General features: G+C 40.4%; 1 protein-coding gene across 1 annotated transcript; it reads right to left on the reverse strand.

Moving 5' to 3' along the window:
• Window positions 1–21,517: 21,517 nt before the first annotated feature.
• Window positions 21,518–54,426, reverse strand: NUDT3 (nudix hydrolase 3). The gene is made up of 5 exons (XM_063141430.1): window positions 53,889–54,426; window positions 34,995–35,105; window positions 28,127–28,171; window positions 26,456–26,540; window positions 21,518–25,357 (listed from the first exon to the last, which is right to left on the reverse strand). Exons 1-5 carry the CDS (start codon window positions 53,985–53,987, stop codon window positions 25,185–25,187), a joined length of 513 nt encoding a protein of 170 aa, XP_062997500.1. The 5' UTR covers window positions 53,988–54,426; the 3' UTR covers window positions 21,518–25,184.
• Between the last annotated feature and the right edge of the window lie 6,522 nt (window positions 54,427–60,948).

Genomic DNA, 60,948 nt, shown 5'->3' on the forward strand with positions numbered 1-60,948 from the left:
ATGCACATGAACATATATTAGCATGCCCTGCAATAACCTTAAATGTGATCCAGTAGTAATGTGTATCAGTCTTCCCTCTCAATAAGATATCAGTTGCAGCCAGTGCTCTTTGTTGTGTCTGAACAAACAAATGTTGTTTCCATCTTGATTTTATAACCTAGAAGGAAAACAGAGGGCCATAAGTGAGGGCAAGAGAGAGTAAATGGGTAGGATAACCGACAGGAACTGAAACTGCAAGTCTGTTCCTAAAAATAGTATATTTGCATGCCCATCAACTCTAAAGGACATCTTCATCTCATATGGACATAAATATATTTCGGTTTCCAATAAAAGTAATGTTTTATTTTTGTTCTTCCACCCCCAAATATTAGTAGCAAAATGATAATCAGATGCTCCTTTAGCGCAGAGAAGGAAAGGAAAGGTGAAGGCAGTTTTCTGTCTTATAACAATGAACCAAGTCTGACTAGGCAAGTCTCTTAAAGTAAAACACAGGCCTAATGCTTGAATGTTCTGCACAAATGCACTATTTATTTTTTTCAACTGCCTTGCCTCTAATTATACGACCATGAAATATTCTTGTCTTGCTGGAGCGATATGTGCTTCTACTACCATGGTAACTACTTTACTTCTGTGTTAACCATATGGTGTTTTTCCCCCTTTCCATTTTTCATGCTGATAATGACAATCTCATATTTTATTATAGTGAGAAATGGGGCTACAGAAGATGGTTTTAGGACAACACTTTAGATAATAGCTTTTTTTCTAAATTTCATAGTTGCTCTGTCAAGAGACTGGCATCTCATAGGCTGAGAAGTGTAAGATGCTGAGACAGGAATGGGAGGATTGCCACCTTGCCATGACCATCTGAGGTTTAGTTTCATGCTGTTTCATGACAACTAAAGCATGATGAATAAGGAAGTGGACAGATGGGGAATGTCAATAGAAGGATCTCAGCTGATCCATTAGCTCAATAACTTACCACCAATATATGCAGAGCCTTCCTTCAAAGAGTAAAACTTGTTTGGTAGCACTAGGTTTCCCTGGAAATCAAGTATCCTAGCACTGAAAAAAATGGAGAAAGAATCCATTGGGTATCAAAAGAATTGTATTATAGTATTTCAGAACTGATGGCACTGAATACCTTAAAAACCTCTCTCTCTCTCTCTCTCTCTCTCTGAAACTTCATTCACCTTGTCTTGACATAGGCAGTGTTACTTGTTTGGTAAATGCAAACTCTAGGATTACAAATTATATTCATAGGCACTAACTCCATGTAGTTGCAGCAGAATGAAAAGAGGAGATAGAGCAGCAGTTCCCTTTCTGGACAGAAAAGAGCAGAGCCTGATCAGGAAAACAAGGACGTTGCAGGGTTGCATTTGGATAGAGCAGAGAAAAAGTCTGAGAAGACTCCTGTTGCACCTACCCTGCAATGATCTTTGTCATAGCACAGCTTGTTGCAGCTGCTTTACTATAAGCAAATCATTCAGTATTATTCCCCTCCCACAACAACCAAATCAGATCATTAATGGCAACAGCATAAAAGCATCAATCTAAGACCAAGTTAGATTGCCTCCTGCCAAAGGAGGTGAGGCAGGTGGCTACTAGGAGGAGGGCTTTCTCCGCTGTGGCACCCCGGTTGTGGAATGAGCTCCCCAGAGAGGTCCGCCTGGCGCCTACACTGTACTCCTTTCGTCGCCAGCTGAAGACCTTTTTATTCACTCAGTATTTTAACACTTAATTTTAACTTAAATTTAAATTATACTGTTTTAACTCTGTATTTTAACCTTATATCAATTTTGCTGCGTGGTTTTATCCTGGTTGTGCTTTTTATATTGTATTTTGTATTTGTATTTTTAACTTGTTGGTTGTTTTATGATGATTTTAATTTTTGTGAACCGCCCAGAGAGCTTCGGCTATTGGGCGGTATAAAAATGTAATAAATAAATAAATAAATAAATAAGTTATAAGGCTCCAGACTTCTATCCTTGGCTGCAGCATTCCATTTCTTGAGCACCAGCTGCATTCACCTTGAATAACTCCAAGGGCTCATTTCAGGCAGAGTTGCCAATCTGGTTAATGTGATTAAGGCCTCCTCCTGATACCCCAAGAAGAAATGAATTTACTACTTTGCCTAAGCTGAAGGACAGGTACGGGTCAAGTGAGCTCATCAACCAGTGGAGTGTTGCAGAGGTGGACAGCTTGCTGCTGCTGCAGGAGAATATCCAGCAATGGAATCTTAATGTGGACTGACATTTTGAATGCAATTAATTCTTGATGGAAAGCTGTGGGGGAGGGATACATGCACACCCCAAACATTGAACCCAGGTGTAAATCCAAATGGGAAAAAAATATCTTGATTTCCCAGTGTTAAAATAAGTTTATTCCTGCCCATTTGTGGTTATGAGCTGACAAACTTATAGTTTGTCATGGAGGTGGGGATTGTAACTAACTGCTTCAAGATTATTTTTAGATAGAGGAAGCAGTATATAGAGTGATACAAGCCTATGCATATTTAGACAGAAAAAAGTCCTACAACTCTCAGCATTCTCCAGCCAGCCATGCCACATTAGCAACAGAAGCCCTTCTCATTTGCTCACCTTTGAGGGGGCCTTTCCTGCAGTGAGAAGGTCTGTTTGGCAGTGGCCCCACACCTCTGGAATAGGTTGCCATCAAGGGTTCATCAGGACCCAACACTGCAAGCTTTTAGGAAGACCCTGAAAACCTATTTGTCTACTCTGGCCTTCCTCTGATTACCTATGTATGTTTTTTGTTGTTTAGATTATTGTTTTTATGAAATTGTCTTGGTCTATTTTATTCTTGTAAACATCCTTTAGAGGGCTCCTTATGTAGTTCATAATCAAATGAGAGTCATAAGAACAAAATGCTTTTGTACATTTCAGGCACTATTTCAGTTTTCCTACCATGCGTGGTTGGAGGCAAAGAAACTCGTTATGTTTATATAATATCCCAAGCTAATCGACCTGTGCTTGTCCAATTTAAAAATGGGGTCACTAAATGTAGATTTAGCACATGTGGATTTGGGCTGGCTTTAGCTTCCAGCAGCGTCATGCGTACCCCACCCCCACATGCATTCATGGGAATTGAAAACAGATCTAATCTTTTCAGTGACCTCAAGAGCTTTCGAGAATCAGATTCCATTGGCAGTGGCTGAGTGCAAATGTCTTTTTTCTGAGCATTCTGAACTAAAGCATTCAGCACAGATCTAACATTTCTTCATACCTTTAAAGCATTCTCTACACATCTGCTTAGATATTCATAGGAAAAAAACAAATATTTTACAGGAAGCAGAAAGTAGATGGCTGAACAGGACTGCACCAGCAAGCTATAAGACTTTCTTGTGCGGCTTGGTTTTTTGTAGCCAGAGTAAAACAAGTGTGGATTACTTTTAATCTGATTTAATTGTGAGGGAGGGACTTATCTTGCCACTTTGATTGCCTTGTGTTTTAAAACTGATACTGGTACCAAACTGTAAAGATGAAAAGAGGGGAAGTTTGAAGTTGGAACAGATAAGCAAGCAAAGTAGAAAAATGTCAATACCATATGTAGAGCTCCCAATGAATAATGTTCACAATTATTCTGTGAACCTCTTCAAAACCTGCATAGTGGTTTGTTTTCAAAAAATAGATACAGCCCATGGTATTTGGGGAAACTCCACTCCCAAGACGACCAGAAGTAGTTTGGAAACCCAGATAAGAAACTTAGCAAAGAGTTCCCCAAATGTAAGGGCAATTCCTGCTTTAGAGGGAAGCAGCAGAGGAGACTGCTGTTTGAGCTCCATAACTTAGGACTAGACACGATATTTAAAATGGGAGAAATGAAAAGTGTGTGAAGATAACCAACAGCAAGAATGAATTGTGGGAGGCTCAGATGAGTGAAGGACTGGGGATACTTTCACATGGGCACTCCTAGTGTTACCAATCAGAAGGAATTGTATAGCAATTCCATCTTTCCTTTCTGTCCATAATGGATTTTCTGCTGGGGGGGGGAGAAGGGGGGACACAGAAGGGTTATAAGTGAAAGATGGTGTTATCTGGACCCCCATAAAATTATGTGAATGAGACAGTGTGATTGCACAATAAAAACCTCATCTGAAAGCACCCTAAGACTGCTTTCGGTTACCCACTCAAACCTGAAGCCAGGTCTGGGTAAAGAAGGTATTTACATCTGCACCTAAAGTCCTTCATAACCCAGCCTTGCCAAGTCTGGTGCTCCCCAGATGTGTTGCGAGAAGTCGACGCATCTCCCCACTCCTTTTTGCAAAGCGCGCCATTCAGTGGCTTTTTGTCCGGAAGGGCCGCTGACCGCCCCTTTGGAATCATGAATCCAGCGCCCAGTCTAATCGCTCCCTACGACCACCACAGGGCGGTCCTTTAGGTCGTCGGGTTGAGGACGGGTGCCACGCGCACTGCTCCTTCACACCGACGTTTATAGAGCTTCGGCTAAGGGGCGGTATATAAATGTAATAAATAATAATAAAGAAGTGGTGTCGGATCGCCCTTGACCTACCCGTCGGCTCTAAGCCTGGCTCTAGGGTTTGTATGATTTCCCTTCGTTTCCACACGGGGTCAGGCGGGGATTTCGCTGGAATTGCCCCAACCACCACTACCCCGACCGCCAAGCGCCTTTGGTTATCGAAGTCCCCGCCAGGCAGCTGTGGGCCTTCGAGGGACAAGCGGAAGCACGGAGCCGGGCAGGTACCGAGTGTGCCAGTGCGTGTGTAAAAAGGGGGCGGGGGGGAGGGAGGAGAAAGCGCCATTGCGCTTGAGTGGTTTGAACCCTAATCCTCCCACCGCTCGGAGATCCCTTCCTCGAGCACAAGGAACGTCCCGCTGCCCGCCGCTTGCACACTTCCCTCTTGTGACCCGCAGGAAGCCCTCTGGAGGGGCCGCCCGCCGCTCTTGGCTCTCTAAATAGGGGGCGGAGCGTGTGAGAGGCTCCTGATTGGGCGAGCGGCTGGAAGGCGCAGCAAAAGGAGCGCCTCGCTAAGAAGGGAAGGAAGCAGAGAAAAAGGTGGCTCGGGAAGGTTGCTTGTGGTTAATGGGACGCCAAGGCCCTATGGAAGGCGGGTGGGGGACCCCAATGAATGTTTGTAGGCGGGCCACAGGACAGGGAAACACACCTGCTTTCTAGCGAGGGCTGCAGGAGCAAGGTGCAGGGTTTGCTCCAGTGGAGGCTGTTGGCGTCGATGGCAATGGGGCGGCAAATCCCTTCTGGGTTTCAGTCAGAACCAGCCAGAACTCTAAAGGAGCTATTCAAGGTGCTGGGTCCAGGCTGTGGATATGTTTCAGCACCTTTAGAGTTCTGGCTGGTTGTGACTGAAACTAGGAATGGATTCACAGCTCCGTGGAAATCTGCACCGCCAGCTCCACTGGTCTGCTCTGACCACAGTACTAGTATTTATTACATGTCTAAACCACACCATAGCCAAAGTTCTCTGGGCGGTTTACAAAGATTAAAATCATTTTTAAAAATGCAATATGCAAAAATTAAAAACAAAAAACGCCCTACCAGACAGTACACACAGAGACAACAGATATCTAAAAACAACTCTGAGCAATGAGCCAAACCGTAAGACAAAACCAGGATCAATTAAAACATCATATGCTGCCAAATGTCTATTGTCATGTCAAGGCTTGTGGCCCCAGGCACAAGGGGAAATTGCATCAAGTCCTCCCCATGCTGGTGCTCTCCAGATGAGATGGGCTTCAAACGTGAAAGAGAAGTGTACCTTGTGAAGGAGGACAGGGCTAAACATGCCCTAGGTTCCACAACTAGGGAGAAGAATGGGTTTGTGAAATTATAACACATTTCACTTGTATGTGACAGTATTGTTTTAAAATGCTTCAGTCTCCTTTTGGATTAGTGCACCCATTGCAAATTCTAAGGTTCTGGATCAGGAGTCACAGGATATCTAAAAGAAGATCTCTTGTTTTTACAAGTTAATCTACTGACTTTGCAATCCTGAATTAGAATCAGTTGTAGATGTGGTGGCCAACTGAACTACTTACCCTGTTTTTGCTTAACCAATAGAAGCTAAACACAGCATGAACACAGCATCAGCACAGCGAACTACATCAACACAGCAAAATCTTGCTGAGTTTAAAAGAGACTATAAGCAATTCAAAGGAAGAACAGGAAGCACTTATCATTTTATTCAATAGCTGTGTCAATCTTATTTCTTCATACCCGAGTAGCCTAAACTGTAAATAGGAAGTAACTGGTAGAAGAGGAGCTAGCAACTTGTAAATAATGTCAACTTGTAAAGAATAATGTAGTATAATGCCCTAGCAATGTATCCTTCCCAGAACTGCACCATTAACATAACTATGTTTCTCTCAGAAAGTCAATTTAGTTTAGCTTAAGTAACAAACACCAGAGGTTAAGGAAAAGGAAAACAGTTGGGATTTTAAAAGTTAGCTGACTATGACTATTGAAATGGCTGAGATAGCATCCCTAAGAGATCAGACATTATGGGATGTCTTAGACCAGCCCTCATGAACCCAATACCCTCCAGATGTGTTGGACTGCAACTACCTTCAATTACCATGCTGGCTGGTGATGATGGGAGTTGTAGTCCAACACCTCTGGAAGGCCACGAGTTAGGGATGGCTGATCTAAACCAGCGGCCTTAAACTGGTAAGTCATGACCCAAAAGTGGGTCACGAGATCAGTCCAGATGGGTCATGGCAAACCTGTTGCCACCATGTTAGGCAATTGTGAAACTGGGTCCCATGTTGCAGGTTGGGAGTCCGAGGTGGGTCTTGGGTCTGGACCAGTTGAAGGCTATTGATCTAGACAATGAGAAATCCATTTATTTCCTGTTTGGTGTTACACTATTTCTGCACCTCCAGCAATAGCACAAGCGTCCATTCCTAAATAATGCAGGCAGTAGCTTGCTGGAATGCAATAGCTGTACTCATATTAACTGGTTCTGGTTAGAATCTAAACTCTTTGACTGTTTAGATCTGTTTATTATTTTAATAAGATTCTCTTCTCCCCTTAAAAAAAAGTCTTTAGTATTAATATGCATTTCCATACTGCATTTATTCATTGTAATCCAAGCTCTGCCTCCACCTTGCTAGACGATAAAGATGAAGTGGGTGAGTTCTATGTATCCCTTTGACTAACCAGACAAAAATTACTGCCATCCAGATGGCCTGCCCCATAAAATAGGGTTAATCTGACCACTTCGCAATCTACCCTATTATCTTCATACACATAGTTGCTCTGTGCAGAGGACTGGCAAAGAGAAGCTTCATGGACTTAGAGAAGAATAGTGGGATGGAACTCCCTTCTTGGACACCCCCAACCAAGGCTGTTTGCAAAAAGAAAAGAAAAAAGCAAGAGAATCCTGCTCATAGATAAAGTGGGTCAAAAAGTAGTGGCCACTTTCGCATTAGTAGCAACTGAATTGTGAAATGATGACCGTGTGCTCAATTGTCAGTAAGATTGTTGATATTTCCTGGAGTGATGCTATGCTACTTATGGTCTTGAGTAAAATTGCCCTTCTGCAGATTATAAACTTTTTAACTTGTTGCTAACCACTTGCGGTTACAGAGCATGTTTCTTAATTTTACATTTGTAATATTGTTATGGCTGAAGCAAACTTTAACTTAATATCCCAGATCTGCTGCTGCTGGGCCCAGTATAGGAATAATACCTATTCTACAATCTACTGCAAAGTGTTCTCAGTGCTGCTGCCACATCCCAACCATTTCTCTGTAGCCTTTTAAAGAGTTAACAGGGCACAAATGCAAGAAAATGAAACCAGAGTGTGGTGCTGAACTCAATTGCCCAGGAATGTTTGTCTCTAGATTGCTAGGTTCTGTCTCTAATATAGAGCATCTTTGGGAAGTCTGGGGATTTACAAGATGAAGGCCTCGATGCTATTACCTGGAAGTAAGTTCCATTAAACTCAGTAGGATCTACTTCTGAGTAGACATAGAAAAGGGAAATATAGTGTCGTTCTTATATTCAAAGTAGCACAACAATGGAAGGACTGGAATAGAATCTCAAGAGCATTTCCAAGCAGAGCTTATAACTACACAGCAAATGTTACTTTCAGCCATTGCCTCCTTGTAAATTGCAGGACAATATTTTGTAGGGGGGTGCACGGACCCCCCACTCCGCTTCTCTTCCAGATCCACGATTTGCAGATCGGGCCGCTTCACTCCGCCCCCGCTCTGCCTATGTCCGCTCCGCTGCGGAGCTCCGGATCGGAGCTCTGTTCCCCCCCATAGGCTTGCATTGAAAGCTAAAAAAGTATACAACTTTTTTTCTGTGAAAGTTAGAAACCTCAAGTTTGGCACCATGACACCTCATGGATGTATACATACGCACGCCAAGACTCAAGGCAATCCCATAATCCCCTGATTTTTGGGGAATTTATGAAAATTGGGCACCCCATTCACACCCCTTTCGATAGCTCTGTCAATTTGCACGTTAGAAACCTCAAACTTGCCACCATGACAGCTTATCCAGGGATACACACGCACGCCCAGACTCAAGGCAGTCCCATCATCCCCTGATTTTTGGGGAATTTATGAAAATCTGGCACCCCATTCACACCCCTTTCAATAGCTCCGTCAATTGACACGTTAGAAACCTCAAACTCGCCACCATGACAGCTTATCCAGGGATACACACGCACACCAAGACTCAAAGCAGTCTCATCATCCCCTGATTTTGGGGGAATTTATGAAAATCGGGCACTCCATTTGCAGACGTGGACTGTTCTCTGACATTTGGACAGATAAAAAAAGGAAGTGGGCACACTCACAGATGCCATCTAGACCCACAATCATGCCAAGGTACAAGGCAATCCCATCATCCCCTGATTTTTGGCGGGGCTTAAACCTGCAGACAGCTCAATGGGGCCATTTCAAAGGAAAACCCAAGATGCCATGAATTGGGGAGTAGAGATCATCAACCTAATATGAATCTTCTTCCACACTTGAAAAATGGATTTGGAACTTCCAAAACTCCAAGTGAGCGCAGGAAGGACTTCTCCCCTGAGTCAAAGCCAGACACAAACCATCCCTGCGAGGCGGGCAGGGGAGGAGGGAGGGAAGGCAGGCAGGCAGCAGACATTTCTGGGGGCATAAGGAAGTGAGCCAAGGATAAGCCAGTAATGCATATAAAATGGAATAAATAAATAAATAAATAAACGAAGGAGGGGTGGAATTAAAAGCAGCAGTGTTGCTGAATAAACAACAAGAAGAACTTTTTTAAAAAGGCTATATCTGTCTTTTACCAGTAAGAGGGGGACGTGCCCAGGGGAGGGGGAAGCATCTGCCAATTTGACTGGTCCTAGTGACCAGTCTTTTAAGAAGCAACGCTCTCAGTTCAACTCATGAAAGGCATTGCTCCACCAGGCTACTCTCTTTGGAGGGCTCTGAGACCCAGTCTTTTAAGAAGCAACTCTCTCACTTCCACTCATGAAAGGCATTGCTCCACCGGGTTACTCTCTTTGGAGGGCTCTGATGGCCCTCCAAGTACAGGAGAGAGTGAGGGCACGTCCACATGGCATCCCCTTGCACCACATCTTTTCAGTTGTTCCCCAAAGTTAGGGTGGGTAGCAGTGCTCTCTTATTATTGGCTTAGTATACGATTTCAGGTTGTGTTTGTGCATTTGGTGGGGCTACTGTTTTAAAAAACACTGGGAAAAGTCCGTTCAGAGTAAGAAAGAGAAGTTCCCAGAATCCCAAGTTACCCATTTTGCCATCTCCTCCTCCAACTTTGGGATCATGTGATCATGACCGGGAGTTGACTCTGCCCTTCAGCCCTTCGGAAAAGGTATTTTTCCCGCCGGTTTTTTTAAAAATTCTAGCAAGCGAACCGCACCACGCAGAGAGCTGAGAGTAGGCTCAAAATGACCCCCAGCCATGACTCTCTAAGCACAAGAAGTTTCAGAAAGATAGCTTCAAAAACAACACAGTTATCCCCTTTTCTTTTCCGCAATGCAATCCTATGGGAGAAATGTTTCAAAATGGCGATCGGATTGGTCCGCGGAAAGAGAAGCGCTCTGAAAATGGGCGCTTCTCTTCGCCTTGCTTCTACTCCGCCTCTGGGCAAGGCGGAGCAGGCCAATTCGCTCTTGCTTCTACGCTTCTAATCGGAGCGGAGCACATGCCTAATATTTTGTCCTTAAGATTATCTGTGAAGTGTACTGAAATATGAAGTATCTAAAGTCTGAAAAGATGGTTGAAATATTTCCCCCCCTCCCCCCACAAAAAAAATATATAGTGGAAAACTACATAGTTCAACTGGGTATGTTGATTTTCTTCCCCCTCTTTTAACCCAGTCAATACAAGAGGCTAAAAATAAAGACAATCAATTTCTACAGATGCTCCTTGGAAAACTGGGCAGCTGCCCTCTGGTGGCATTGAAAACCCTTGCAGCTGCCTAAAGCAGTGTTTCCCAAATGGTGTTTGCATGGAATTCTAGTGTTCTTGCGGAGTGAACAGGAGTTCTGTGAGAAAATTTCAATGCTAGCAATGTTTTCCCTCTCCAAAGTATAAAATAATGTATGTATCAAAAATATGTAGCTAAATAGTATTTAGAGTACAAAGATTGCTATAGTGACATGGCCATCACAAAGCTCATTGGCTCCTGCAAGCAACCATTATGGGCAACCTTGAGAATGCATGGCCCTATCAGAGCACAGCATCTATATCACATGGATGGTGCATTCAGACAGAGCCAGGGCTCAAGATATACAGTCATGTGAAAAAGAAAGTACACCCTCTTGGAATTGTATGATTTTACATATCAGGACACAATAACAATCATCTGTTCCTTAGCAGGTCTAAAAATTAGGTAAATGCAACAACACATGACATATTACACTGTGTCATGATTTATTTAACAGAAATAAAGCCAAAATGGAGAAACCATGTGTGAAAAAGTAAGTACACCTTCTGATTCAATAGCTTGTAGAACCACCTTTAGCAGCAATAACGTGAAGTAATCGTTTTCTGTATGACTTTATCAGTCTCTCACATCGTTGTGGAGGAATTTTGGCCCACTCTTCTTTACAACGTTGCTTCAGTTCATTGAGGTTTGAGGGTATTTGTTTATGCACAGCTCTCTTAAAGTCCCATCACAGCATTTCAATCGGGTTGAGGTCTGGACTTTGACTGGGCCATTGCAACACCTTGATTCTTTTCTTTTTCAGCCATTCTGTTGTAGATTTGCTGGTGTGCTTGAGATCATTGTCCTGTTGCATGACCCAATTTCGGCCAAGCTTTAGCTGTCGGACAGATGGCCTCACATTTGACTCTAGCATACTTTGGTATACAGAGGAGTTCATGGTCGACTCAATGACTGCAAGGTTCCCAGGTCCTGTGGCTGCAAAACAAGCCCAAATCATCATCCCTCCACCACCGTGCTTGACAGTTGGTATGAGGTGTTTGTGCTGATATGCTGTGTTTGGTTTTCGCCAAACGTGGCGCTGTGCATTATGGCCAAACATCTCCACTTTGGTCCCATCTGTTCAAAGGACATTGTTCCAGAAGTCTTGTGGTTTGTTCAGATGCAACTTTGCAAACCTAAGCCGTGCTGCCACGTTATTTTTAGAGAGAAGAAGCTTTCTCCTGGCAACCCTTCCAAACAAACTATACTTGTTCGGTCTTTTTCTAATTGTACAGTCATGAACTTTAACATTTAACATGCTCACTGAGGCCTATAGAGTCTGAGATGTAACTCTTGGGTTTTTTGCAGTTTCTGAGCATTGCACGGTCTAACCTTGGGGTGATTTTGCTGGGACGTCCTCTCCTGGAAAGATTGGCAATAGTCTTGAATGTTTTCCACTTTTGAATCATCTTTCTCACTGTAGAATTATGGACTTTAAATTGTTTGGAAATGGCCTTATAACCCTTCCCAGATTGATGGGCAGCAGCAATTGCTTCTCTAAGATCATTGCTGATGTCTTTCCTACTTGGCATTGTGTTAACACACACCTGGATGCTCCAGACCAGCAAACTGAAAAAACTTTGGCTTTTATAGAGGTGGTCATACTTGCTGATGATCAATTAATCACGGGCATTTGATTAGCAGCACCTGTCTGCTACTTAGCATCTTAATTCCTATGGAAGCAGTAACGGTGTACTTACTTTTTCACACATGACTTCTCCATTTTGGCTTTATTTCTGTTAAATAAATCATGACACGGTGTAATACGTCATGTGTTGTTGTTCATCTGAGGTTGTATTTACCTAATTTTTAGACCTGCTAAGGAACAGATGATTGTTATTATGCCCTGATATGTAAAATCATACAGTTCCAAGAGGGTGTACTTTCTTTTTCACACGACTGTAAACTCTCAGTCAACAGTCTGGAGCCAAGTCTCAGTCTCTTCTATAGGCGGCAGCAGAAGGCAACTGAACAGTGTGTGTGTTTACTTTTAGTTTCTGAAGTGTGTGTGTGTGTGTGTAATAAGTGGGGGAAGGCAGCCTTCAAGCTTGGCAGCCAACTTTAATCCATCTAGACTGTCAGCAAGACAGTAGGAAAGTTTGCTGTTGTTTTTACAACTTGGGTGCAACTCTAGGCTCTATAAATTTATTTTAAGACACTACAGTTCGTGAATTCATTTTTAGGGCTTTGGTGAAGCTCTAGGCTCTGTAAATTAATTTTTAAGGCTTGGATGCAGCTCTATGTTCCATAAGTAAGCTTTTAGGTCTCTTGGTTCTGTAAATATATAAGCATACAAAACATCCCCCAAAAGCTAACTTTAGAAAAAACCAATTAAAAAAAAACACCAAGCACACTTTTGAGCATTATGTATAGCAATCCTTCAGTATGAAAATAAGCTTAATTTTTTCTATTTTGCTCCAAAAATTTCCTGACATCCCCCCCTTTATCCAGGGGTTATTCCATACCCACCCACCCCCACCCCCAAACCAGTATTTATGGGTTCCATCAATATATTTCAAGCCCAAAAGTGTTCAGTGGAGAAATTAGTTTGGGCAATACTGGCCTAAAGTAAAAAGTTTTCTGAATCACTTCCCACTGCATCTTCCTAAGAGAACCACTGTCAAAAAGAGCATTTTGACTTTGGGGAAATCCCTCCCCTGATTTTGTTCCCTCCCACTACACACACACACACACACAGAGAGAGAGAGAGAGAGAGAGAGAGAGAGAGAGAATATGAATTTTTCAAAGAGGTGCAGCATCAATTTGTATTCCTTTCCTAAATTATGGCAGAAAGTAGTAATTCATGGGAAAGAAGTCTATCAATGATTATTCTTAGCCATGATGGCTAAAAATGGAACTGCTGTGGGCCCCATGCTGTCCAAAACTAACCCTGGTGTATTAGACTTGGCAGTATCATCTAACATGTTCCTCTAACTCTGCAATGCATTGGTATTTACAAGACACTCTTATTTCCACTACTGAAAACTAATCATCAGAGTTCTCTGATACATTCTCCAAGGAAGGCACTACAACATTAATACAGTGTGGTAGTTCTACATCACATGCAAAGCAATAGGGCCACAGACACACAATTATTTTTATCCAGCCGCACACTACTGAAATGAGTTGCAGGAGGGAATGTTCTTTTGACAATGCCATGCTACATGTAGCTAAACCCCATAACCCTAATAGTGAAGATCATTCATGTGTAATTGCTTCGCCTCACCCCCGGATTATCTTGGCTTTTGTCCTTGGCCTCTTTCCCAGTTCTCAGTTCTTTTGTTTTGAGTATGAACATTGTTTTTTCAAACACAGCACAAGTCACAGAGCATGCACTAATGCCTGAAGCACACCAGCATGCATACACACCAGGGAGCTGTGCGCAATCACAGATCCTTGCCATGTATACAGAGTGAAATAAATGCATGCAGTTCACATTCAAGGAATATTGTGCATGTGCAGACACACATGTGCATGCGCACGCACACAGAGCAGCCAATCCTCTGAACATTAAAATGGAAGTGAAGTCCCACTGAGTTCAGTGGGAATCATTTCCATTAAGTGGGCTCAAGATCTGCAGCCCTGATTTCTTCTTTGTGAAGTAACTTCAAGGAAGTGCAAAGCACTGTGAAGAAGGGACAATCAGCAAGAACCGAATACACAACAATTTGGAAGCTTTATCAGTACAGATTGTAACAGTTCAAAGTGAGAATGCAGTGCAGTTTAAGACATTGAATAAGGCCATGACTTCTCTACTGATATACTTACATAATGATTACATTAGTGACCTTCAATCTTTTCAAAGCCCAGACCCCCCACCCCTTTAACTTTAATCTGAAACATGGAACCCGTTTTTTAAAAAACAAAAACAAAAAACCTTCTGTTTTACTACTCCTCTAAAATAAAATTTGGGAAACAAAGTTTCTCCAGAACAGAAGTGCCAGCTGGAGGAACAAAGCCTGGAAAATATGCAAATGATTATACTTCGTACGCAGACAATAATACATAAAGTCCCTTCCTTACCAGATTCACAAATTTGTCCCACACACCCCATGTAGGATCCTATTTCTGCCCTGCAAATGTGTATAATTTCACACATTTGAAAAGAGGCTTTAGAAAGAAGAGAGGCCACACAGTAAATAAAACTGTATGTTAAATATGGGTGTGTTTATTGGTTGGCAGTATTTGAATATAACCTACATGTGTCAAATTAAAGAGTGCCAATAAAAAAAACCCAGTGATATTTCTTTTGGCTCACATCTCTTATATCCAATGGATTTTGAGGAAGAAAACAACTCAGTATTGATAATAGGGCCCAGCTCCTCAGTTGAAGGAAATGATCATCATCCTGCTTAGGTCCATTGCATTATGATGATTCATACTGATTCAGTATTAGACAAAATTTTGTTTAAAGGAGTTGAATGGGGATTAAAAAACAAACAGTTGAAACTAGAGCAAAAGGAGACTTTTACACCTAATGAGAAAACTGAAAACCATGGGTAGCTAGACATAAACAAAATTAAGCCTTTCTGTTCAGTGCACAAGAGCACTGAACAGAATGCAACATTAAACACACATCAAGTGTTCAAGATACTCTTAAAACACAGGTTTGAACCAAAATCTGCCCCTCAAATGCAACATACTTCATTCAATTTATTCTTTGTTAAACACGCATATACACACACATAGTATTTTGCACACTATTTTTCCAGTTCTATCAGTTGTTAGAAAATCTCATACCAAAACCATGCTTAGAGAATTTAGAATTAATTTGTCTACTGAAAAGATACCTAGAAAAAGTGACAATATGTACTGACCTTGCAACCCACTGCTCTACATTATTGTTCAAATATATTTTAGGCACAGTCATAGATAAGCAAGAGCCAGTTAGGAGGATGGATTTGCTGTCACTGAGAAACACATTTTGGTCTTGGTTTCATAAGGAATGATGAACATGTTTAATATGTTTTGTGCTCAAATCAGGTCCACTGAAAACATATTTGTGCAGTTTTACTAAAAGAGCCTTTTGGCTATCATTTGGCACCCAACAGAGATTTCATGAGAACAGGTCTCTAGATATTTAATATTTTGCTGGTGTAGTTTTTGCATTAAGGCTCAGTTAAAAGAGCACCTTTTGGAGACTTAATACATACACCCACAAACAATGCCCTGGTCCAAATTCAGCGGCAAAGTCCCTAATGTTACTCTAACCAGAATACCAGCTTCAAAGTTTTCATGTCCTTGGTGGGCTCTGTCAACTACAGACATAAAATGGGACCTTTGACACTAGTGGGAAAATATTAAAATCCACGGTAAAGGTCACTCTCCATTCCAGTTAACAGTATTGTACATTCTACATCAGCTTCCACAGATAAAAGCAATTTACAAAAGACAGATTAGTACCAAAAGCCAGCTCACCACGTGGGTGGCTTGCATAAAGTCAAACCCACCAGAAACATAAGCACTTAAATGTTAACAGACTTGTGCTGTCTCAAACATCATGTTCATTCACATGGGAATCAAATCTCAAACATTTCAAGATAATCCCTATACATTAAAAAGAGAATCATCGATGAAAAGATTGTCACTTCAAAAGGAAAAGTTCTTACTTAAAATGTCTTTAGAATTAATGGGGTTGGGTGGTATTTTTTGTTTTGTTTTTATAAACAGGTCTTTTTAAGAAGGCTTCATAATCATCTCAGAGTTCACTTTCAGGTTCCTGCAAGGGAACACATTATAAATCTCATTTATATGCCAAAAATTGTAATCCTATACCTCAGGGGTGTCAAACCTCTTTCAGCCCGTGGGCTGAATGAAATTTCGGAGAAGCTGGGGGACAGGACGGGGGGGGGGGGGACATTCCAGTAGAAGGCAGAGACAAAAGCAAAGGGGGCAAGGCTAAAACACCACCATATTTTAGTTAAAGCTCTTACTGCTAGTAACTTAAGCCTTAACGAGAAGCATTTCAATCTTTTAGAATGGGGGGAAACTATTCTAAAACTGGGAAACTCTTGGTGGCCTAGGTAAGAGGCCAGAGAGAAGGGAGAATGGCCACTTGGAGGACCGGATTGGGACTCCAGATGGTCCAGGTTCAGCCTGCACACCTGAGGCTTGACACTCCTACTCCACACCCTTACCCAATGGGTCTTACATCAAAGCAGACATGTATAAGATTGCACTGTAAAGTCTGATTTACATATGCAGTAGAATGAGATGGTAGTCAAGTGGCAGAATGGACTATATAATTTCAGACTTCAGGTGATGGGGAAATCTCTACCTTGCCACAGCAGAAAAACTAGCACATCAGGGAAGAGGCTAAGATAGAACCCCTCCCTCCCACCAATATGCTAGTGTTTTAACTTTAGGGAGCTTTTTAGAAAGGGAAACATTCCAAAATAGCACTCTCCAACCTGCAGTCTTAGGCCTTAGCTAGACCTAAGGTTTATCCCGGGGTCGTCTCTGCCTACTCCCGGGATCCCCTGTGTGTCATTTACATGAAAAGGGATGACCCTGGGATGTTCCCGGAATAAACCTTAGGTCTAGCTAAGGCAGTGGTTCCCAAACTTTTTCAGGTAACCGCCCCCATGGTTCCACAAACTCATGCCCAGTGCCCCCTACTGAGAGAGGGAGGGAAAAGAAAGCAAATGCCTCTGTTTTGGAGCTGGCGTGGCGTGGCACACCAAGCAGGGTATGTCTCTTCATTAGCATTTTGGTGCTTTTGAAACATTTCAATTCACCGTTAAAAGGACTCTTCTTAAACAGTATTAATACATGTGTGGATTCTTCCTTATATGGCTTGGGACCAAACTACCTTCTCCCATAAAAATGTCCCTCGGTTTTAAGACCTTCTGGAGAGGCGCTTCTCGGAAAAGACCACCTCAAGTGCCCCACTGCTGCCCCCTGCCTCTTAACGCCCCCCTATGCAATCCCACCGCCCCCAAGGGGGCAGTACCGCCCACTTAGGGAACCACTGAGCTAAGGCCTTAGTGATACAATTGAGTCTACCACTTCAGCATTCTACCACCTTTAGAAGATGAGGCCTAACTTCAGTTACCTGATACAGAAGTGATGGTCCCTATTAAAAGTGTGCTGCTTTAACAAACTGTATATGAGAGTTAATGTCATGCTGCCCATTTTTCTATTAAAATAGAATCTCATAGCTTGAAATTCTAGTGCAGACTTGCTTTTCTAATCTAAGGAGTCAACCATTACCTCCTGAATAGCTTGGGACCGTTCAAGGCCTTTCTATGAAATCAGTCATTTGTGCATGTTAATCTTTTGCTCTGCAGGCTTTCAAGCTTTTTCTCAAGACCGTGCTTCTGTAAGTAGCGTTGTATTACTCAGTCCACAAACTGTAATATCTTATGTTTGGAAACATCCCATTCTTCACCTGCAATGCACATTCTTATTGCTGGATGCACAGACATATTATAAGCACCTTCTAGATATCACTTGTGATGCAGTTAGTGAGTTTCTTCTTGCCTCATGCCTGCACCATTTTAGGACTTTTTTAGTTTTAACACTTAGGGCCATCCAACTCCAGTGCAGGAATTCTTATCTAGCCATGCTTGCTTGTGTGTGTTTTATGTGGGAATAGGAATGCACGATCATTCTGTGAACTTTTAAAAAAGAACGTTGAGCACTCCCACCTATTGTGCTTGTGAGAGTGAGTGTCATGAAAGGTTACAGTGTGGCTGGGGCATGCATTGATTGAGCCTCTGGAAAGACCATAAACATCCTACATGAAAAGCCACGCATCATCTTTCACCATCCTTTAATCACCGATCTTATATTCTATTTGTATTAAAGCAATTTATTCTGAATCAAAATATTCACCCAATTACTATTGCTGACATTGAATGCCAAAAAGGATTTACCCCTAGTAAGAAAGAGCTAAAGGGTGTGTGTGTGAGAGAGATTTTATTGAATATTCCAGATGCTATTTCCCATTCTGTGGTGGACTCTAAGCGAAATGTATGATTTTTTTGGTCAGACTGGGATTCCAGGAGGGCCAGGCACTAGTTGCCTTACAGAAAGATCTACAATCATTTCCATTCAATACATTTGCAAGAGTGTATGCATTTTCTTTTACATGAAATTAGGGGAAGAAAATAGAGAGGGGAAATGCAGTTTAAAGATGAACAGGAACTGCAGTTTAAAAAGATGTGCATGTGTGTCCACATATTGCAAGTGATGTTATCAAACCATATTCCTTCCAATGTTAAATGTACAAAAAGCAAAGGCAGCTGTTTTGGCCATAAGAAAAAAAATATCAAAATCCATATAGTGTAATATCTTTATCAGGTCAAAAATGTGAAAACTTCCATCTTTTATTATCTTAAGATTCTGACCAGGCAGACATCTTGACTACAACATCTACTCCATATTTCCCGCCACCCCTCGCTTCTATTCCCCACCCCCCACCCCCACCCTCTGGCCAACCTGCTTCTTTGTATCATCTTGCTGGAAGAAATCTGGAAATCTCAAAAACTTACACATTTTTGTGATCGTTGAGCTGATCTAATAAAGATATTACATTATATGGATTTTGAAACCAGAACATATATCTGTATTGCAAATACTCTAAACTGTAAAGCAACATGCCTAAACAACTGACCTGTCACTTTTATATCAGCCTGAACAAAATATATAGAAGGCTAAGCTGGTAACTGCAGTTTACATGTGGAATTCTGAGTCAGAACATATATGAAGCTGCATCGTACCAAGTCAGATTTTTGGTGCATGTAGCCCAATATCCTCTACTCTTCAGGTGGAGTCTTTCACAGCCACATTGCACAAGTTCCTTTAAACAAATATGTTCATATTGAACCTGGGACCTTCAGTATGCGAAGTATATGCTTTATCACTGAGCTACAGGCTCTGCCCATAGTTGTGAAACTACCTAGCATCACAATGAATGTAGAACTGGTACTCGTTGATCCCAGCCTCATGAAACCTAGGAACAGACAGAAGACATTGACATATCTTGAACTGAACAATTTGGCAGCACTGTACATTTGGTGGCATAAAAGACAGCAGAGGAATTGTTTACTTTCTTATGTCCAGCAAAGGAGTTGTTAATTTCTTTCTTTTAATTTAAACAAACTAATTTAGGAGAATATCCATATTAATAGGCATTAGGAAATAATTAACGTCCTTCCTATTCACACATCATATGGTCCACAGAGCCCAATGTTATCATCTCCTGCTTTGCCTTGCTGACAGCAACAGCATTAAGAAGGGGCAGGAGTTCATCTTGGGGCCAAATCCCATAGTTGCCATTTGACGTATATGTTATTGAACTTCATGTCCCAAAATAGCAACACCCTGCCATTCTCAAGTTAGCTGCCCATTTTGACAGTTTCATTTCTCAGAGGGCACTCTAAAATATAATATCTGGACATGAGACAAATGCTTGGAAGAATTCAGCTCTAATCCATAGGAAGGAATCCCTGCTTAACCTCCCATATGAAGAATGCATTGAAATCAGCACATGAAAGCAAAACACTAAAAACATTGTCAGACTGCACTAGTCCTTTCCCCATTGTTTTATACTGCCCAATAGAGATGCCAGGTTTGTGGAGTGAATATAAAAGCCTACTTCTTTCCATGTGAAAGGGCACAGTTGTAACATTTGACAGAGTTGGCCTTAAATTTAATGCATCCTCTATCATAGACAGTAGCCAATAGTAGTAAATTTAGTAGTAAATAAAACCTGAGATGGAAGGATTCTGGAACCACCTTTTCTTCCTGCAAATTCAGACATCTAAATTATCCTACTTCTTCTTAATAAGGCCAAACAAAAGTGGTTGGATATGATAGTTGATTAGTAATGTGGCACATCAAGTTCACAAACCTAAAGTAGAACTGGTGGCCTCTCCTCCAGAATTCTACTGTAACAAACCTGATTTGATGATAATGTTTAAATGCTGGCTTTTAAATAATAAAAAAGTATACCCAATCCATGAGGTTGCTTGTTTTTGAAAAGGACTGAAATTATTTACCAAACATAAACATGAAATACTAAATGTCAGGTACACTATGAGGTGAATTCAGCATTCATACTGAGAAAACAATTGTTCTGGGAAAATTAAATACTAGCAGTTCTAATAAATTCTGTTGTCATGAAAAGTGGCAAACTGTACTCAAAAGCAGCTTCTTTATTACAGAGATTTAAGTAATACATACATACCCCTCCAGTGTAAAATAGGCCCACAACACTACCATCTCTCTTGCCTCCCCTGCCCTCCTGAGCACAAAGTCCAGTGCCTGGAGACAGCTATGTTGACAGATACAAAACCAGGCAAAGTATTAAGAAATATGCACAATATTTGATTGAAATCATTAGCCCCCTTCAGAACAAGCTGCACTTTTAACATCAGAAAACAGGCATATTCAAAGTCACTACCACACAAATGTTCCTAGAATTTTCACTAGTAGACACCCTATTTCTCATGCTTAAGAGTAGCTCAATTTCAGATTCAGGTAATGATCTAGTAGGATTTTGGATTAAGCCTAACCAATTCTCTTACTTCCATTAAACATATCACCCCACTTGCAAATAGTGCTGAACTTATTATACTTCCGGGCTCAGATGTATGAGCTTCAAGCTCACCTCAATTGCGAGGAAAGTATCACAGCTCCCAAATTTCTCTCTGGCTCAGATTTTAATTTTAATTTCCCTCAGTAACTCTCCTGTCCCCAGACACCCTTCTTTCCTTCTATTCTAGCATGGCTGGATGTAGCAAGCTATGGGATGACAGAAGCAACAGAAGTCTCTCTTTCCTCTCCTCTGGTAGCCTTTGAGAAAACTACACATCCCAGAGCTATTGATGGCTATGCAACACATCAAAAGCCTGAAAAGGGAGGGGAAGAGACTGGCTCACTTTCCAACCACACAGTCTGCTGGTGCCACCTGACACATCAACAAAGCAAATGTAGCTGAGGGATTGGTACATGGGAAGACATTTAAGTATTCATGGGGGTAGGGAACAGGTAGGGTAAATTAGAATTTCCTTTGAAATAAACTAAGCCATTTTCTGCTCACCTATCTCTATTTCCACTGACAAACCACTAACTAGCATAGCATGGCACTCCATTATTTTTATTGGCAGATTTTTAAACTAGTAAACAAAATGAGCTTTTTGAGAGGGAAATGGAGGCTGGAGACAGAGGGTTGAGATTATAGGAATATGGCTAACAACAAATACAATGCTTTTTGGAAAATAAAAACTATGCTGCATCTAAAATCATGAAGGTAACTTCAGGCTAAACTCTTCATACAAAGATGATTTCTCAATTTTTAGAAGATCTAATGGGAGCTAATTCAAGGTTAAACCCCCAAAGAGTAATAGATACATCAAAATACTCCAGGATATTCTATTTACTCTACATCACACACATTCTAATCTATGAACACTGAAAACACATAAGGGATGCCATTGGAAAATCACTACTGCATTTTACGCAACAGGATGGCAGATATAACTGCAGAAAGCCTGAAGTGATTTCGTCCTCCTAGCAAAGAAAATCCATTTCTCTCCATACTGGAAAATCTAGCAGAGGTTGTACACTCTCACTCACAATGCTACATTTCAGATTCACTAAGATTACCCAGCAGTTATGTGCAAACTCAGTGCCAAAAATAGTTTTAAGCAGCACAGTCAACCCTGAATTAAGAAGGGCTGATACATTGTACACATAATGCAAAGGCCCACCTAGATCTCATCTAAATGAAAAGAAAGCACCAAATCTGAACTTGTAAGTATTTGTAAATATGTATATGTGAATCTGCAAGAATGTTCATGCCGTACCAGCATTTGTCTAAATCAAGAAGTGTACAAGTTCAGCAAATTTTTGCATTCAAATATTCAACCTCCTCTCTCTACACTGCAAGAACTAGAAATTTTAATATAAAAATGAAAGCTGGGGTTCCCAATTTCCATGGGACACACAAAAGAGGTGAGTGAAGGGCACATATATAGTCTTCACAATATTTGATGCCCAGTTTGATTTGAATCTAAATCTTATTGTAGGGAAAGAATGGACTATTAAGCACATTTTACTTTCCTCCTTGATTATAGTAAATAAATCTAAGAGTTTTGCAAATAACAACCAAAGAAAGTTGCCTGTTATGTTGAAGCCCAGCATGAAGTCTAAATTAACTGACGGTTTAAGATGTTTTCACTCTAAACCAAGGCTCAGTCTACCTACTTAGCACTGGATTGCATTTGAATAGAAAACACCCACTACTTATTTTTAGATGTATGGTCTGCCAATGCAGGATGTTCCAGTGTAATTATACATGCTCTGAAAAGGTGAGTTGATGTGATAATTCCATTTAAATTACTAAGTAGTTTCATGTCTCATTTATTACAGAATACCCTGAGATATTGGGAAAGCTGTGAACTCTAGTGCATTAAAAGCAGTGAAAATGTGGGGTTTAGTAAACAGGAGTGAGGACTAAGTTAAAATACACAATTGAAGAATCCAGACTATCTGTACCCAAGAGCTGCATCTTCCATTTCCAGTTTAGAAGGCAAACATCGGCCACTCAATGCAGTTGCATAAACAGCATCAATCCATCCCACATTAACTACTTCCTTGGCACAATTTATTTTTCCTGACATCCCCCCTCCCCCCCTCAAAAAAAGCTGTTAGCAAATCATTAACAATATTCTATCCTAAATTGTCAGTTTAACAGCCCTATAAAACATTTTAGAGTTTTTAAAAAGTGTGCATGCTGTAGATATTAAAACTGCAGTCACCCTTTCAGGACTCTCAGTTCTCTTTTAAACAAACGTTCATGTCCTAATCTATTCAATGAGACAAAAGACCTTTAGCTGAAGGCAACAGTTTGCTATATTGGCAAGTGCCACATACACCTTAGTAGGAGAAATCATATTATACATTTCAAGACACTAGTCAAGCCCTTTGTAGTTAATTGTTTATTGTTTGATTTTTAAGATGAAGGGCAGTGAAGTGGCATAGCATAATTTCAGATTTGTTCTAGATGTTCAAGTTTAAGCCACTTCTTGAAAAATGCCTCTCAGCCTTCTCCTGGGTAAAGCTTTTGACATTAGTGATCCCATACTATGGAATGCTATTCCATTCACTGAAAGTAGGGAATTCAAGCAAAGAAATAAAATTGGATCTTGAATTTCACAGCAACTTTCCAAAGTAGGAAGTATACAAATGTTCTTTACTTCAGGCTGCATGACTGTTTAAGGATATTTTTGTGATCACAGAATGATCAGTTAAATAAGAGTACTGCAGATTTAATTTCACATCTTGGCTATACTCTGACAAAGAAGTAGTCACCAAATATAGCAACTAGGTCCTGTCCCAAGCCAGGGATTAACTAATGCCCCTCCCCAAACCTTCCCAATCCCACCCCCTCCCACAGCCCTTTCCAAAGTCTCCCAACTAGACAACACTGTTGGCAAATCAAGACAGCATGAAACATACATCAATAGAAACAAAAATGTGACGTGCCGATGCATCAGGTTAACTATCCTATTAAAATGACACAGTTCTCCACACCAGCATTTCTGCTTGGGAGCCAGTTGTACCTTTGCCACTGAGGGATAAAGTTTACAATTTTGTGCATGCTCTGTGGTGCATTTACAAGTGCTGTAATGCTACAGACAAAGGAGGTTGGACACCTGACGTTTTCCCCTGGGAGTTCTTTTCAGGGACCCAATGTGACTGTCCCACCATGCAGTAACACTCAAAGTATAATCCAATGCTTTAGCACAAATTACAATATCCAGTTCAGTATAGTGTAAGGCATGTGGACAAGAAAAAGTATCAGCAGTATGCAGCAGGAAGAGAAAGAATTCCACACCAGCAGAAAGCATTGGTGCTTGATGCTCCGGTTCATTAGTTTTTAAACTCATTTTGAATCCCTGATTCCTATTTATTGAGGCTGGAATTCATTTAGTTTCTGAGGCCATATGCTTTTGAGTAAGTGGTGACCAATTCCTTGTGCTTCTGTCCATTGTCAGAAGATGACATATTGGCTGAAACTGTAGAAAGAACGGAGCACCAGGGATGTCCGCAAGTGATTGTAACTTGGCCTTCTCCTTCAAGTGTCACTACTATAATAACTTTAGGTCAGGGAGTGGGGTGCAGGGAGTCAATCTGGCCCAGCCACCAGCACTGTCACAAAAAGTTTCTTTTAAAAAACAAGGCAAACAAGATTATGAAGCCCTCCTTTATAGAAGTAGCCCATGGTTTTTTTAAAAAAAAATCCTGCAAAATCAAAGTGTTAGATTTCTCAATCTAAAAAAAAGGTTACATGCATGAGCTGAGAAAGTGGCCACCACACGGATCTCAACGGCACCTTACTGTACAAAATCTAAGACGTAAAGGACTGATCTCACATTTGCAGCCTTCTGTAACTGAAAATATTAGAAGTCTGGCTATGGCTGGACAACACACAGGAACATTTCAGAAGACAAGGCGTAAGTGAAGCTAGCAGCCTTGCTCTTCAGGTTGTCAAAATGTTGTTAATAGGGAAGGGGCACTTCATGCACAAGATGTGTTTTACAAAATACATATCCAAGAAAAAGCAAGAAAACCCCACTTTGCACTAGAATGCAACACTCAAACATTTGCACTGCCAAAGGCTGCTGCACATGTCTTGTTTGACAGACGAAGCATGTGAAAGCGGCGAGAAGAGGGGAAGAAGGGAAATCCGCGTTTCAGTCTACTTTTCAAAATCTATTTCTCTTATAGGAAATCTTCAGTCATCTGATGTCAGACAGTGCGCTCTCATTTGAGAATGATGTGGTGACAACAGGAGTGCCGTTGTTCGCCAAATAGCCTTGCCTCAAGGTTTCAAAATATGAGGCCTGCACAGGTTTGTGATACTGCAGAACTTTTATGGCATCATCTATCTTAAACCATTCCCTTTTCCTTCCTGTAGATAAAACAGAGAGGGGGGAAAGTTAGCAATACGGCAAAGCAATACCACCCCTTCTATAAAAAAATCCACAGACAAATTGTTTGTTTCAAGTGCAACTGTACGGCAATAACAAATAGTAACTCATTGATAATTGCCAAGAAATGATTCTCTATTTGAATTTTCACCTCTTCAAGATGCAACAAATCAATGATTCAACTTTTCACAATGATCCAGCTCTTCACAATATAGGTATATATTGTAACAGCAAAGCTTTAGTGTAACAAGCATACTCCTAATTTTAAAAATCTACTTTCTTATTTCTTTATGTAATGAAGAGTAAGATGATGGGAAATAATGCATTTTGCAAAGAAGATACTGGTAAAATACAATGTAACCAGTCACTTTAGAAAAAGTTGGCGAGAGAAGGAGAGATTTACAGAGGAAATCGTATATTATTGTGTTGCCTGTGAAGCTTACTGTGAGATACACAGCAGAAAGAGGTACATGTAAGTTCATTTGTTGCTGGGAGGGAACTGATTTGGTAAGAAGTAATTTGCTAAGCAATATTTTATCCTACAGGATGTCTAATTTTCTATAAAAAACAAAGAGTTTGTGCGCAGTCCATAGACTGAACATGCAAAAACGAAATCAAAATATGGATATGAGGAAGTGTGGGATGAGAAGAAAAATACTTGCATGTTTAAGAATTACATGAGTGCCTGTTACTGCTATAGGACGTGTAATTAGTGCATTTCCTTTTCAAACACCCACAGAATATGAACAATTTAAGATGTTCACTCCCAGTATAAAAATACAACAAAGCTGAGTTTTTAACATTGCTAACTGTGTAGTATTTTTACCAAGTTCTCCTGGCAATCATGATAGAATGGTTTTAAGAAAGCTGGAATTCCCAAGAATTTGACAGGAGTTTCCAAATCATGCAAGAGCACTTCAGGTTGCTTTTCTCTCCTTTAAACAACCATCTAGTTTTGTACATTTTTATTTCCAAAGAAATCACATAAATATATAATACTTAAAATAGTACAAAGAAGAGGATTCAGCTATTATCCTCCTACAGAGAATCAGGAACAAGGATGCATGTAAACGTCTTACCAATATTCACAGAATCCTCCCAGTCTTCCAATACTTCTGTGACAATTAGTACATAAACGTATGTTCTGTGTTTCCTGTCCTGGTTCTGAAAGGAGGAGGAGCAACATTAAAGTTAGGTTGTAAGGTACACAATTACCCATCTTGCATGACATGCCATACCAGAATGGCTTGTGATTATAGGCTGCTTAGCATTACATCCATACCCAAGAGTGGTCTTTCCATCATGGGTTGTTTTTCACAAACAAGCCACCATGAGAATCCATGGCTTATAGTAGGGTTGTTTAGCATGGTTTGCTGTAAGATCTGAACCTGGCAGGGAGATTTTATTGTGGTTATCGGAAACAGCGAGAGAGCTGCCCAGCAAGAATAGCAAAACCCGCTGCCACTTCTTGCAATCTCGTATGGGCCACTGCTATTCTCTGTCATTCCTTCTCAACACCCTCTGCCTCCGGATATTTTTTTAAATATAGAAATCTTGAAGAAATGCCACGGAAGCAGGTCCTGAATACATTAAAAAAAAAAATCTGGTCCTGCACAAGTGCACAGGACTGAATGTTCACAGCTAGGAATTTTGCATAATTTCCCCCTCCGTTTTACAGCTGTGACAAAATTTAAGTATTTTTAATAATCTGACTCATTTGTCTAACTTGAAATTTGCATATCCCTGCTCTGTCTTGAAATTTTCATGTTTAGTGATTTCGCTCATTGCCCTATAACCCATATGTATATCTGACAGGTAACAATGGAGACCAGTGGAGGGATGCAGTGAGCATGAAATGGGAGCTGTGGAGAGAGATAAAAGCGGCTGGCAGTTGCAAGAAAGAAGGAGCTTTAGGGGCAAGTGTTGTTACTTCAGTAGAACATGAAACAGCCTTTTTTAAAAAAAGATGTTAGCTAGTAAGGGAAGACCAGAAGTGGCAGATGAAATTGACAAGGACATTGACAAGAAGGTTATATCAGCATGCTTGGCTGAACAGCAGATAGACAGTCTTATACAAGATGTCCTCCCATTAAACTGCAAACTTGTTCCTATGTTCATAAAAGCTCAAATAATTATTTCCTTTTTGCAATCTGATCTGGGCCCGGGGGGCAGGGGGCTGTCGCTCAAAAAGTCCCTATACTTTTTTTTTAAAAAAAAAAAAGTTAGCAAATGCATTCATAAGGACTCAAAAACGGCCAGGAGGACTGAGAGGGAATGAGAAAGAAACAAGCCATGGCTAGCCCGCCAAGCAGGCAAACAACAGTCAGGAGTAACGGACAAGTCTCAGAGTGGCTTAGCATGATGTGCAATCTTGCCTTAAGTCTGCAACAACTGTTAGAGGTTATTTTTGAGTGAAGCAGGAAAAGGTACATTCTTAAAAATGTCCTCACTGAGAGCAATACCTCCCAAGATTACCTAATGAAATTTAGAAATTTCATAAACAGAACATGAATGAAAACATTTCTAGCATAAACTGAAAATACATATAAGTAGTTTTGCACCTGCATCTTGGCAAGTATTAGTGCTTTACAGTGCCAAGTTATTAAAAGGCTACAAATCAGAGGAAATTTGATCAATGATCCTACTGTCCCACTGGAAGCTGTAAAGTTTTGGACTTTAAGCATGTAATAATATGCATGACATCATAAAGAGAAAAATGTTTTATCAACTCTGACAATTTTTATACTCACCTCAAATATTCCTACTAATCTTCCTAATGTCCCTTTCACTCCAGCCTATGACAAGTTCAAAGAGAAGAAAAAACACATTTACTGTTATAAGCTACAGCTCAGCTTATTTCCTTCTTTCAGAAGGGGCCAAATTACATGTGATGCCAAAGATCTATTATCAGACTTCCAACACCTTTTTCAAACACACCTGTGAGGGCAATGGTTTATACTAGCACGTGCAGTACTAACACTTCAAGGTCAGAATTGCCCCCCAAAGCTGCTAATAGTCTCACAACATAAAAAAAAGAGACAAGTACCTGTAATCATGAATGTATTTTCCCTCAGTTGAGTGAACAACAAAACTGGGGGGAGGAGGATTTCTGTCTAAGGTTAAGCCACCTCTCTTCCATTGCAGGAAGGTTTAAACATCCTCTCTTCCAACATCATGGCTCTAAACAGCCCATGGCTGCTTTTATGCTTAAAAAAAAAGACTGTGGGCGATTCAATCATGTTCTCCCATCCCATGTCACATGTAATTTGGCCTTTTGACTGATTTGTTTATATACAAAAGGGGGAATAGTGCAAGTGTCCATTTCTATGAAAATAATACTAGTAGCAAGGCTGAAATAACTGCATATTCGGTCCATAAATGAATACATTAAGAATGTCTACCACTTGATGTTTAAGTGGAACTGAATTTACAAATCAAGACCCATGCATTAGTCCTCATCAAATAAAAGGAAAATGTAAAAGAACTGTTCCAAGCTCCGGCTGCATTATAAAAAACTTTCACTCTTCCATCAATATGCTCACATTAAAATAGTTCTGGGCCAAGTCATTTTGGTACCCATGTCAGAAAATCCAAATGGCATACAGAATTAACACAACGTGCAATCCATTAAGAAATTCTCCTAAAGAAGCCTTATTGAAATTAATTGGAGCTATGCAAATCACAGTACTGCACTTCTGTAGCTCCCTTTCATTTTATTGTGGTTTGTACAGAAGAATTTCCCAGGGGGTTGCACCCCATGGGTCAGATCTGTCTCCCTTCACAGAACAGCACATAGTTAAATTATGGAACTCACTACTGCAAGATGTAGTGATGGCCATCAATTTGGATGACTTTAAAAGGGGGTTGAATAAATTCCTGTAGGCAAAGGCTATCAATGGCTACTAGCCCTGATAGTTGTGTGCTATCTCCAGTACTCAAGGAAGTAACCCCGTGTGCACCAGTTGCTGAAGAACATGGATGGGAGGGTGCTGTCGCACAATGTCCTGTTTTGTTGGTCCCTGGTCAGCAGTTGGTTGGCCACTGTTTGAACAGAGTGCTGGACCAGATGGAACCTTGGTCTGATCCAGCAGGGCATTTCTTATGTTCTGAACTAAAAAATTAGCTGCCACACATTGCCCCAAAAATACAGATAAATGCACATATACAAAGAGTAATAAAGTATGTACAATAAACATTGAATAAAAAAACAATTAAACATTAACAAGTGTGTGTGTGTGTGTGTGTGTGTGTATATATATATAGGTGAATTGTTATCCTGACCAGATGCATCTCATTAAATTCCTTGTTACCGAAGAAAATACATCATTCCAGAAAGAGCTTTGAACCTTTACAGGCAATAGTTGCAGCACTCCTTTATTAATACAAGTAAAAAAAAAATGGGTACCAGGTTTCGAGAAAATGGTCTTGTTTAATGACCTGTCTTGCCAGACTATCTTGATGCACTAGTTTTTCCACAAGGGCTATCTGCCATATCCTGGTAAAGTTTACTTGTGTAGTCATTTTGTTTTTCCAGTGTTTGGGTATTTCCAGTCGACAGGAATTTAGCTAATTCTTTATATATGGGCTGGTTCTGGGGAACTTTGACAATTGACAGAGCTGTTGGAAAGGGTTCAAGGCTAACAGAACATTGCACTATATCTGAGACTTTGCTAAATACTAGTGTTCAATACCTGATGTCCTTTGGGCATGATCATTTCATAAGACACAAAGATCTCATTCTTTGCAACCCCTCCCATCAATTGGAGGAAAAATGGTTAATGATGAAAAGTAGACTAACCGAGCTGAATTGCCATCTATGGACCAATTTGACTGAAGACTCCCATATGAAGGCCAATACAGTGGATTGTTGTTGCCACATCAAATCCCAGTTTGGCTCTGGAATCTGAGAATTCAAAAACTCGCAGAATATTTTGGCTGTGTATTTTAAGTATTGTGATTTTTTTTAAATGGAAGTAGATCATTTCAGGTGCTTTAAGCATTATAATTCAACAATAGCTTATCAGTTGAAAAATAGGTTGCAGAAGTTTGGAGGATCATATTAAATTTAAAGTAGCTCTGTACAACAAGCCATACTGCATTTCTATAACACTGGATGTCAAATTTCTTCCAATGATCATCATTGCTTGATAGTTCCATTGGGCCAAACTTGGTGACCCAATGCCAACCAGTAAAATAGCAAAATTAGGCCATCCACTGACAAGATAGGGGTTTTCAACATACTCAGGCTTTCTTGCTTTTTTGAGACGCTATAAAAAAACAACTTAAAAAACAAACTGTGCATGTGCAAAGACGTCCCATAGGAACAGAGCACTGGAAACAAAGCTAATGCGGGGTAGAAATTGGTGTCAGAGTGTCCTATTTACTGTCACCTATGAAGGAACTATCCTAGACTGCCTGGTTGTGTGGTTGGGCGGGACGTCTTCTAAGTTACAGCTTGAGCCAGAGGCTAGCTTGGCAACTTGCTGCACATTTACCTCCAAACTCTCCCCCAGAGTTCTATCAGAGGGTGAAGCCATTTGCTCCACATGCTATGCATCTTAGTATGGAAGCCCTCTCTGTCATTCTTCACCCCATAATTGCTTCAGGGAAAAGAGAGCTCCATTTCCCTCAGCAAATCCTTGTAAGTTCTCAACGTATTCTGTTTATACCTAAAGAAAAAGCTCAATTTTAGAGTACCATTGAGAGGGAAGCGGATGCTAATCCACTGCCTAGATGACCATAATTGCAGGCAAGCCTCCCTATCCTTCCCAGGAAACAGGGAGTGAAGGTGGACAAATTGTATCCAGAATTAAAAACCCTTCAACAGCTAAAACACCAACACCACACTAGAGCATTACTTCAGAAAACCAGCCATTAGGCAAGACCATTTACCAGAGCCAAAAAGCATAATCAGGGGCTTTATTCTGGCCAAGAGCTTTACTTCTGGCATCTCTCCTTATTTCGGTGACCTCTGTGATCACTTGCTGCTTTTTCGATGGTGAGTACTACTCGAGACGAGATAAACTCAGCATCTGGGATTTGGGTTGTTTATTATAAACTGACAGGTACCTTTGAATTCACCCGATCTGTAATTTCCTTGCTCATATGTCTTCAGTAAGAGTACAGCAACTTTGTTTGACAGTCAGCCTGATGAATAATTATGATCTTCTTTGTTCAAGTCTTAGCACCTTTAATGCTGGTAAATGATGGATTCATTGACTGTGTGAACTTCATTAAGCTCAAGAAACTCTAGACTGAAGGTTAAAGGAATGAGATACTTGTGTAACAGAAATATTTTAGGGATTACGTTTTATATTTATTAACCGTTGTTTATAGGAGAATTGTTTATACGGTTAATTTATAAGCTTTTTGATCCTTGAATTCCTCAGAGAGGATTTCCCCCCTATCCAATATTATTCTACCTTAACTGCTCAGGGCACTTGATCATATTTACTGAAGCTGCTAGAACATGAGTGGGAAACCTCTGGTCATCTGGCTTGCAGAGCCTCCAAATCCTCCCACCCCACCCCCACAGCTACAAGGCTTAGGAAAATAAAACCACTGGGAGGCTTTTTTTCAAGTCTAAATTGCCACCAGGTGGAGGGAGGCAGGACACACAACTTGGAGTGGGTCATAGATGGGGACTTTTAACCCTTGCAATGCGTTGCAACTACCGCCAAAAGTCGCCTAGTGCTGCAATTAGGCTTGGGAAAATACTAATTGCAGTGCATAGGGGATATCTGCAGGCATGTTTAAGTTAAGTTATATATGAATCCATGTGACACGCTTGAGAGATAGTAAGTGTGGTCCCACCAATTTTGGCTTTGACCCCACCTGCTTTGGCACCTACACAACCAACCAAGAGTTGCTCAAAAATAACTAGATTTAAAGAAACCTATGACACAGAAGTCGTGTTTCCTAAGAAATTTAATAGAAAAAAGTAATTTATTAACCCAGCAACAGTACAAAGACAGAATGGTCTCAGATATTCCAGATGTATTCCACTATTTTCACATTCATCACTTGAATTTAGCATTGGTCCATAAATATGATTTAACAGACTAAATTTAAGGTTTTTAATAGAAGACTTGAATAGAAGACTTGTTGCTCAAATTTACCATCTATTTCTCTCTGACCAAATACAGAATGCACTATCAATCCTACAACAAGGCAGTGATGGCAGGAAAAAAGCAATACTTCTCTGCCACTACTCTATCAACAGTGTGCAATGTGACAGAACTCTTCCAAAGGGTTCAAGACCTGTTAAACTTTAGCAGGTGGGCAACCATGGCTTTGCTCAATATGATCACCAATGCTCCCTGGACATCACTTGAAGCACTTTTTAATCAAGTACTAGCCAAGCCTGCCCTAGCAGCTTATTTTTCTTGATTGCTAGGGTGGAAGAAAGAGAAGTCTCTTTTTCCCTGTTTAGCATGGAAAGAAAGTGAGGTGCCAGTGGAAAAATTGATCCTTTTTTGGGCCTGTTCAAAAGACACCTTAAAGCCTGCTAGTTAAGGCTTTTGGTAAAGCAGCAGGGTTTAAGGTGCCTTGCATGATGCATTTTGCTAAACCCTACACACTCACTAACCACAATCAGACCATCTGCAGCAGGATTAGAGGCTCTAACCACGGCTTAAAGTGTTGTGGTTTGTGCTAACCCCAGAGCCTGAAGTGTCGTCTGAACAGGTGCTTTGTCTGCTGTAAGTTCACTTTCTTTGCCTGTTAGGGTGGGAAAAAGAGAAGCATCTTTTTTCCTCATACAGGATGAAAGAAGAGCTGTATGGAAAGAAAGTGTGTGAAGAGGCGGTTGTGGATGGAAGAATAGTGAGTGAATGCAGGAAGTATGTGGTTGGAAGAAAAGCGTGTGAATATGGGGCAGGGGAGGATGGGTGGTTATGACGATGTGCATGTAAGAAAGAAGGCGACAGGAAAGAGGGTTGTCCCTTTCTGTTTCTGGTGTGTGTGTGTGTGTGTGTATCTGCAGTTCACTCATTAGACGATGGATGAACTGGGCTGTGTGCATGAAAGAAAGAGAGAATGAATGGATGGATGGATGGTGAATGTATGAAGCAGCAGAAAGAGAGAAAAAGAAAAGGGGTGTCCCATCCACTTTTGGCTTTGGCCTCAGCCACCAGTATGCAGCCTACAATCACTTCCCCCCATGGGCATTTGGCCCTCAAACCCAGAAAGGTTACCCACCTCATTTTACCACATAGCAGAAAGTGAAGGAATTCTTAGAGGCATACTGCAACATATTGCTCAGCACTTAAAAGATAACATTGCATATATTCACCTCAACGTGGATGCTAGGGTTTTTGCAAATCAGTAGCAGGCACTCTCTACACGTTTTACACAGTTAATTTTAGTAGCTGTGACCTGAGGATATGGGCAAGGTGCTTAGAGGAGCATGGCCTACCATGACTACTCAACCTATCCCAACCTAGCTTACAATGTCTAGCTTCAATATAAGAGGAAGCAGTCCTGGCCACCATGAAGGAAATGGTTGTTGAATCCACTCCTGAAAAAGCTTTCCATGGACCCTGAGGATTGTAATAACTCCAAAGTGAGTGAACCATAGCATCTGCTAATCAGAGAAGAATCTGTTCCTGGTTAATATCCTGGCCTTTCAAAGATACCACCACATAGTTTGTTTCTGAACAGAATCAGAAACTTTAAAACTTCTCCCCACAGGTAAAGAGGAAGGAACAGTGCACAAGCCTGAGGCTCACACCAATTTGTCCATGTAATATCTGCACCAGGACAAATCATTACAGTGTTCTAGTCACATCCATGGGGCTATCTTCAATTACCCATAAGTAACAGTTCTTCTATAAGCAAATGACAACTGGTCCTGATAATTTATCATGTAAATTCTAATTACATGAAACCTATCCCAATCACTGCTTTGTGCATTTTGCAAACGAACCTTGCAATTTAAACATCACTAGTTCTAATTGGTACAATACACATATATTTTGTACTTTAGCATTTGTACAAAAGTACAGTAAGAAACACTTAATTTCACCAGAGAACACCCCTAATTGCTGCTTGCATAATCATGTAACTCATGTTTAAGTGCAGTGAAAAGGCAAAAGTAGATGTTACATGTAATGTGTATGTGTAACTGAACCCCATCCCACCCCGTGTGTGTGTGTGTGTGTGTGTGTGTGTGTGTGTGTTTAAGCAGCTTTGTAAGGGAACATCATGAAGTGTTTAGAAGCCTATAGGTGGTGAGGAAGTGAGTTGGGGGCTTACTATTTTGCATTACCCTCTCCTAAAGCTACAGTTTGGAGGGGGAAGGCACACCATAAGGGGTGAGTACTTTTTTGCATAAAAACACTACTTTGAACTGCAGTGTTTGACTTCAAATGAGGGAACTGGTAAGATCAGGTGGTTTATACCAGTTCATTGAAAGAGAAAATTTCAATGTTCCAGATCATAATCGCAATGATAAATATGAGGATTAGAGGGAAATTCTATTGAGGTTTCCACCTTAACTAAGAGATGAAGGTTTTGTTCATATACTAACACAATTAGTTAGGTATTGGTTACCTAAACTCAGAAAAGAAAATGGTAAATAACACCAACAACTTAACTCAAAGCCGGTTTTGGACTTACCTCTTCACAAACCTCCCGCACAGCAGCCACACTAGGCTCCTCTTCAGGCTCCATACCACCTCCTGGGACAATCCATCTATCTGGATGACGACTACTGCTCACTAGCAGCACCTATCAATGAGAACAGAACATGGTTACACAACTTTAGAATATAACCTTGCTGTACAAGAATGCTACTAACTGGTAAGGGTGGGATAGAGAATAATTAAGTTCCTATAAGTATTCTGACTCCTCCCTACCCTTTTTAAAGCTCATCTGTTCTTAATCCTTGCTGTATTTATGGAGATTTTGGAAACATAAATTGGAGTGACTGAAGTCAACAGCAGAAAACTTAAAAACCTGGACTAGAAATAACTATTCCACAAGCACAATGAAAGCCAATGGATCTTGGTACTTGTTTGAAAACAAGAGGAAACAAAGATCAAAATCCCTATAAGAAATAACTTTGAGACATGACACAGAACTATCAGCTAACAGAACTATAGCAACCCTCACATGTAGTTGTCAGGTATCTGCCGCTGTAACAGACTGCTCCACTTCCTTTCCAGCAGCCAAGGGAAACCTAACTTACTTCCTACTTCTATGATGCATTAAGCAGATAGAAGAAAACAACCCACCAGATTGATCATCACATTCAGGAAGAAGCTGAGTTTATACTTGATGAACAAGGCCACAACAGAAAGAGAAGGATTATTCTTGCTAAGCAATAATACATCAACTGTTTGATGTACCATAGATGCCAATACTAAAAGAGAGGCCACTGTTGAGAAGGGGCAGCTGGCAAGCAGCAGCTCAGTCCCAAAACATGGGTCACCACCAGATTCTCCAGATGGAGAAAAACAGGAACTGGCCAGTCCTCTTTCATCCACACTGGCTGCCAGTCCATTTCGAGGCCCAATTCAAAGTGTTGGTACTAACATTCAAAGCCCTAAACAGCTTGGGGCCAGGCTACCTGAAGGATTGTCTCCTCCCATATACACCTGCCCAAACCCTGATGAGCTTCAGCAGTCCTCTAGGAGTTCCTGCCAAATGAAGTGAGGCGGGTAGTTACTAAGAGGAGGGCCTTTGCTGCTATGGCACCCCAGTTGTGAAAAGAGCTCCCTGAGAGGTTCGCTTGCACCTACATTGCGCTCCTTTCAGTGCCAGGTGAAGACCAGGGATTTTAATTTTTCAGTTTATTTTTATCTGGTATTGTATTTTAAATTTTTGCACTGCTGCTAGCTTCTCTTTGGTTATTTTTATATTGTAGTTTTAAACTTTTATATTGCTTTTTATCATTTGTATTTTATTAGATTTTAGGTTTTAATTGTTGTGAACCACTCAGAGGGTTTTGGGTGGTTCACAACAATTAATAAAATAAATAAACAAATAAATTTTATTACATTTCTACATTTATTACAATTAATAAATGTAATAAAATAAATACATAAATATGCAAATTATCCCAATTTGCAAAGAAAAACATTCAGGACATTTTTTCAATTCAAACATTTTCAGAAAATCCACAACACTGGCAGCACTCTTTCCCAACTACAGAAAGAGCTGCAAAATTGTGGTCAGGTCCCAGTGCTGTAACAAGCAGACTATTTCTATATATTTATTTTCTGTAATATCTGTATCAAAGGGTGCCTTGTAAATTCTTCAAATATTCAAGATAGGTTTACATCAAGCTCTAGCATGGGAAAGTTAGTAGCAAAATCACAAGTCTTTCTATAACAAAAAAGATGAGCGCATTCATTTCCCATTTCATAAAAAAAGACAGTTCTGCACACAAACTCGACGCCTTTCTCCTGTTTGTAAATACAGGCATTGATCATTTTTAATGATTCTTACTACATTTGAACAAGCTCAAAACAGATCCAAACTTCATAGTATCATATTACTAACTTTATGTGACAATGTGCAGCCGAATCCCGTGTGTGTATATTTGCAAGTCCCTACACCCCCAGTAATTGTATGCAAGACTCCAGCTTTAGAAAGGTTACCTAATTTAGACAGATTTCTTAATTAGAGGCATAAAATAGTTGATTTGAATCTTCATTTTTTTCCATCACCCAGACAATCCTGCAAAGGGAGCGTTGAAAACGTAGGTCACTTTACATTCACTGATAAAAAGTAACTATAGCAGAAAAACCTTTCTCCAGCATTCCCTAACTTTAAAAGCCATTAAAAAGAGTGCAAATATTTCAATGAGACAACATGAGGGCCTACCATGAAATGACTGGTGCTAAAGGGGGGGAAACCAACTCACTCTTCACACAAATTTATTTGCAGGACAAGTATAGATTACAAAGTAAATGAGTTACTGTAGTATGTGTAATTATTCTCCTGTAGTTCCGCTTGTAATTCATTGCTAAATGGGAATGCTACCTCAAGTGTGAAAGCTACCAGGTAAGTTTGATCTGGGGTAACTCTTACTACTACATGATAAATTCAGAGTTATATAGCCACCACTACGATAATGCAGTCAATGTCTTGTACCTTACAGAAAAGCAAAAGGGTAAGACTACGTAAAAGTCTTCTTCCATGGAATTCTAGAGGGAGGGTCTTGTATTTGGCTTCAAGAATAGAATTCATCTTGTTGTGTGAACAGAAGCCATCCCCTACAACCAGAGAAGAGGAAGGGTGCCAGATCCACAGCAGTCTCTAGCAGTCCACTTAGGACAATAGTTACCCACCATTAGAACTTAAGAAGAGCCCTGCTGGATTGGACCAAAGGCCAATTAAGCCCAGCATCCTGCTTCCCCATAGTGGCAAGACAGATGCCTACAGGAATCCCACAAGCAGGACATGAGGGCAATAGCCACCTCCTGGGGCTATTCCCCAGCAACTACTATTTAGAAGCATGTTACCTCTGAAACTTGAGGTAGCATATAACCATCACAACTACTAACCATTGATAACTTTGCAGATAGTCAGCAGACACCTCTGCTCAGCAAAGATTTTAACTCTCCTCCATAGGAGAGATATCTGCAAATGCAGATGCTTCTGCAACCATAGCAGTCAAATAAGCACAAATAATTAGTTTACTTGAATGCTGTCATCTGAAGGGAGAGGGAGTGAAAAAATTAAGAGGCTAGTGGAAGTGGCAATAATAAGCCTTATATATTATATTATATTATATTATATTACATTATATTATAAGTATATTACTAGGCAAGGGGTACCCATTATACAAACTTTTGTTTTTGGAGAGGATATCTCTTATTTCAGAATATTACACGTCAATATGAAGCATACAATCCATTTTGGAGAAAGGGACCCCAGCTCCTAAGCACTCTGATAGAACATGATACTACTTCAGAATACTCTTTGTTTTAATCTGGCAAACCTCCATGCCAGGCAACAGCAGCCTAATCTCCTCTCCATTTTCAGTCATTTTACTTTCTGTTATTTTCTGTTATGTCTACTTCAATATTCCTTGCTAAGAATCAAGTCGCACCCTGCTATTTTTAAGTTATAGCCAAGCCTTCTGTAACCTGGTGCCCTCCAGATGTTTTGGACTTCAACTCCCATAAACCGTAATCAGCATAACCAAGGATCAGGAATATAGTCGGGAGTCCAAAACATAGCCTTGTAAATAATTTTTATTAAGAATAAAAAGAAAAGCCTTTAAATCATCATCACCACATTGTTGCTGACATGCTTCCCAGAAACACCTGCAATGTCTCTTCTTCGTTACTAGTAGATAATCTACACACGCATAATCAACATCACCACTCTCTAATTGACAATAAAACCTGCAGAAAGGAAGAATATAATCTAGCAGTAGTGACCAATCTGAACTTTAAATTATACAGATGATCAGTTGTTTGCAAAAGTACATAATAAAACAAATGCAGAGAAAGAACTTCAAGAAAGGTTGTTTTGTCTGTAACTGGAGCTTAACTAAGGGGATTACGCAAGAATTTTAGAACAGAAAGTGAGTAAGAACTTTTGTTTGGAAAAACAACCCAAATATCCACAACTGTGCATAAGAGAATTTAGATTCTGCAGAATTTAGATTCTGTGTTTGCCAACACACGGCAGCTGAAAACAAGCAGTTCTGGAGGTGAGATGTTTCTTTACTTTGCTACTCTGTGTTAATCTGCAATGGAAGAACGCTTCCATTCCTAGTCTTTGCACTGCTCATAGGTTTTATTTTGTTGTTGTTGTTATTTTATACTGTAGTTTTAAGCTTTTATATTGTATTTTATCATGTTGTATTTTATGGTTTTAATTGTTGTGAACCACCCAGAGAGCTTCAGCTATTGTGTGGTATAAAAATGTAATCAATCAATAAATATGCTGCCCCTATTCATCCCTCTCTTTTACATTCTACCTGTAACGTAAATACTGAACTAGTTTCACCCAGCACAAGCAATAAACTTCAATGGTTCTCCTCTTCCCTGTCAACTGGGTATTTTGCTCTGCAAAGATTCTGCAAAGAACCTCTAATACTTCTAGTTGTGATCCACTTAGTCCCCATTCATGCACTCTCCTCACAGTTGTGTTTTACAGTTTACCTTTTCACAAATATTTTATTATTAATATTATTATATTTATTTGCATCCCACCTTTTGCCCAATACTGGGCCTCAAGGTGGCCTTACAACATTTAAAACATACATTTTAAAACCTACATTTTAAAACCTATGAATAGAAATACACCAAAGTTTAAAATATATTCCAATATTAAAACATGTAAATATTTAAAATACATGACAATTTTAAAAGACCTTAGCATGGAGGCCCAGATTAATCACTAAAGGCCTGCCGGAACAAAAAACCTTTTCTGCCTCCAAAAGCACATCAAAGAGGGAGCCAGTCTAGCTTCCCTAGGAAGAGAGTTCCAGAGCACTGGAGCAGCCACAGAGAAGGCCCTCTCCCGAGTTCCCAAGCAATGGTGGTGGGACTGAGAGAAGGGCTTCCCCAGAAGATCTCAAAACACTATAAGGAGTTAATGGAGTCAGTAATAACTCAAAGAGAAGTTGAAGAGGTTATTGATAAGTTAAAAGCTGGTAAATCACCGGGAGCAGATGGTCTGGGGCCAGAATATTATAAGGTCTTCAAAGACTATTTGGTTCCAAAATTAATGGAACTTTATAATAGGATATTATCAGGAGAGAAGATACCCGAATCATGGGAACATTCAGTGATAATTCTGATCCCAAAACCAGATAAAGATTTGACTAATCCCGATTCTTATAGACCTATTTCTTTAATAAATCAAGATGCCAAAATTTTTACATCTATTATGGCCAAACGGCTAAATAAATTTTTGGCAGAATACATAGGAGCAGATCAATGTGGGTTTGTGGTAGGAAGGCATATGCATAATTTAGTGGGCAGAGTTTTAAATGTAATAAATGTAATAAAAAAAGCAAATATTAAGGCAGGTATTATGGCATTGGATATTTTTAAAGCTTTTGATTGTGTGAGCTGGCAGGCACTAAAGAGTATTATAGATAAACTGGGATTTGGAAATAAATTTAAAAATGTAATAGAACAGCTATATTCCCAAAATACGGCGGTAGTGGTGGTAAATGACGGACTTACTGAAAAGATACGACTAGCCAGAGGAACAAGACAAGGATGTCCGCTCTCGCCGGTCCTGTTTGTAATGGTTATGGAAGTTTTGGCGAAGGCACTAAGGGAGGATGAAGAGTTAGAAGGAATTGGAGAGGTAAGGGAAATAAAGTTAAACATGTTTGCGGATGATACTTTATTGACCATTAAGAACCCATTAAGAAAATTAGAAAGAATTAAATATCAGTTGAGGGAATTTGAGGAAATTACAGGGTTAAAAATAAATTGGTCTAAATCAGAGATGATGCTGTTTAACTATACTAAGAAGGAAGAAAAGGATTTGGCATTTAAGGGAATGGAAGTGAAAGTCAAGGACGAGATTAAATATTTGGGAATTAAAATTACAAAAAATTTAGAGAATTTAGAAAGGGAAAATTTTACGAGGTTAAAGAAGGAGGTATTAGAGAAATTGGAGAAATATAAAAGATTAAATTTATCTTGGTTTGGGAGAATAGCTTTGATAAAAATGAAGATATTAGCTAAAATTAATTTTGTATTTAGGATGTTACCTATAAAAATATCAGAAACCGAGATAAAAAGTTGGCAAAATATTATTAATAAATATTGTAATGGAGAAAAGAGAGTAAGAGTGAATAAAAATAATTGGTACCTAAGCCAAAAAAAGGGGGGAATGGGTCTCCCAAACATAAAATTATACTACGTAGCAAATAGATTAAGACATGTTGTAGAAGCAATTATGGAAGTAGGAGATTTGTATTGGATGGAAGAAAAAACCATAAGTAAGGTAGAGATGAATTTGGAGAATGTTTTTTTTAAAGACGGAGGAAGAAAGTGGGTTGGAAGTATAGATAATCCACTCCTGAGGACTCAATGGGAAATTTGGAGTAAATTTAAAGGGAAGCTGCTTCCGAGCAACTCTCCCTTAGCACCGATAATAATGTTAAAGAATTTCCCAGAGGATCTAAAGGGTAGATTGTGTAAAATATTAAAAGAGAAAAACAAAATAAAATTAAAGGATTGGTTAAGAGATATTAAAACAAGAGAGGATATGGAAAATTTGTTAAAGGAGAAGAAGCTATCGTGGCTAGAATATGGTCAATTAGAACAATGGAATAAAAAGTGGATTAAAGATAATAGAAAGTGTAGAAAGATGACGAGGTTTGAAGAATTAGTAGTAAGTAAGGAGAAAGGAAAAGGAGGTAGTATAGTCTCAAAAGGATTAATGAGTGAAATATATAAAATATTGTTAGAGAAGGAGTTTAGAGAGAATACAGAGAAAATGGTTTGGGAATCAGATTTGAAGATACAAATAGGACGACAGAGCTGGGAGGGACTATGGAAACAAAGAGTGTTGAGAAGTTTATCAGTAAGAATAAAGGAGAATTATTTTAAAATTTTATGGAGGTGGTACCTAACCCCGGTTAGATTGAATAAGATAAGTGATCAACATTCAGCAAATTGTTGGAGAGGTTGTGGGGAAAAAGGAACGTATTTACATATGTGGTAGCAATGCAAATATGTACAAAGATTATGGAAGATGGTGTTCTCAGAAATTGAAGAAATAGTGGGAATGAAAATAGAACAAACACCAAAAATAGCATTGCTGTCACTATTTGAAGATATAAAGTGTGGAAAAGGAACTATAGAGCTGATATCGAGTTTGTTGGTTGCAGCACGACTGATGGTAGCTAGGAACTGGAAGATCCAAGGGGAATATTCTATTGAGGAATGGTATAAAGAAGTATGGGACATAGCCATTAATGATAAACTGACATGTAATATTAAGTGGAGAAAAGGCGTAACTAAAATAAATGAGTTCGAAGGAATCTGGAAACAGTTCCTAGTGTTTGTGTTTACTAAGGGAAGTGGGAAACCACCAGCAGAAGAAACGATTAGATTTTGGACTCAAGAATGATCCCGAGGTGGGGGGTGCACTTTCATGTTAAGAACGAAGATGTTGTAGTATGATAAGGTATATGTAATAGTTTTTGATATTGGTACTCAACAATTATTCAATATGTATGCAGCAGATATTTGATGTTTTTTTTTTCTTATTGTGTTTGTTTCAGTTATATTTTGGTAATGTTTATCTATGTTTATATAGTGTTGAAAATGAATAAAAATTATATAAAAAAAAAAAAAAAGATCTCAAAACACAGGCAGGCTCATTAGGGCCTGGACCCGAGTTGTATAGGTCATAACCAGCTCTTTGAATTGTGCCCAGAAACAGACTGGAAGCCAGTGAAGCTGTTTTAACAGGGGAGTTGTATGCTCCCTGTAACTAGCCCCGGTCAATACTCTGGCAGCAGCTCTTGGAACCAGCTGAAGTTTCCGAACACTCTTTAAAGGCAGCCCCACGTAGAGCACACTACAGTAATCCAATCAGGATGTAACTAAGGCAAGTGTCACTGTGGCCAGGTCCGACATCTCTAGGAACGGATGCAGCTGGTGCACTAGCATTAACGGTGCAAATGCACTCCTGGCCATTGCTGAAATCTGGGCATCCAGGCTCAGGGCTGAATCCAGAAGTACACCCAAACTGCGGACCTGTGTCTTCAGGGGGAGCATAACCCCATCCAACACAAGCTGAATTCCTATTCCCTGATCTGCCTTTCGACTGACCAGGAGCACCTCTGTCTTGTCTGGATTAAGCTTCAATTTGTTCGCCCTCATCCAGTCCATTACTGCTGACAGACACCGGTTTAGCGTTATTTTAGACTAACATATGCATGATGCACCACAGGTACTTCCACCAATCTAGAATGCACAGAAAGTTATTTCAACCCAAAACAGCAGAATTCACTTCAAATTCCAGTTTAGACAATTCAATGACAGCCCTACAAAAGAGCAGAGAAATTGCCTCCACATCTATAGTAATTTGGTAACTATGTCCCCAGTCCCCAATAAAGATACCAGCTTTTGTCAACCCTTTTCTCTTCTCATGGCTTCCAAGTTATTTCTCTTGTTTAATTGTCAACTCTTTCTTGATGAAGATTTGTTTCAGTTTTATATAAGCTTGGTAACTATTTTCAGACATAGCCTCCTGGTAGAAAGACTGTCATCACCACCTCCTAGAGTGCACAAAAACATACTGGTACACACACACACAATATTTCAAGGGAAAGAATGTGTATGTGTGTGCTGAGAAATACAGGTACATGCTTATGAGAGTTTAAAAAAATGGTATCAAAAATCTATTACTGCTAAAGATTTGTTTAGCAGCAGCAGCTCCATGCCAGACCATTCTCTGGATTTATCAAATTTTGATATCCCCAAAACACTGTACACTTCACAGAGCTCCGTACCAATAACACAAATGACACAGCCCTGAGGGGTGGAAGTGACTCAAATTCAAAGATACAGTCCCAGGCCAACTACTCAAGTATCCATTCTCTTGTTCCATTCCAGATCTACACATCAGACGATTCATAATTCATTCCTACTCTCAGCTCTGTCACTCATCATCAACTGCACTGGCTCAGTCTATGGCCTCTTCTGAGTAAACCAATAGCATAGTGTCCATATAACGGGGAGATGGAAGCCTTTGTTCAACATTATTTTTTCACAAGAGAGTATCTGGTGCTCAAAAAATTCTCCTGATTACAGCCCTCTACAGAAGCCTGCTGGCATGAGATGCCTCCCTTGTGTTGTTGGCTAGGAAAGAATTACAGAGAAAACCTTATTAAGATATCTAAATGTGATAAGCTTAAACACTTTAAGGCCAGGAAGTCTGATACCAGCCAGTGTCCTAATCCACAAGAATAGTCTGAGTATATGAGGGGAACCCTTTCAACGGCTCTTCAATCAAGAGAGCCATAAAGCAGAGTGATGAAACAAGAAGAATCAGTGCAATAAATATTTTTCAAACATATGATCTTTATCAAGAGAAACTACTGATTAATTAAATTATGAAAACAATATTCTAATCAAGTAGTTATTTAGTAAAAGTAGGGGGCATAATCCAGTTGAAGTTAAGTATTTAAGTACCACTGATTTCAATTAGAGAGAGTGAAGTATGTACTTAATACACCCACTTAAGTTAATGTTATTTGAATATGATTAATTTTGCATATGTCACATCCCAGAGGATTGGGCTAAACTGAAAAACCCCACTGAACAAAAATTTATATAGCACTTCTTCAAACCCTCTGAAAAGAAAGAGAGGCTTTCTACTGTGTATACAACTCCATTAGACTGCTCAACTGACTATCTGAGGACATAACCAGGAATTGGATCCTAATACTCACTTCACTCTCATGACCTGTCAGCAACGTGATCAAATAGCAGAGAAAGTTAAGGAGGGAGGAACCTCTAGCAAAGCTCAATAGCAAATGGCATGGATATAGGAGAAATAAAAGAGCTTATACCTCTGAGATCATACTTCTACTTGCTAAAAGAGGAAAGAAATGGGGGCACACCCTTGGGAAAGTGGTCACAAAAGTCTGCTTGGTGCCTTCTAACAGTTTTACTTAACACAGTGGGAAAGTTCTGTTTATTCAGGCAGCTCCCCATTAAACATTCTACACCTATGACCAGTATCACCGCCACCCTTTTTGTTTCCTTTTCTTAAAACTCACTGTGAGCTCAGGTATCTATGAAAAGCAACACGAGGAACCAATAAGTAAAACAGCAGAAAGAAAAGGTGAAGAAAACTGTATGACCTGCTTATCCCTCTTATGTTTTACAAGCAACTCTTTGTATATACTGTATATGCAGAATGAGAAAAGGGGATAGAGGAACAACTTTCCTGGTTTTAAAAAAAAGAGCAGTTGAGTTGTGCCAAAATGTTCAGTATGAATACTGAAACTCTGTGGAACTTGCTACAAAGTGAGATGCTCCAACTAATTTATTCTCAGAAACCATTTAGTACCTAATGGCAACATGTCACTCTCTTGAAAAGTCCCAAGACCCACAAAAATCCAAGGGTCTTAACATCTGATAGAATATTTTATTGTAGCCATTTTATTATGTGGCATTTTTTTCCATCCCAACACAGAGCCACCATCTAAGAATCTGAAAACCTTTTTTCTACTATAGGGAAGTTTTTTGCTCAATGCATAAAAATAATGTGCCCACATCTGATACACAATGGAATTTCCCACTGTGTACACACATCATTCTCCAACCCATAAAAGAATAAGGGAAACACGTATGTACATGAGACCCCCATCTATATGTTCTGTTTAAATCACTAACACTGCAATCACTAACACTGCAATCACTATTCAGAAGTTCTCAGCCAAAGTGAATTCATGGGTCTCATTCCCAAGTACATTTGTACAGAAATGCAGCCTAAGGCAAGCAATTTATAAAGGGATCCAATTTTTCAGTAGTGCATTTTAAGACTTAAATAAAAATGAAGAACTTCAAAAATGTAGATGCACTGAAAAGGAACTATTTACATAGGGCACAAGATTTTAATTAGTTATCTAGAAAAAAACAAGGCTGTTATTTCAAATCTTCAAGCCAATAAACTGAGACTCAATCCAGACAAGAAAAAGGTGCTGTTAGCAGATGAATCATCTGACATTCATCATCTGACATTCATCAGTGGCATTCTTCCTGTTCTGGATGGGATTGCACTCCCTCTAAAGGACCAGGTTTATAGTTTGGGGGTGCTCTTGGATCCAATGTTATCACTAGAGTCGTGGCATAGAGCACCTTTTATCAGCTTAAGATGATATACTAACTTCGACCCTATCTGAACAGAGATAGCTTGACTACAGTTACCCATGCCCCAGTAACATCTCGTTTGGATTACTACAATGTGTTATAGTGCGGCTGCCTTTGAAAATGGTCTGGAAACTTCAGCTATCCAAAATAGGGCAACAAGGATTGTGAACAGGGACTGTTCAATATGATCATATTGCACCAGTACTCTAATCTTTTTCCTTGCTTCCAATCTTTTTCCTGGCTCAATTCAGAGTGCTGGCATTGATTTTTAAACCCCTAAATGGCTTGGAGCAAGGGTACCTGAAGGACCGTCTCCTCCCATATATACCAGCCAAGATCCTAAGAGCATCTTCAGAGTTCCTCCTCTGGGTGCTCCCACCAAAAGCGGTGAGGTGGGTGGCTACTAAGGAGAAGGCCATTTTTGTGGTGACATACCAGTTGTGAAATGCCCTGTCCAGGAAGACTCCCCTGGCTCCTACACTGCGGTCCTTTCAGTGACAGGTGAAGAGCTTTTTATTTTCCCAGGCTCTTTAGTTCTTCAGCCTTGCTAAAAAGAGAAGGTGTTTTAAAAAACTTAATTTTCCATAAAAATATCAAGTATATCATTGTATTGTGGATTAAAAAAACTAATGGTTAGGAACAATCTTAACCCCCAGAACCACTTACTGAAAGGGTTAGGTTGAGGCAGAAATGCCCCTCTTCTAATGCCCCCCTCCCAGTTATATCTGTGGATATCTACACAGGCATAAATCTTTCTCCAACAGTAGGCTCCAGAACAGGACATTCCAGGAGCAGGATGAGGACAGAAGATTCTCTGGATCCAAAGCCTGTGAGAAGTCCCAAGATCAGATCCCTCAACCATGCCAACTGCAGGGAACAAAAAAGGAAAAGACCTCAGGGCTTTGGAAATGGCAGACAGTCCACCACTTCACTCCCACCCCAACCCAGTCTGGATTGTTCTCTAAGTGATCAGTAGATAGGCACATACACAACAATACAGAAAAGACAGAAAACCATGAGTTCTGATACCAAAAAGGGCGTTTTATTATTACAAGTTTACATTTTTATGCTGTCCTTCCTGAAAAGCTTGTAAGTCTTCTGCCCCACTACTTCATTATGCCAACACACCACATACTTAAAGAATGGCACTTCTAAGAACAGGAAAATGAAGAATGTCAAAGTAAGACTGACATAAAAACTAATGGAGTTCACAAGCAAAGATCCTACCATGCTTCTAAAGCAGTGTTGCCTTCTAGGTATGCACATGGCACGGTTTTCTCAGCTCAAGGGGCAATCCTAGAAAGCTCTTCAAAACTCTAGAAATTACAAGAATATTGCAGGCCTCAATCTCATATGCACAGCTACACAGAAATGACAAAGAACATACCCCAAGAGAACTTCACCTATCAAATTTAAGCTTTAACAAGTGTACAATATGTGAGCATTAGAAATTGGATTCCATTTCCAGGTTGGATTTTATACTCTCAATTCCATAGGAGTGCTTCTCACTATTGCTATCTGTAGTTAAGCACTAACAGATGAGTGAGCAGCCTGGAAGAAGACAAATGGAAAGCTCTGGCCCTCCCCTGTACCCAGCATAGAAACCAAGTGGGCTGCTAGAGAAGGAGAGTCCCTCCTCCACACCCAGCATAGAAATGCAGCTCTCCGTGATGCCTTTGCCAACTACAGCAAGCTAGTCATTTTTATTTATTTTTTATTTTATTTTTTTTGCAGGCTAGTACTTTTTGTGGACTTATCCACACAGCTATTCTAATTTGTGTTTAAGTTGTGGATTCCAACAATGAGTTCATTAAAAATTACTAAAAAGATACCAAATTTTAATGGGGAATGCTATGGTAAGTATAAAATATCAATAATTTGTTGAACAAAATGATAGATATTCCTACTACACCCTACTACTACTATATTCCTACTACTCCCCCTTGAACCTTTTAAACTTCTCATCCTCCTTGCATTTCTGCACTGGCTGTAATCTTCTTGGTTTCCTAACAAAAGCACTTTTCCATTTTAAAATAAAGTACATTTTTAGCTTCTATGTTTGATGTAAGCTTGAAGACATGCTGGAATATATCCTGAAGACTCACAATTCAGGAAGATCATTCGTAGGATTCCAATTCACTATCTTTCGAGTAGCATGCTTTCTACAGCAATCACAACATTGTACATTTACAGCATAATCTTGTGCATGCTTACTCAGTGGAGCTTGCACCCTAGTTAGTGTGCTTAAAATTGCTGTCTTGGTGTCAGATATTTAGTCATCAAAACATCTGCTATTGAAAATGCTGGTTGGTTCACTGCACTGGTGAGATCAATATACATGGATAAACTGCACTTTACTTATTTGGGGAAGAATTCAAATTTGTGAACAAAATCATTTTAAGATCACATATACTTTAAAGCCATATCTTCTGAAGAAATAAGTATGTGCAATTTTGTTAGAATGCTCCATTTCACCTGACAGTTTCAATGCTGAAAATATTTGAATTTGTCCCCCTTCCTGGCACACATTTCCTAGTTCCAAAATAAATAGATGTTAAGGTTTGTATTAGAAGTTATGACAGCAACAGGTCTACTTAAAATGCAGAAATGTCCATCACACTTAATGACAGCACAATCTTTTTTTCTTATTATTGTGAAATCAGTTCTAGGAATGACCACATATGTGTTGCCAACCTCTTTGTTATAATACCAGTTAACCCTTTTTAGGTATGAAAGCCTAAAAAGGGATTTTCTCACTAGGCTGGTTCTAGCTTCCATGGTTTAGGAAGCTGGGAACAAGCATTAGGCTCCTTCCTCCCCTCACACACCAGCTTCAGTCTGGATTCCTACCTTAATATCCTGGTTAGTACACAGACCTAAACCACAGTTCAGTGTTTTAAACAAAGCAACAACTCCATGCCGAAGCCACCATCTCAGATGAGGAGAAAGACAAGAGAGTAGCATGCAGGCCCAACACTCGTTCCAGCTTCATAAACATGGTTCATGAACCCGGAAAGGTTACATCCAAACTGGCCTACTGAAATCCAGCTTCACTGGTGCAAGTGTGTAGAGCATACTAATAGCCAGGTTTGTTACACAAATACTGATCTGTATGCTGAAGGCATGCACGCTCTTGAAGGAATATAATTTTCTGATATACAGAAGAGTTAACCTTCAAATCATTGCCACATCACGCTAACTTCCTTCCTTTTTAACTGTACGACAGTTTTATAAAAGACTCTGGTGAAGCAGATTCAGCTGATACCCCAGCTGCACCCTTTCTTTAAAGCTCAAAGCAACCACAATTGCCGTTTGTTTGCACACTCAATTTAAAATGCTGTCCCTTACCTTTATAACTCTCAATTCTTGGGACCTCAGACCTCCTCCCCCTGCTCTGTAAGTGCCTGTCCATATACTCCATTCAATATCTGACATCCTACTCTGTGTGCCCCTGCCAACTGATATGTAGTTGCTCTCTGGTAAGAACAGGACCTTCTTGTTGTGATATCAACCAATTATTTATTATACCAATTTATGCTTAGAAAAGACAAGTATGAGGAGACATGATAGAGGTGTACAAAATTGTGTATGGTGTGGAGAAAGTAGATAGTTAGACGTTTTTCTCCCGCTCCTATAATACTGGAACCCAGGATCATCCCATGAAACTGAATGGTGGAAGATTCAGATAAAAGGAAGTACATCTACACACAGCACATAGTTAAAACTATGAAATCCACTACCACAAACTGCAGTGATGGCTTTAAATGGGATTAGACAAATTAATGGAAGATAAGGCTATATGGCTACTGTCACAATAGCTATATATTACCTCCAGTATTAGAGGCAGCACACCTCTGTATACCAGTTGCTGGCAAACACAAAGAGATGCGCGTGTGTGCTGTGGAACTCATGTCCTGCTTGTGGACTTCCCACAGGCATCTAGTTGGCCACTGGGGGCCTTCCTAGACGAGGCCTTAGCGCACCTTCTGACCCAGTTTCCCTGCTGTGCATCCAGAGGACGCACAGGGGAATCCGGAGGCAGGCCGCGCTGAGGCCTCCTCCAACGCGCCATAAGTGAATGCGCTTATGGCGCGCTTTTTCCCCAGCTCCGGCCTCAGGCCGGGGCTGGGGGAAGTGTGGAGACTTCTGCAGCTTTTCGCGGCTCCTCGCTTACTCGCGAGGAGCCACGAAAAGCTGCGGACCGGCCTGGCACAGCGCTCGTATGAGCGCTGTGCCCATCGGCCCGGGGGCGGGGGGGAAAGAGAGGGGAGGGGGGAGGATGGCAGAGTGGGTGGCAAGGGGGGGGGTGACAGAGGGAGCGCCGCACGTCGCCGCCCCCAAGCAGCGCTTGCCCGGGCAATGCCCAGGCATTGCCCGGGCAAGTGGCACTCGCCTGCTTGGGAGCGGCGGCGGCGCGCGGCGCTCCCTCTGTCACCCACTCCCCCTTGCCACCCCCCCTGCCATCCTCCCCACCCCCCCCCCCGTTTTTTTTAAAAAAAACCTTACCTTCTCGGTGTCTTCGGGCCACCCGCGGCCCCTTTAAACAAAAACAAAAAAAATGGCAGACGCCGCAGGGCTTCCGTCCTCCCTGCAGCTCCGCCGTCTGGAAGTGTGGGGGAGGCGCGCAAACGTTAGCGCGCCTCGGCCCCGCCTCCCTGCCGGCGTAAGCCAGCACGTCTAGCAAAGCCCTGTGTGAATCAGACTAAAGGCCTATCTAGTTAAGCATTCTGTGTGTATATAGAATCCTGAACTAGATAGGCCTTCAGTCTGATTCAGCATGGCTCTTCTTGTGCTGTTATGATATCTTATAGCAGTATGGAATGCCCTCCGTAGGTAGCCGACCTAGCCCTAGCACCTAGTGCTTATGGCATCAGGCAAAATCTTTTTCAAAATGCCTTTGAATTAATTGATTTTATATTTACTGTTTTCTACTGCTGCAATAGGGCTTATTCCCTCATTTAGTTATTTCTGCTGTTTTTAGTCTGTTGAGATTTTATTTATTATTCTGTTTCTAACACTGTTTGTCTTTCCACTCATGAGTTTGTAGTTTGATGTTTATTATATTAACAATTTGTTGTAAGCCACTCTGAGTTCATTGAAAATAAAATGGGATACATTTTTAAATGTTTTTTAAACTACTACTGATTTTTATTGATGCTGTAGTTTTTAGTATGTGTTAATTGGATACTAAAAATATACATTGTGATGTGATTTTATTGTATTGCATTTGTTAACTATTTTGTAATTTTCAAGGCTGTGTTCTAATTCGTTTTCCTCTTACTAACTAATCTCTTCCCATTTGTTCCAGTTACAGATATAATGATAATGAACTAGGAAATAATAAATGAAGCAATCAAAACAAACTGGATACAACACTGGTGCCCTTTAACCCACCTAGAGCCGCCAGCAACAGAGTCCAGCATACTCCCTGTGACATCAAGAGTATTTGCAGAAAGAGGAAACTGCTTGTCCTTGAACTCTGCCCTGCAGGTGGCCAGCAGGTGTACTGCAAACTTCAGTGCAGCAGGATGAGATGACTGGAGAATCCAATGAAGTCCCATATGGCCCTTCTGACTTTGGCCTAGGTCCTTACTATGAGCTGCTACAGATTGCCCAGAAGCCTGTCTGAGACTACTGTAATGTCTGCATTAACACACTCCAATATTATGGACATTTATTTGGGAATATCCTGTAAATGGTTCAGTGTAATAGATAGCCTGTAAATGGTTCAGTGTAATAGTAGGTCAAGAATAACAATACTTGACCTACTATAGAAAGTTATTGTAAGAACAAAACAGGAGTGTTCAAAGTGCCTTACATACACTAACATGTGCATCCCATGTATTATTTCAATCTCCTTAGTTCCACAATCTTTATCAAGACTATATTTTGGTTTGATCTAAAATACAGTACTCCAAATATAAATTCTATACTGAACCAAGAAACTATTTAAATTCACAAGTTTATTCCTTTTGAAGTGCATAAATAAAACTGGTCAGGATAAATCAACCTAAATCAATCCCAGTTTCCTCTTAAGTCCCTCTAATGGCAATTTCTGGCAAGCAACCAGTCCTTTTTATAAATCAGAATCAAATTTCTTTCGCCATATCATATGATGTGCTCAACTGAGCATGGCAGCAGTTGACCACTGCCAAATCCCATACCATACTATGCCACACCAGTTCATGTCACCCTTTGTTCTTGTAAATTTTTCTTTCTGCATGCTTTCCTCATTTGGAAGAAATGAGTCCCCATCACTATGCTGAGCACTCTCATTTTCTTAAGTATGATTTGAAAAAATGATTCCTATATCGTTTTTTTCCAAAGTATGATTCGGAAAAAACGATTCCTATATTAAGCAATTCTACAAACCAAGAGATAATCTTGATCATTTTATGTTCCTTGTAACTCTCATACTAAAAATCTTATACTTACTCTGTACCAGGATATATTTTGCTTGCTCATGTTTCTGATTTTTAAGGAAGGATTGCAAAAAGTTTTCTACCCATTATTAAATATTAGGTATACAGTGCTAGCAATGCATATGGCGCTTTAAACAATTTTATAAGCAGAAAAGGAGGGTCTCGCCCTGGCCCCAAAGAGCTTGCAATCTAAACAATTTACTTTTCACTTGTAAGGAGCTACTACAACTTGTGTTTTAGCAATTGCAATAGGAAACAAAATACCCTTTGCTCTTTCAATCATAATTTCTGGTGACTAGTACTTTATCTGCACTACTCCCCTTTAGGTTACATTCCCATGCATGCACACACTTACTTAAACCTCACTGAAAACTCTGGGATTTACTGCAGAGTACAAAGGACTGCACTGCACACTTCCCACTTGTCTGAGGTTAAGTTTGTAAGTTCTGGTCAACACAGTTCCCTTCACCCCCTATTATTAACTTATTGCCACCATCTACCCATATTTCTCTTAGGGCCTTAATTTTGATGCTTTTAAAATCATATATGTATTTATACAATACATGTAAGAATTTAGCACTCTCCATGTCGGTTTCATACACTCAGTAACTTAATCTATGAGATTAATGCTGCCTACATTGCATTAATTCCCTAGCTCAAAGGGAGAGAAAATGGGCACACAATTCTCTAAACAAAGTAAAGCGCAGCTTGTCTTCTCCGAAACGTATTTCACCTCCCTCCCTTTACCAATAGGAAAGCCGGCATTAATGAGGGCTGTAAGTCACTTCTCCCGTAGTAACAACCTCATGTTGCACACTCTGAGCCGCTAGAGGAAGCCCCTCCATCGCGCGCTCTTGCTAACCGCAGCATGCATCCATAAGCACCGCACAAGGAAAAGGGAACGGCTAGCAAGATCGCATCAAAGGGGGGCCCATTCTTAAAAACTGCTTCCTGTTCACCACCCTACATACGAATGCTTCAAGAGTAGCAACCTCACAAGCTCCACCCCTCTCCTCATCCGCTGCCCCTCTTTCAGCACCATTCAGCCGCCTCCCCCATCTTTCTCCCTTCCAGAGCCTCCGATTTGCCACACCTCCTCTATCGCATGTCGAGTGTCCCATTACTAGCCCCCCTTCAGCAGTCCTCGCCTCTTCTTCGCCCCCCCCCGGCCGTTTCAATAGCCACCCTTCCCGCTCGCTCCTTCAGTCGCCCACCCCACCGCACCCCACCCCACCCGCGGTCAATCCCAGCCCCGTCTGCTTCTCACCAACCTCTTCCTCGCTCTCGTTGCGGAAGCAGAGGCAAGCCGCCCGTTTCTTGTATCCGTCCCCGTCGTAGGTGCGAGTCTGGTTGGACTTGAGCTTCATCATCCTCCGCTCCGGGGAAGGGGTGGGAAGACCCACCGGGGAGGCAGCAGCGAGATGGGCCGGGAAAAGGGTGTCGGCTCCACACAAGGGAAGGTCGGGGTCTCCCTGCCTGAGGGGGGCGGGGGACCCGCTATCCCGGGGAGCCTCTGCCTCACAGTGGCCGGGGGAGGAGAGACCCTCTCTGCAGCCGCTACTCGCTACTAATGCTGCCACCCTCCACCCGCCGCCTCATTGCCCCTCTCAACTCTTCCCACGTCGGCACCGCAGCTGATGCCAGCGCTCCGGCCACCGCCGCCAACGACGACGACCGCGACGCCATCTTGGGGCATGCTACGCCAACGGCGCAGAGGCAGCAAGCGGAGAAAGGCGCTGGCTGGTACTTCTCTTCCAACGACTGCTGCGGAAGCAGCGTAACCGAAGATTAGGAATTGCTCTCCACTCTGGACTCCCGTTACAGAGCGTCTCTCAGCGCGAGGCTTGCGTTCAGCCACCCTAAGTAAACCGGTGTGGAGAATAAGGGGGAGGAGCGCCTTACGCGCTCTGCTGCCATCGCACACTTGCGCTATCTCCGTCCGCGAAAACTACACTGAGCCAGACGTCTGGCGTAGCGTTTTGCACATGGCCGCCGGCCTGTCAGCGGCACTGCGCAAACTGCGCACCACGGGAGAAACAATGCTCATCTTGTGAGGAGAAGCAGCACGCCAAAAGCGTAGCAAAAGAGAAGTCCTGTAGCAGGCTTAAACGTGAAATAAAGAGAAGGGAGGGTGGTAAGGGCGGCTTCAGATAGGCTGAAGAAAGGGTGTCTCCTCTCTGTGGAGGTAGGAGAAATGGGAAAGTCACATATGCGCTTTAAGCCAAAGAAATGACTCCTTCGAACCCGATACCGTCGGGCTAAAACTTGGTATTTTTCATTTTGGTTTTGTGTGTGTGTGAGGAAACCGCATTCCCCCAGCGATCAAGCTGCATTATAACAGACAATGTGGTGTGTCTCCGCCCTCCCGCTAGCACGCATATTACGATAGCGAGTATTCTGTGGAGGGTGGTTCTCTGCGACTGCCATGGCTAAAGGAAGCTCTTACAAAGGTATGTGTGTGAGAAAGCGAAATTGTCTCCTCCGCCCCCACCCCATCTATGCCACGTATTTGGCAGTAAATGTAAGTGGCATAGATGGGATGGGCTTCTGTTGGTGGTGTGGAGGAAGAGGAGAAAAACTTAATTCCGAGTTGACATGATTGGGATCGGATTGCAAAATATCCTCACAATCGTATTTCCTCGGCAGTAGAGTTAACCCTCAGCTCCACATTACCCAGGGGCAGAAAACTGGGTCACTGACACTGGCTCCTGACTAGCACTAAAATGCTCATTTAACCGTTTTATTTAATGTTTTTCTTAGCTGTCTCTCAGATCTACAGTCTTCCCAAGACAGCTTACAACATAAAACACAATTCTGTATCTATAACTTAATAGATGTTAAACATACATAATAAACCAGTAACAGTATATAATTTTTTAAAGCCTTTCAGTTAAAAAGCGCCCCCCCCCCGGCCTTTTCGTTTTTTCCTCATCTGGGAAAATGTTATTATATCTTAATAAAATGAAAGATGTCCTCAATTTGTTTAGGAGAGAAAGGAGTTGAGCTTTATTCAAGCCAGAAGTCACAGCTCACAAATATGTAAAGTCAAGACCATCTCCAAATAATGTGCAGAGTGACTTTCCCAAACTAATAAGTAACTTGAGATTGTCCATACATCAGGAAGCAGGATTTTTTTTCAGGGTAGGTTCAATCCCTATATTTCTTTTCCACCTTAACGGTAGAATCCGATACACACTTTCCTGGAAATAACTCCCATTGAACCCAATAGGACTTCTTAGTAGGAAAAACAATATTGTGCCGTGAAGCTGTATAGAAGTCCTAGCAATGGACTTACAGTACAATCCTATACACACATAAGCATCACTGAACGCATTGAGACATTCTTCTGCAATACATAAAATTGCAGTGCAGAAGATTGCATTGCACAGATCCCATTTCATTCCTGCAGTTGAAGGAATGTCACTTATTTTGAAGAGCACCTACTCCACAAGGCAGCTTGTTCTAAACTCTAGCAGCCCTACACAGCATGACAAATTGAGGTACCTCCCTATTTGGCAGTCTTCAGGATCATTGGCAAACCACCCCCTGCCTTGCATAGATATTAACACAAAAGCTACCTTAAGCCATGAAAAGACCTAGTTAGTACAATTCAGTTTTCTGTTCCAATATTGAGTAGCGTTTTTCACACTTTAATAAGGAGAAGTTGAGTGTACTGCCAAAAGTTTGCACTGTAGTGAACAGGATAACTTTACAAGGAGTTCCTTTGCAAAGCTTTTTTTATGGAACACTATGGCTGGAAATTCCCCATCACAGGTTTCCAGATATGACACAATACTCCTATGTAGGCCATATGGCCAAGAAAAAAACACAGGTGGAGTTACATACAATAGCATGCACAGCCTAGACACCATTAATGGATAAAATTAAGAGGAAGTATTTTAATAAGCAGAGATTGATAGTGCTCACATAAAACACTTGAGGCAGGATTTGATTTTTATTAGCAGTGAATCTTCAGGTGTGCAGAAATTATATTAATGCATTTACTATTGTGTCTGCAAAATATTGAATAGCACCACGCTGTAAGCATAGATTCTATGTATAGTGTCTAACAGGAGTACTGCTGCATGATGGCTTAGTTATCTCAGTTTTTGTATTTTCAGCATCAATTACCTCAGTGGTGTTTTCTTTTTCTTTTACAGTTCAGCCTGGCTTTTAGAATTTCCCCCTTCAAAGTTACAGTAGAACCATTCATTGTGAGACAGATCTAGATTTGTCATTTGAATTTCTACAGGACTGGAGGGTTGCTTTTACAGGGGAGGGGTATTGCTAAGGAAGCATCACAGGCCCTTTTTTGATATTCAGGTTTCATATATATGAAGTAACCCTTTAGCCCTCTTATGGAAATATAAGGAAAGACATACAGGCAGTTTGTTCACGAAGTAGTAAATCTGCTGCAACTGTTCCAGACAATACATGCAAAGGGACTGGGATTATTAACAAGTTGATGAAAGTTCAGCACTTAATTTTGCTAGGCTGCGGTCTTAAACATACTTAGTTGGAGTAAGCTCCATAGAATTTACTTCTGAGTAGACATATAGAATTACATTGTATTCATTAACAATTAATATATTAAATACGTTAATACATTAGGTTTCTGATGTGAATGTGTTTTTTGCTATCGCCACCCCCATGTTATTGGCTACTGACTGATTGCATGGTTAGTGAATGAGGATTGAAAGACCAACTTCTGTAACTTTACAAAATGCACTCTTAATTGCATGGTGTTGAACTTGATTACATAGTGTTTTTAAAGAGCATATCCATTTTTACCATTCTTCCTTTGTTCCCGTAACTGAATAAATCAGAAATATGGTGCTTCCAGTACTGTAGGTATAATGCCCAACTAAAGGAAGCATCTCCATAGGGCATGAGCCCTATTTTCCCTCATGATTATACTGCTCCAGACTGTTACAGGAAACAGGAAGCCTTTACACATCTCCCATATATCCTTATTGAACCTGGCTCTTTTTCTCAGTGAACAAACAGGAACTTGAAGTTCATGTCCCTTGTGCAAGAAAAGCAGGAAAGGCTATAAGGGGATATAGGAGACGTACACAGGCCATTCCTGTAAAGGCCTGGCACTGAATGTCCATGCATGGGCAAGATACTAGGACTAGTGCCCATTAGGGATCATCTAATTCACAGAAACTGTAGCCATAGTTCACTTCACAGAGCCCATGTTAAAAATGGGGGGATTCAATACGACCTGTTTTCCAAATTACTATTGACTCTGATATGGAAACTGTCAAGGAATTCTAAAAATATAGCCTAACATCAGCCAAAGAACACCATTTACAAAGCAATGACTAAAATCATAGATATCTATCTCCAGATACATGCATAGTCTGCAACAAAAAATAGAAAAAGAAAATAATACATGTTCACACTGAGAATTAAATTTAGCTGACACAATATAAAAGCAGTACCAATTCTGAATGACAATTAGTCTATTCCAGAGGGATAGATGTGCACATCTGTTGCAACAAAAACAAAGTACTGTAGTGCCCTTAAAGACTGACAGTACAATCTTATGCCTATTTACTTGGAAGTAAGCCCCACTATTTTTAATGCAGCTTACTTCCATGCAAGAGTGCATATAATATTGCAACCTAACAGACTTATTGTGCCATAAACTTTTGTGCAGTAGAGCCCACTTTGTAAAATACATTAAGTGTTAGTATCATTTGGCAGAGAGATTAATATGCATGCATGAAGAGAAAAATTATTTGCAAACAGTTGAACCAAAAAGGCATTGTAGGTCTGTGTTATTTCTTTGCAAAGTCCAAATATATACAATGTAAGACCAGCATGATCTAATCTCAATAGAAGTAACTGGTGGTAATAGTAAATTTACAGTAGGGCAACAGTCTTATTAGTATAGTGACCAAGTTTGCATGATAAGGGAAGGAAAATAAGCCACTGTAGCATTTTTCCTCACCCCGCCCCTGCCAGTTGCATGCCACATAACTACCATAATCACCTGGCATGGTTTGTCATTTTGTCCGAACCCAACAAGGGTGAGTTACAAAGCATCCCTCAACACTAGAACAACCCATGGCTCATGGGGTGGTTTGTAAGCCCACCTGCCACCCACTCACACTGGGTTTGGATGACACAACAAACCGCATGCAGTGAGGGTAATTATGGTAATTACATAGCATGTAGCTGGCATGCACAAGGTCGGAAAATAAGCTATGTTTGGCTTATTTTCCTTCCCCAATCATGTGAACCCAGTCAATGAGATCAACCGGTGGGAAATATGTTCCCACTGGTTTCTGAACTCTATCTTATTACAGCAGAAGGGCATTGTTGGTAGATAATGTGCCATATTACATTGGAGGATGGGGACCTGATGCTATGACTGACATGTATTTTAAAAAATGTATATTCTACCTTTCCATCATAACAGAACCTCAATGAAGCATACATGCATAACTTAAAACAGCATACAATGCAACAATAAAACAAATTAAATAATGAAATAAATAAGCAAAGGAAGTGCCACCAACCTAAATAAATGGGAGATAACAGCAGGTTATTATTAATTGCTTTTAAAGGATTAAGCCAACAAGAGATTTAGCTCAGTATCTGGAAAAAAATTACTACAATGCCAGGCAAGTACGTTTATAGTGTTTAGTAGCTACCTATCTAACTTCTGAAGATGGGAATCCTTAAAGCCTCCAATTAAGATCGCAGATAATGGGCAAATATTACTAGATTCAATAATACTATTGCCAAAGCAGATAGGCTTCTTCATTTCAATGAGTAGATGCTGTAGTTTTTAAAGAAATACCTGTTCTAAATCCTTCAGGAGTGAGTCTCTATCCAAGGAACTGGAAGAAATGCATGTGTATTGAGGGGACTGGCCATAGCCAAATGGATCATTTGGTGTATTCTGAGTGCAAGCCGAAAGTGTAATGTTGGGTGAGCAGTGAATTTCTACTATAAAGTAGTGCTTCTATGAAATTTCACTATGGCGTCCATAAAGTGAGCCTGCTGTGTGGACTAGCCCAGGCTCATCTTGATGATGGGGAAGTCATTGAAGTCCTCATGAAATTTCTCATGGACCTCCTCAAGGATTGAGATGATAATTAATGTATCTTAAATAGAAGAAAAGTGTTTGAAGACAGGAGCTGAAGTAGCATTGGTTACTGCGGCAGTGCCTTTAACTGTTACCTAAATCTGAAATAATTGTGGTTGAGCACAAACTGGCAAAGCAATTATTTAATGTCTAGGCCATCACTCTGATGGATATTGGTCTATATAGAGAGCATCTACAACCCTTGTTGCTAGGATGACATTCTTTGGGAGATTGTCAATGGATTGTAGCTTCTTGGCAAATATTATAGTCTTTCATAACCATATCTTAAAATGAAAAAGAAATCTATTTTTCTGTATTTGTGTTTATGTATTTTAATGCTTGATTCCTTTAACACACCAATTTTACATCATCAAAAAGTGACAGGCACTACTAGTTTCACCACTATCTCACCCCTCTACAGTTGATGCATGGGAACTAGCAGCTAATTTAAATGGAGAATTAAATTATCCATTTCCAGTCTCCAAACAGCAGTTGTATAACTCATGAATTGAAATAAATATATTGTGTTTCGAGGAATGAAAATGGCATGGAATATGCTCCAACATTTTAAGGCAGCTCACATGTTGGGGGGGGGAGATATATACTTTCAAGAGCAAACACATGGTAATATTGAATCTATTGATCACACAAACTGAAACTAATATAGATACATTGTTTCAATGTAATACTAGTAACTGTCCTTAGAAATAACCTGGAAGTACCCTAAAGCTCACTGTCACCAACACTGTGATTCAAATGAAAACATTTTGTACAAGTCTCTATAGTTGATATTTGTATCACACACTTAAGCAGAAACCATTTTCATTTCCCTCATTGCTGGTTTCTGCAAGATTCAGGATCTCTTTATGGGAAGTTTGGTAGCAACTGCAGATTCGTTATATATTCTATTTCCTAATTAGATAGTTCATCACAAGTGCATTCCAAATGCATAAGTGTTCTGGTCAGCTCAAAGCAAGGTACCATCGAAAGGGAATCACTTCTGTACAAGTTAGCAATTCTGAGATAGTTAAGATGACAAAACATAATCATACTAAGCATATTTTTGTAATAGTTTGTCAGTCAATACATCATAATTGTCCCAAACTAATACTGTAAATAAAACTTGTTATGTGAACTTTAACCATACTCTCAGTATCAGAGGTCATCCTAGATTTCACCAGATGGGTATAATTCACTGTACATCTGGCTGAATTGACAATCTGCTGAAA

The sequence above is a fragment of the Elgaria multicarinata genome, chromosome 1, assembly GCF_023053635.1.
Source record: "Elgaria multicarinata webbii isolate HBS135686 ecotype San Diego chromosome 1, rElgMul1.1.pri, whole genome shotgun sequence".
NCBI lineage: Eukaryota > Metazoa > Chordata > Lepidosauria > Squamata > Anguidae > Elgaria > Elgaria multicarinata.

Excerpts from the sequence above, each read along its gene's own strand:
- NUDT3 (XM_063141430.1), bottom strand. The coding sequence starts at position 53,987 with ATGATGAAGCTCAAGTCCAACCAGACTCGCACCTACGACGGGGACGGA. Across the intron at positions 35,106-53,888 it reads GCAACGAGAGCGAGGAAGAG|GTGCTGCTAGTGAGCAGTAG; the intron begins GTTGGTGAGAAG and ends TCTCATTGATAG. Across the intron at positions 25,358-26,455 it reads GGAGGATTCTGTGAATATTG|GAAGGAAAAGGGAATGGTTT; the intron begins GTAAGACGTTTA and ends TTTTATCTACAG.